Source organism: Ovis aries, chromosome 7, assembly GCF_016772045.2.
Source record: "Ovis aries strain OAR_USU_Benz2616 breed Rambouillet chromosome 7, ARS-UI_Ramb_v3.0, whole genome shotgun sequence".
NCBI classification, from domain to species: domain Eukaryota; kingdom Metazoa; phylum Chordata; class Mammalia; order Artiodactyla; family Bovidae; genus Ovis; species Ovis aries.
In genome coordinates this window covers 95,827,540-95,899,628 of record NC_056060.1, presented here as the reverse complement: position 1 = coordinate 95,899,628, position 72,089 = coordinate 95,827,540, and positions in this window count along the sequence as shown.

The window sequence follows — 72,089 nt, the reverse complement described above, 5'->3', positions numbered from 1 at the left end:
AAAGACCACAATTCCTTCAGGCATCTCAAATGAGTCTCAGTCTTCTCCCAGATCCAAGTGCATTGATGTAGCTAAGCTTAGTGAGGTGTGGGAAGAAAACAAAGTAATTTTATTTTAATTAGAAGGAATATTTTTAGAGCCTAGAGCTCCATAAAAAGCAAATGCACACAGTCACTCATTTATTATTGATGTGAGAAGAATAGCAACCTTTAATTTCTTCTCAGACACCTTTATTTGGGGGGCTTTCCAAGCGGTGCTATTGGTAAAGAACCTGACTAAAAATGCAGGAGATATAAGGGACTTGGGTTCGATCCCTGGGTTTGGAAGACCCTTGGAGAAGGAAATGGCAACCTGCTCCAGTATTCTTGCCTGGAGAATCCCATGGGCAGAGGAGCCTGGGGGGCTACAGCCCATGAGGTCACAAAGTCAGACACAGCTGGGAGACTAACACTTTCACCTTTATTTTAAAAGATTATATTTCATTTGTAATTAATAGAATTGGATATAATTGAAATGGATACAATCAGATGCCAAAACTCATGGCAGAGAAATAATTTCAGGTATTTGGGGGAAGAAATCTTGAAAAACATCAGCTTTGCCTGAGTATCCACTCACATCCATCCTAAGTCCCTAACTCCCTCATATTATTTCTGCTTTATTCAACTATCCCTTCTTTAAAAAGAAAAAAAGAGGAAATTATTGAGAATGTATTATGTGACTAAACTTGGGGATAAGATAGTGAAAGAAATACAGTTTCTAAACTCAACTGGAGAAGGGCATGGCAACCCGCTCCAGTATTCTTGCCTGGAGAATCCTATGGACAGAGGAGCCTGGTGGGCTGCAGTCCATGGGGTCACAAAGAGTTGGACAGGACTGAGCGACCAACACACAAGGAAAAGGAACTCAGCATAAAAGCCCTGGAAATAAATAAAATGTGAAGGTGAACAGTTGGAGGGAACAAGGCCGCAGAACAACTTTTCTAGGTCGAGTTCCCTTTGCACAACGTTATAAATATCAGAGACATATTAGTGATTTTGCTGAACTTTAAGGCAAATACAAGTTATCGAATCATTTAGCAAGTATTCCCCAAGCCTCTGATGCGTATATTGCCATTGTTCAGTCACTAAGTTGTATCTGTATCTTTGCGACCCCAGACACTGAAGCATACCAGGATCTCCTGTCCTTCACTGTCTCCTGAAGTTTGATCAAATTCATGCTCATTGAGTCATTGATGCTATCAATATAAATAACTATTCACCTATACCTATTTATATTCAGGTGGGGTTTGGAAGATCCCCTGGAGAAGGAAGTGGCAACCCACTCCAGTATGCTTGCCTGGCAAATTCTGTGGACAGAGGAGTCCATGGGTTACAAAATAAACAGATATGACTTAGCGACTAAACAACAGCAACAAGATTCATTGAAGATTAACCATTGATCAGTATCTTTAATGTAAATATTCACAATTAATGTCATCATATAAGAATGCCATGACATCTAATGGAATAACATTATATAATGAAGAAGCAGTAACATCGTTTAATGAGATGAAGAGACTGAAGGCAAAGGATATGAAATATTAAATGGAGGGATAAGAATTCAAATTTAATCCTACTGTTCAATGCTATTACCTCCATATCACAAACAATTTTATACTCAATAGCAGATAAAATAAAGAAGTCCGGGCAAGGAGGCCACATTTTAATCTTTTGGCAGAAGAGAAGGCATAACAAAGGAAGTCAAGGAAGACGGCCCATTTTCAAGAATGCTGGAGCTATCCAGCTAATTTTTCGGTGCCTTTACATGTCCTCCCTCTTTTACCTGACCAAAAAAAAAATCTCTTTGTATCCCCTGGATCACATTTGCCCCATCACAAATGATGCACACTCTGTGGTGTAAATTTAACTCACTCAGTTGCTAAGTGAGGGTGCATATAGGGAGAAGATTAGAAGAGGGTCAGTGGGTATATTTTTACCTGGAGCTTGAGTAAGGAGCATATTATTCTTAATACAAATAGGAAAGGAAAGTATGTAAGTGAAAAATGAGGTTGGGGGAAAAATAATAGCAGGGGTTTATAAAATCCTGAGAGGCATTTTGTAACATGAGGATGAAGCTAAAGTCATATATGTAGAGTAGGGAAATATTTCTTAGTCTTCTCTCTAGTATTTTTGAGTCATATCTGAAATATTCAAGTTTTAATTGCATTCCAGTATCATCACTACTTAAAACAAGAAAGAAATAATTCTGGGTTGTTTGTTTTGAAGCGCATTTATTAGCATACTGACAGCTTTGATTTCTTTGCATCCAAATTTTTTTAATGTTCTGCAAGAATTATTTAATATATTTTCCGAATTATAATAGCAATTAATTCACTAAGAAAATAATTACCTTAAACCATCTATTTGATATTTAAATTAACTTCATTTGAATTAAAATTATAATAATAAATTAGAAATGACATGAAGAAGATTAGGTATACATATATATATATTTTAATTATGGAGTGATCATTTTCTGGACTTGTGTAGTATATTTTTTCTACACATTTGCAGATGAGCAGGGTCATTCACTGAAAGACTGATTACTCCATGTGTACCCTACCATTTTGGGAGTAATGTAAATGCACAGAAGTTGAGATATCTTAGTAAGTATAACATTTGAGAATTTACAATGTTTTGATATAAAAAGTTCTCATAATACCAAATTACATACCTACTAAAAGGGTTATTCAAAATCCCTTTGTGGATTTTATTCTATGCCTATACGTTGACTAAGAGTTCTTTGAAATAAATCTTCTGGTGCAGGTACTATTCACTAGTAGTAGTACAGATACAAGTTTAGTTTGGGCAACTTTTGATCAGTTAGCCTGAGATCGCTGCCTGATAGACAGCTCAATTTCCTCAGAGCTCAGGAACTCATACAATAGAAAGCACCAGCTCTTTGCTTTCTAGGAAGCAAAGTTGAAGTACCGTGGGGGTAAACCCAACCAAGACTCAGTGAAATTATCCTGAAAAAATATATGATAAGAAAAGATGAAAAACTGAGCTAGTAACCCAGGTTCAATACAATGGGCTTAAGGGTCAGGGTGAAAAAGAGTAGTACTGTTGTCTCATCGCTGAGGCTGGGGAGTCCAGAATGTAGCCATCAAGTCAAGATGTTGCACTTTGAGGAAAATGGGAATTGGAGATGAGGCAGAAAGAGCGAGAAAGAAATTCAGAGCCTGAGAATGTGCCCACTGGGGGCGAGTATCACTGTAGACCTGGCATCACCCAGGCATAGACAAGGTCCACAAGAGGAAGCGCGATTAGTCTTTGAAATTGATTCTCTGAGAAATGATGGCTATGCGTCCAAACTCCTGCTTTCCTCTCGGCCTGACCTCAAAGTAACTGACAAAGTAAGCGCCTGGACTTGGACAGTTCAAGGGACTGTGCTTACATTCGTGCTCAGCGGCCGAGTCCCGTCTGACTCTGCAGCCCCATGGACCGTTGCCCACCAGGCTCCTCTGTCCATGGAATTTCCCAGCAAGAGTACTGGACTGGGCTGCCATCGCCTCCTCCAGGGTATCCTCTCCACCCAAGGATCGAACCTGCACCTCCGGCATTGCAGGTGGATTCTTCACCACGGAGTCGCCTGGGAAGCCCTCAGGAAACCGTAGCGCAGCTCAAGAAGGCGGCATTAGATTTCCTGTTTATAAAACTTAGGGGAGGGGCTTATCAGTTACTTAAAAAAATTGCTACCATTTGTAGTTTTAATTTATGAACCAATTCATGTAAGTAAGCAAAAGTATAATGGGTGGGAGAAGTTTGATCATATAGATTTTGAACCATTTCAATCACTTTCCAGGGGCCTCAAAAAAGTCACAAAAAAAAAATTGTTCAGTGCGTGTTCTTCTTTCCTAGGCTATCTCAAAAATTAAAATAAAAAGTATGCTAAATATTTTCCAGAGGGAAGATATACACGGGTAACTTGATAAATAAAGAACTCTCCCCCAAGACTTATTTAGTGTGATTAAAGCATTATCTTTCAAAAGGTACATTAAATAATTTTCTTAAAATTCAGCATTCCTTCCCATGCATAAATATGTGTATATCATTAAAACAAATCTGATCTAGCCTGAATATTTAGATTTCTATAATAGATATATTTACTTATTGAATAAATATTAATTGAACACCTGCACATATTAGATGTTCAGTTATTTATTTGATTGTTAGCTTTACAGAAGATTTTTTGTAAGTATTAAAAAATCCTACTATTCAGTAGGATCTTAGAAAATTACTCAGTCAATGTTTTTTAAATTGCATTTGTTATATAATGACCTATTTGTTCTCAAAATTTCATGATCATACCTGGCCTATTGAGCAAGCTAATAACACTCACTTGAGTGTTAATTTAAATCTATCCAACCAGACGAGGGTCACTTCAAGTACCAACTGTTGTTGCATAAGCTGTATATCTTGAAACATTCTGGAATTGTTTCAGACTATTTCTAGGCATTGCCCATCACAATTATTAATGTATTTCTGGAACACATTTTGGATGAGTGTTAATAAATTCAGATCAAGGTGATTCAAGTTATTGACCATCTAATCATTTACCAAAGGCAAGTTACTCTAAATCAATAAATACAGTAATTGGACAATTCATTGGAAGGATGCTTAGAATGTCACAATGGTTAAAATAGTCCCTTACCAATATTCAGCATTTCCGAGTACATACATTGATTAGATTTTTTTCATTTTTACTTAGCTGTTACAAAATGAGTCTTTAAAAAGAAACCACATAATTTGATGTGTATTAAGTATTCCATTTTACTGTAAAATAGTTTGTATTTATAGAGTTACAATTAAATGCAAGTCAACAATTTTTATTCTTCTCCCAAACAGGGGTCAGGTTAAAATATCTATAAGGATACATATATATGTGTTTCATTTATTCAAACTTGTGTTTCTAACAATATTGGTGGCTCAGAAAACATAATGTTAAAAGAGTGGAAATTGCTGTTAGTTTTTTTTTTTTTAATTATACAACTTTGACCTATCTTGATGGACTGAAGGGATGGTGATGAAAACTGTAATCTTAATAAATCTCCCACAGCTAGAGGTTTAAAACTCATACTGTTTCAAATTAGTGAGGACAGCAATATTTATTTGCTGCTGAATTCCAGTCAGCATGGCATTTCAGCAGGAAACACTTTATAAGACTTAAACTTATGAGTAGCAAAGTTGAAAACTCTAGTAAAAGAAAAGGAACAGAAACTAAACACACTCAGTGATTCATTTTAAATCAAAAAGGAAACAAGCCACCCTTTATCATTTCCTTCTCGTTGTCTTGCCTCACTCCCATTGGCTTCTATTACAAGTAACAACAAAGAACCCTGGCTTTCACAGAGTACTCTGCAATGTTCAAAGGGCCCTGAAATGCATTATCTCATTGGCCCAACAAAGGATTAGTTACAGAATAAATAAATGCTATCCTCTACTAATAAAAGAGGTAACTGAGGCAACATCCCCAGTTGAAGTTGTCAGATGACTGGACCTCTGTCAACAGCTGGTTTGACAGAGGCAGTGAGTGTGAAATCTGCCATAAGGTCAGGTAGAGTCACAGCAATTGTGGAACGAGAAGAGATGCAGGCAGCATGGTTAGGGAGAACCCAGTGAGGAAAAAAAAAAAAAAATCATACATTCACTTCTCTCATTTATTTCTTTACCAGGATAAAAAACACTCTTGGTTTTCCTCTGGTCTCAGTGGTGCCTTTTCTCTTTGTCTTAGTCTCTCTTACTCAGAATCATTTTTCTCCCCAGTTTGGGAGTGCCACCAAATAAATATTTTGGCCCTTCCCCCGATGATACTTAGAGCCTCTGTGACTTTATTCAATCTACAGATTCATCATCTCTACACAGGTGACTCTTGCATTTATATTATAACTGCTTCCCTATCTTTCTCCTGGAAACTACATTTATATAGAACTGCAAATCTCTGATACTTCTCAAGGTTAACATGGCAATACTGAACTCAGTTTTCAACCCAAACCCATGCTTCCGCTTCTAAATAAATAGCACTGCTATTGACCATGTTGCTCAGAAAACAAACTGCAGAGCCGCGTTTGATTTTTCTTTCTCTCACACCCCATGGCTAAACCACAAGCAAACTCCGTCAACCTCACCTTGAAAATATAGTCCATGCTTACTATCTTTACAATTAAGCTACAACCCAAACCATCACCATCTCTCATCTGGGTGACGACAGGGGCCTCCTGCCTGGTTTCCCTGTTTCCACTTTCAACCCCCAGCAGTCTGTGGCTCACACAGCAACTAGAGTAGTCTTCTCAAAATGTAAATCAGATTAAGCCATTAATCTTGTCAAAACTAATCTTTTTTTTTTTTTTTAATATTTAGAGTAAAATGTAGGGGCTCTATGTAGTCTGTTTGCTGGATAATCTTCAAGTGCCATTTCCAATAACCTCCCCACTTACTAAGCTGACGCGCTTGGTCATCAAGCACATACCAAGTATACTATTGTCTCAGGGCATTTGGCCTCCAGGTCCATTTGCCTGGAAGACTCTTCACTCACAGGGTGTAAAGAGCCCATTGCTTATTTGTTTATTTACTGCCAGTCTTCCATATTTAAATGCAAGTTCCTTTAGAGTGATTTTCTGTATTGTTTTCTACCTGTATAACTTAGAACAGTGCCTGGTTGGGAATTGTCTGAGGGCAAGAGGGCAGGGAATAACAAGGGGAAGACTAGAGAAAGGAATGAAGGCAGAGAGGGAGGAAGGGAAGAAGAAAGGAAAAGAGAGAGGGAAGGAAAAACAGAGTAACTTCGTGGAAATTTGTCTTACAGACCAATTTCTGTGCCAGGAATATGCCAAACACATCCCAAATATCTAAGGTACCGTAACTGCAGAAGAGTTTGAAACTGGAATACCTTTCCATCAAACTGCAGTGGGCTAGACTAATAATTGTTTGTGTTACAAGAAAGGGCTTCCCTTGGGATCAGCTGATAAAGAATCCGCCTGCAATGCAGGAGACCTTGATTCGATTCCTGGGTTGGGAAGATCTCCTGAAGGGAAACGCTACCCACTCCAGTATTCTGGCCTGGAGAATTCCATGAACTGTATGTTACAAGAAAATATTCCAATAGGGCCATTTTTTTTTAATATGTAGCAATAAATAAGAAAAGCATTTTTGAGAATATTTTTTTCATGGTGCTCTATTTAAAGCAGATGATTACTGGAGAATTCAGAAATCCTATCTTGAAATGAGACCATACTACAAATGATAACAATAGTAACAGGTATATTTACAGTTCCAGTACTGAATTGATGATGGTGGGGCTGACTTCACTTGCAATAAAACTACTGAGAGTCTATCCTGTACCAGACTTTGTTCTAAGCTTGATATTTTTATTTAAAAAATAGTAACATTAGGTGGATTAAATAACTGAAGCTAATGATTAAATGCTATAAAAAAAAAAAACAAAAACAAACCTGTGACCGTTTGGGCGACAGGTAATAACTCTCTGAGTAGGTGACATTTAAGCTGCCACGTTAAAGACCAAGAAGAATCAGGCAGAAAAAACTTCTGTGGCAGAATGCAGTTTAAAAGGAAGAGAAGTGGATAGAATTGGAGTGAGCAATGTGGACGCAAGTCTGGTATAAAGTCCTCTATAACTATGATCAGAAATTTGAATTTTGTACTAAATTAAATGGGACAGCTTTGGATATCATAAACACTATCAAATAAAAACAAAACTAGTCTAAACCAATTAAATCTTCTCAAAATATCAATTGAATAAAAAGTGTTCAATTTTACTATACACAGAGGAAAGCTGTGGTAGAGGTTTCACAATTCATCTAAGATCACAGAGCTGGGTAACAGCGGAGCTTGGACGCAAGCCTTGACTTGCTCCGTTGCAAAAGTGATGCTTTTCCTACTCTAGCACTTTTGAGATGATCTTCATTCCCCTCAGACGGTAAAAGCATCGGCCTACAAGGAGCCTGGTGGGCTATAGTTCATGGGGTCGCAGAGTCGGACACTTTCTTTCTTTCTTTCTTCTTTTCCTTATTTTCATTCCCTAAAGATAACCCCCACAATATTGGTGGGGTTTTGAGGTACATGAATAAGGCCATAAAAAGGAGTGAAACACATTTTACAATGATCAGAAATTTTAGTTTTAATTCTAAAGGCTGCTGGTGTTGCTAAGTCGCTTCAGTCATGTCTGACTCTGTGCAACCCCATAGACGGCAGCCTACCAGGCTCCCCCGTCCCTGGGGTTCTCCAGGCAAGAACACTGGAGTGGGTTGCCATTTCCTTCTCCAGGGAATCATCCCCACCCAGGGATCAAAACTGAGTCTCTTAAGTCTCCTGCATTGCTGTATATTGTCACCCTGCTTATTTAATTTATATGCAGAGTACATCATGTGAAATGCCATGCTGGATGAAGCACAAGCCGAAATCAAGATTGCCAGGAAAAACATCAGTAAACTCAGACATGCAAATGACACCACCCTTATGGCAGAAACCAAAATAGAACTAAGGAACCTCTTGATGAAAAAGTGAAAGAGGAGAGTGAAAAAGTTGATTTAAGGCTCAACGTTCAGAAAACTAAGATCATGGCATCTGGTCCCATCACTTCATGACAAATCGATGGGGAAACATGGAAACAGTGAGAGACTTTATTTTATTGGGTTCCGTAATCACTGCAGATAGTGACTGCAGCCATGAAATTTAAAGACTCCTGCTCCTTGGAAGAAAAGCTTTGATCAACGTAGGCAGCATATTAAAAAACAAAGATGTTACTTTGATGACAATGGTCCATCTAGTCAAGGCTATGGTTTTTCCAGTGGTCATGTATGGAAATGAGAGTTAGACTATACTCTTGAGAGTCCCTTGGACAGCAAGGAGATTCTAACTAGTCCATCCTAAAGGAAATCAGTCCTGAATATTCATTGGAAACACTGATACCAAAGCTGAAACTCCAATACTTTGGCCACCTGATGTGAAGAGCTGACTCATTCGAAACGACCCTGATGCTGGGAAAGATTGAAGGCAGGAGGAGAAGGGGATGACAGAGGATGGGAAGCTTGAATGGCATCGCTGACTCAATGGACATGAGTCTGAGTGGACTCTGGTAGTTGGTGATGGGCAGGGAGGCCTGGCATGCTGCAGTCCATGGGGTCGCAAACAGTCAGATGTGACTTAGCCACTGAACTGAAGAGAACTTTACCACCTTGGAAGCCCTATCCTCACTCTGTCCTGTGCTGTGCTTAATCACTCAGTCATGTCGGACTCTTTGCCACCCCATGGACTGGCGCCCTCCAGGCTCTTCTTTCCATGGGGATTCTCCAGGCAAGAATTCTGGAGTGCATAGCCGTGCCCTCCTCCAGGGTGTTGAACCCAGGTCTCCCACATTGCAGGCAGATTCTTTACTGTCTGAAGCACCAGAGAATCCCATTGCCCAAATCTAAGTCACCATCTTTTTTAACCACTGGAATAGCCTTCCAGGTTATCATGGCCTTTTTTCTTGTCACATTATAATCTAGACTTTGTTGAGCAGCCAGAGTGATTTCAACTTTTATAAAGGAAAATTATTCTTTAAAAGTCAAAAGGAGAGCTAGTTCCATTGCATAGGAGTTGATAAGGCCAACAATCAGATTAGAAGGGCATACTGAATATACAAAGTGAGATATAGATACCTATACTGCAAGAATTTGTAGCCAACTTCAAAATTTGTTATAAATTAAGATATGTTTAAACTACTGCTGCCAGTTTCTCATCATTTCATAAAATTTCAGCCAATCTAGAAGGGTGCAATCATACCATTCTTTGAGTTCATCAAATATGTCCAGTTTGTTTACACTTTCAGATCATTGGTTCGACTCAGGGTCGGCAAACTGTAGTCGGAGAGCCAAATCCAGCTGACCACTTCATTTTGTAAACAAAGATTTATAAGAACAAAGCAACAGCCATTGGTTTCTATAGTTCTGATGAAGCTGATTTTGTGCCATTACAGCAGAGTTGAGTTGTCGTGAAAGAGACATCGGGCCCTCAAAGCTTAGAATATTTAATCCTTTGTAGAGAAGTTTGTTAAACCTTGGGCTCACTGGTTTCTCTGTATGCTCCTTTGTTTCATATTTACATAGTTCTTCTTTTTCTTTATTTCATTCAGATTCCTTTCAAAATATATTGCCTTATAGAGCTTTTTCTCTGAATAACCAGCACAAGGCACTTTCTATCCTGGCACCTAAGTTTAAATGTCTTCACAGAATGTATAGCTATCTGGTATGTTACTGAAAATATTTTAAATTCCTCATTCATTAATTCATTGCCACATCTTATTGGAATATAAACAATATATGCTTTCCAACAGAAACAAGCTTATTGGTTTTTATAACTGCTTATGACCATTCTCAAAAAATATCTATTGAATAAGTAAATAAATATATAGAAAAAAATAAACTGCCATCTCAGGAAATGCCATGCTTTAATCCAGTTGACTTCACAGAGTATGTGTTAAAGAAGCAAAATAGAAGGAAGAACAAATAATTAGTTAAATGAGAAACTGAGAAATAATAGATCCCCAAATTCCAGAAATTTGGTGACATGAGGAAAGTCAGATATGTTCTCAAATGAAGCCTAAAATGCTTGGTTAAAGCCCATTTCACCCAGTCAAAACATGGTAAGGTACCAAGAACTGAGTTCAGGTTCAGTGATTCTTCAACTTAATTGAATGTGAAATCCCCTTGAGGTACAGAATGAATCCGCAACTCAACTGCTGACCCAGGTGCCTTGAATTCACAGGCATTGACAAAATGTCAAAGTCAAAGTACAATCATCTCAGCTTTTCCACAGGCCCTGAGCTGTTATGCATTGGAGTCAGTTAATAGTTATGCTGGGAAACACCAGAATAAAGTAATTGACTCAAAAGATATAGACTGGTTCCTATAAAGACATTCTAGAAAAACGAACCACTGTTTCTCTCCAAGAATACTTGTGGGTTAAGTTTCACGATGAACAATTTGACCTCAGCAATCCTTCTTTCATTCACTCATTCCTCTGTATATTTGCTAAAGGTTAAGACCATAGATTTAAAAGGATGCCTATTCCCCTGAAGAGTTTACAGGTGAACCACAGATTGTCCATCTGTGACATCATGCCCTCTCTCTTCTGTATTTTTCTCTGCATCTTAAGATAAATAAATTAGGTGGTTACTGTAAACCATGTGGGACAGAGCTGGAACTGTTAGGGATCTTGCATTTTGTAAAGTTTCTCAGTTCAGTTCAGTTCAGTTCAGTCGCTCAGTCATATCCGACTCTTTGCGACCCCATGAATCGCAGCACGCCAGGCCTCCCTGTCCATCGCCAACTCCCGGAGTTCACTCAGACTCACGTCCATCGAGTCAGTGAAGCCATCCAGCCATCTCATCCTCTGTTGTCCCCTTCTCCTCCTGCTCCCAATCCCTCCCAGCATCAGAATCTTTTCCAATGAGTCAATTCTTCGCATGAGGAGGCCAAAGTACTGGAGTTTCAGCTTTAGCATCATTCCCTCCAAAGAAATCCCAGGGCTGATCTCCTTCAGAATGGACTGGTTGGATCTCCTTGCAGTCCAAGGGACTCTCAAGAGTCTTCTCCACCACCACAGTTCAAAAGCATCAATTCTTCGGCACTCGACTTTCTTCACAGTCCAACTCTCACATCCATACATGACCACTGGAGAAGCCATAGCCTTGACTAGACAGACCTTTGTTGGCAAAATAATGTCTCAAAGTTTCTAGGTATGTAGTGAAATGGGTTTGTTAACACGTGTTAAAGACGGAGGGCAAGATGTTAAGCTTTCCAAACTCTACAACTAAGAAAAATATTCAGTGCTCCATGTTCTTGAGATATGTTTGGTGACCAGGTATACTATATTTTGGTGTGCCAAATAACCTATTGGACTATGAGATGTAAAAGACTGAAGCAGGTTCAGGATCAGTGTGCCGAGAGCCAGCACAGGAGATCCCACCCATGGCAAAGGTCATGAGGAAGAGCCCTGATGGGCAAAGGCGGGTCAGGACTCAAGGGACCTTGACCCCACCCATAACAAGGTCATGCAGGCAAGGCGGATCAAGAACTCAAGAAGCCCCTTAGATCTACTCGAGCATCTACCCCCAAAACCAAAATCTGTCTGTTATACTACACTCTTCTGACATTAACAGGGGCTATCCCCAACCACCAGCATGGGAGATCCCACTCATCAGTGCAAATGAGTTTTATTTAGACCTCGCACCCAGCTGATTAATTCATGGCCAAACTATCTCCAGCAGATATGGACCATTTTGTCAAGCCACAATAGGGAAACAGGGCACACTCCTTCTGAGGCTAAGTATAGTGCAATAGGTTTTGATAAATAGCAACTGACTTACTACTGGCTTATATTAAGACTGAATGTTTGCCCATGAGATGCTAAAATCTTATGGGAACTGAGTTGCCCAGCATGAATGAAGAGTTATCTGATCCATCAAACTATAAATTAGGCCATGGCAATAGAACTCCAATACCAAAGTGGAAATGGTATATATAATATTGGGTTCCATCAGAGACTGAAGTGCAAGTAAGTTGCATTAGCAATTGCCTTAGCTTTTTATGTTTCTTAAATGGGTAAAATTGTCATATCTCCTTCAACCCATGCTTAATGCAACACTGAGTTCCTTATGATAGACCAACTGATAAAAGAAAATTGCAGGAATGAGGAAAAATTAGACACATATATTCATTTTCTTGTTATGTTGTGTATATGTTAAACATTAATCAACGTTTTCCTCTTTCTTGCTTATTTTTTATGCAGGTTTTGTCCATTTTGTTTAAGTTTGTACTTAGAATTTATAACTTAATTATAAATATATTTGTAACTATAATAAATTATTGCAAGTTATTTAAAAAATTGTGATTGAGTTAGGAAAAGAATGGCCATCTCCAAAAACAAGCACTCTTTTTGGGAAAAGAACAATCACTTCTGCAGAGGAAGAAGGCTAGTCATATAACATTAGGGAAAGAATGATACTGTTGTCCTTATCATTTTGCAAGTTTAATATAGTAGGAGGAAGTGTTTGAGTTAACAAATGAGTGGACTATACAATATCATCTATTATCAACTCCAAGTCATATCTGTCTTCCCTTGCATTCACCTATTCATCCTAAGGGAGAAGCCAGCAATTTATTTTCCAGTCCTCCTTTTCATTATATTACTGTGATTATGTTAATGAGAGGTATTTGAACAACAGTTGAAAAGTAGGAGAAGAGAGGCCATTATTCTCTGTGTACAGCTGAGGGAAGATGTGGACTTGGAAGGGTTCTCAGGGAAGCTCTTGTGAACCCCCTGACCCAGAGCTGTATGAAGCTGAGACCTATAGGGCAAATGCCTTGGGCTTCCTGAGCTTTACAGAGGCTTCCTTGCAAATTCCCATCGGATTGCTGGTTCTGTGCTTCCAGCAGCTGAGGTCACACTCAGTCTTCCCTGAAACAGGCGCTTCCTCTCTTTATGACTGTGTGACTCTCCTAGCAACTTCCTTGGTCTTTGCTGTCCCAGCATTTTCTAGACTTCTAAGCTTCTCATGCACTGTATTTTTATTTTCTCTGTTTTACAATGAGTGACTTCTGTTTTCCTGAAAGAACTGTGACTGATGCTACAGTACAGTTGGAGGCAAATATTTGAGCAATTACAGTAATTTGTTATAAAATCTCTGAAAGATATCAGTCATAATCTAAATGAAAACTGAGAGAAAACTATATTATGAAAAGTTCCTCAGGGTAGCCAGAAATAAATATATGTGTGTGCCCGATAAATGGTTAAATGAAAGAATGGATATGAATGAATGAATTTATAAAGAAGGAATCTGGGTAGATACTAAGTACTTATCTGAAGAAGCAAGGATTGAAAGTACAGTGTTATAATAAGGTAAGCTGGAATTCCCTGGTGACTCAGCAATAGAGAATCCATCTTCTTGCTAATGCAAGAGACATGGGTTCGATCTCTGGGTTGGAAGATTCCCTGGAGAAGGGAATGGCAACCCAGTCTAGTATTCTTGCTGGAACACTCTTTGGACAGAGGAGCCTGGCAGGCTGTAGTCCATGGGGTCACAAAAGAGTTGGACACAACTTAGAGATTAAACTACGGCAATAAAGTATGAAAAATTGCCTCACTAACACTTGCTTCAAAGGTCCCACCTCTAGCAAGAAAGAACTAGAATCTCAGATTCCCCTGCAGCTTGAGTTCTGGAGGGGATTTAGGTTCTACCTACCAGATGACCTTGTGCCGCTTTGTCACTGAATTGCTTGGGGGAGAGAAGCGGAACTTGAGCCTCCATGTTTCTGGCCCAGATCAGATCAGAGGCAGTATTCCTCTAAGGTCAGCAGCTCTGCCCCCGCTCCTGTTGTACAGTTTTCTTCATGGAGCAAATGCAATGGCTCCCTTGGTGGCCAGATATATGATGGAGTTTAAAAACTGTTTCTGAAAGATCAGTCTTGAACCTGCTTCTTTAGCCCTTCCAATAATTCTGTGCAATCTCTGATCTCTGCACGTTTATTCTTGTTGAGCTGGAATAGATGCTGTTCTCTCCAATAGTAATCTTTACCATTTCACCAAACAGAAAAAAGAACAAGGAGGAAACACAGCAGAATGAAGATGATAGTACATGGAAGAATGTAAGTAGGTCCCTATAACTGAAATATAAGTGGCCTATGATGAAAAGCAACACAGAGGTTGGAGCTTGGATTTCCAGAAGATGAATCATAAGAAAAATATAGCAGTGAAGTCACAGTATCACTGGACATTTAAATCACATCTTATAATTCTAATAAATATTTTCAAGTCTCTCCCATTCCTCTCTCTAGTCAAGTTTATAGTGTTAAATATGCATGGACTATTTCTGTTGCACTTATTATGGAGAAAGAAATACATAATATGAGTTCCTATTGAATGCCGTGTGTGTGTGCTGTGGCTTCAGTCATGTCCAACTCTTTGCAATCCATAGGGTTGCCAGGCTCCTCTGTCCATGGGATTCTCCAGGCAAGAGCACTGGAGTGGGTCACCATGCCCTCTCCAGTAGATCCTCCTGATTCAGGGATCGAACCCATGTCTCTTATGTCACCTACATTGGCAGATGGGTTCTTTACCCATGAGCGCCACCTAGAAAGCCCAATTAAATGTCAAGCACTGGCTAATGCCTTTACAGATGTCTTGTTATTTTATTTTATTTTTTTAAGATTCAAGTATGGGACTTTATTTTTAGTTCAGCTAAAAATCTTGGCTTTGGCATCAGTTTCAAAATGACTGACTATGAGGCCTCCATTCATTTATTCGGTTACTATTGAAGACAAAGGGCCAGGACAAAAGCTTCTAGTCTAATGGTTGGTAAGATCTTTGTAATTAGAAGCAACTGAAAATTCTTCCCAATTGCTATACCCTACCCTGTTTTACTACACTAAGATTTGCCATTGTATTTGAGTTATAGTAGGCCTTCAGTTTTGGTTGCTAAGTGACTTAATGCAAAGACTTCCCCAACTATTTTTATTCAGTGAAATACATTCTTTGTTTGAAATTCTGGAAAAATTATTGTCAGTAAGACATTTTTTAACTTGTGAAGCATTGCTGTCCAATGTTGCCCAGTCCCTAGGACATAAGGCAGTACTTTGCATAAAGAAAATATTATACATATATATATATATATATATATATATATATATATATATAAACAAATTTAAAAGCTGATTCAGATATCAGGTCTAATACATCCAGAGAATAGCGTATGGCATAGTAGAGTGGCTCTACCTCAAAGGGACAGTGGCCCTATGGCTTGCCAGAACTGTTAAGACATAGCCACTCACTTGTGAAAAAAACTGAGTACTTTCAGAAAATCAAGATGTTAGCCACATAAGATACAGTATGTTTGCCAATGTCTGCCTCCTTATGACGGTAACTAGGAAACTCTGTGTGTTTTATAAAACACTGTTCAGTGTTTCATTAAAAAGCATCTTACTAGGATGATTGCCAACTTAATTATCCAGAACCTATTACCCTTCACTGAACTGATACAGTTAAGTTGCAGGACCTGAAAAGACGAGGACAATCCTAATGGTATCTTAAAAAGATGAGTCACAGTTAGATTAAAACCTCCAGGGTAAAGTCTTTTGAAATATGAAAATCTCATATGAGTTCAGTTTTTCTTGTAAAACTCTGACATTTTGAATGGTGATAGTATCGGAGAGCCTGTTTTCAGTGCCTAGTTATTGGAATGTTTTTCCTTACTGTACTTAATTTTCTTTTATCTTCAGTAGTCAGAAACACTAAGGTAATACAATTCCTACAGAAAATAAATTGAACCAAACTCTAAAAATTGAAGCACCTGTTCACAATTTGTATTTATTAAAAGCTTAAAGGGGAACATTATGAGCAACCTATTTCATTTTCCCTGGCCCTACTTCTGAGTCAAGCTCTTTATATCACAAAGGGGCACTGACATTACTAAAAATAATTGAAGAGCACGTGCATACAGAGTGTACATTTGAGGCCTAAGGAGCGATTCAATTCAAGGGAAACAGAAACCACTGTCTCAGTCAATGAGCCACTTACCATTATGTAGCGTTATTAACTGAAGGGCAGCCAAGATATTCATTACATTTTTCTCATTATCAAAGATCACATAAAGAGGTTATATACTACTTTCCTAATCTCTGAATATGAAGCTTTTCCACATTTTAATATCTGGGCAATACGGTTAGTTCCACCCAAGGAAATATTCTTCTGGTTATTTAGTATTCTGTCAAAATATAACTTTTTTTTTGTTTCATGCAATCTATATGTAATGCAAATGAAGAAGTAAACCAAAGTAAACAAAAGGCATCTTTTTTTCACCCTGTTCTCCTAGGAAGTGATTGTCCCATCAATGCTGTTTGGAAACTGAAGTTACCAGGAAATATATGTGCTATGAAGTATAATACAGAAAACTTTTTGAGCAATAATCTGTCAGAAATTCAAATGTTTCTCTAAATTGATTCACATCCTCATGGAAATTTTCTTTTCTTTTTTTTTATTTTCAACTACAGAGAATCTCTTAAGAAGATAATCCCATTGGAAAGTCATAAAACAAGGAATTAAGAGTAATTCTTATTGGGTCTTCTCAGTCCTCTCATTCCTCTTCATTCATTTGTAAGAATTTCTTCTGTATATATGCTTAAGAGTGGAATTGCAGTAATAATTACATACATATTCACATTCATCAAATTAACAGGATAGAAGATATCAAATTAGAAGACCTTTGTTTTTCAACCATCAAATTTACAAACCTGATTGTATCTGAACCCTTAATATCCATTTCGACTATTACCTTTAAGAAATTATATCTATACTTTCATCAGAGAACCTCTTCATTCATTCTTGGATTCCAGGTTCATTCTATCAATCAATATATCTATCCATCACCATCATCTATCATCTGTTTGTATATTCATTCTTAAAGAGAATAAATACTCTTCTATTGTTGAAAGTGCAAGTGAAAGTCACTCAGTTGTGTCTGACTCTGTGACCCCATGGCTGTACGTTCCATTCAGTTCTCCAGCCCAGAATACCAGAGTGAGTAGCTGTTCCCTTTTCCAGGGGATCTTCCCAACCCAGGGGTCAAACCCAGGTATCCCACATTTCAGGCAGATTCTTTTACTAGCTGAGCCACCAGGGACGCCCAAGAATACTGGAGTGGATAGCCTATCCCTTTTCCAGGGGATCTTGCCAACCCAGTAATTGAACTGGAGTCTCCTATATTGTGGCAGATTCTTTATCAGCTGAGCTACCAGGGAAGCCCTTCTCTATTGTTAAACCCTTATTTTACATTTTCTGCATTTAAACACATTTCGAAACTTTATTGCACAGTTTATTTGTTCCTCTTTGTATCCAGGCATCTTCTCTTAGTTATAATTAAATTCAAGTTTCCAAGATATAAAGCCCCAAATAAGACTGATTTAACAGGTAGAAATTTACTTCTGTCTTTTGAAAGATAATCTGAAATTTGGTGGTTCAGAAATGATACTACAGCTTAATGGATTTGTAAAGGTACCAAGTCATTCTAGCTCACCACAGTGACATCAATAAGTTGTAGCCCTCATCAGCTTGGACAAGAATAGCAGCTGAAGCTTTTGCGATTGTGTCCTTTCCAGGTGATAGGAAGGAAGACAGGACTGAGGAGGAGGACACCGTGAGTGTTTGGCAGCGCTCCTTTAAGAAAAGACTTCTTTGTTACACGTTCAGAGACTAGATATTAGCCTAAGCTAAAAAAGGAGGTGGCGAATGCAATCTGTATGCCAAGTAACCACAGGATTTGCCAAATTTAGGGAGTTCAGTTTCTAAGGAAGAAGCAGCGCTATAATCGCATTGACTCGCATTCTCATCTGTATTTCTCTAAAACCTTTTTTTGGTTTTACTTCTCCCTCCCAAGTCTCCTCTTTCATTCTCTCTTATCTTTTAAGCATTTCAAGTAAAACTTCTTGTAAAGGACGTTAGCAAACTTTCAATTATCATACCTGCCATTTCTCTCCTCACTCAATTTTTCTCAGTAAATACAAGATAGTTAATGATGAACCCCTTCCTGAGAGAGCTTAATGACTTGTAGAGCCAAATAATTCTCAGATATGCTTACATGTATATCCCGTTTGTCTTCTATACAGGCTCTTCTTCATCCACCTTAATATTTAATGTTGGAATCCCTCAAGGCTAAGCTCCATGCCCTCTTCTCACCTGATTTCTTTTAAAGTCATCTCATTCAGTTATATGGTAGCAAGTATAATCTTCAAAATCATCTAAATCACATCCAATTGCCTACCTGAGATCCCAAGTTGACCTTCTCAGAGACACCCAAACCAAAGACATTCTGATCGCACTTGACTCTATGTAATTAGACTTCTCCATTATAGATTCCTATGGTCCTGGGGTTTTTTATCAAGTGCATATCTACTTATGTATTTGTTCATTTGATGTTTGTCTTCTTCCTCTTAGTCCTAAAATCAAAAGATAGGGACTGGATTTTGCTCACCCTATATCCACAACTCCAAGCACAAGTCCTGACACATGGTGTCATTCTAAGTATTTGTTAAAAGATGAGATGATTTAACCAGCGACATAGAGCAAATGCCATGATGGGGATCTTCAGAAAGTATACAGGGCGCATGTGTCAGAGAAACTATTTAAAAGTTCCAGCACAGGAAATTATACCATAGGGGAAGGAGTGAGATATTCAGGCAGCAGGGTGGGAAAACACCATCATAAAAGAAAAATAAATAACCTTCTTCAGAGAATGGATGGAAATACATCCAGTAAAATAACACAGGAAGCAGAAAGTGTTAAAGGGTTGCGGGGGGGGGGCGGTGCTTTTAGAGAGATCTGAAGGCTGGGCGGTAAAGTTCTCATAAGCAGACATTGTGTTAAAGCAGGGAAAGTGAACCCCCCACACAACTTGTGTGAGAAGCAAAGAGCTGGTAAATAAAGACATCTGGAAGGGCACGGAGAGAGTCACCTGCCCCCAGAGCACGTTCCCCACCACCTGGGTGGGCGCGGCTCTACAACATGTTTGTGAGTTGCTTCAGGATTCTTTCCTAAACTTAATATATAAAGTTTGCATTGTAAGACTTTCAGGCTCCTGAACCGCATGGAAAAGTTTCTAGTTTCAAATCCCAATCTAGTAATTACAGCAAACATTTGTGAACCATTCGTCTTTTTGCAAGAGATTTTCTAAGTACTTTGTTTGTACCAACTGATTTAATCTTTTTAATAACTTCATAGGAAGGATAGTATTATTCTCCTTATTTCCAGATAAGGAATTGAGGCCCCCAAAAGTTGAGCAATCTGCCTTTGGTCACAGATAGCAAAAGAAGAAACTGTATTTAAACACCATTGGCCCAATTTCAGCAATTGGACTCTTCATCGTTGTATTACGCTGCCTTTCATTTAAAGAAAATGTTGCAGAATTAATAATATTTAAAAATATAAATACTAAAGGACCCCGATAAACTTTTCAGTTAAGTAACAAATTGTCTAAGCACATCATCACCTGAGCAGTTGTATAAGATGCAGAGTGAACTGTCGATTCTTGTACTTGTCCAGCTCCTCAACCCCTCTCTGTATAATAGTGTTAGTCTATCAGTCGTGTCTGACTCTTTGTGACCCCATGAACTGTAGCCCGCCAGACTGCTCCATTCATGAAATTTCCCAGGAAAGAATACTGGAGTGGGTTGCCATTCCTTTCTCCAGGGGATCTTCCTGACCCAGGGATTGAACCCAGGTCACCTGCATTGCAAGCAGATTCTTTACCATCTGAGCCACCAGCTAAGCCCTCCTGTGTAAAATAGGAATTCTAGCAAATAATATTTTCAATAAAACTAAATATTTGAACAGCATCCCAGCCAAGCAACAATCAGCTTCACCTAAATTAGCATGCCAGAACTTTAAAATCTACTTAGGGAAATAAAATACATCCTCGTGAAATAAGAAGTAAGCAAGAGAACATATACATTTTTAGACAGCAGGCTAGTTCAGTTCAGTTCAGTTCAGTCGCTCAGTCGTGTCCGACTCTTTGCGACCCCATGAATCGCAGCACGCCAGGCCTCCCTATCCATCACCAACTCCCGGAGTTCACTCAGAGTCACGTCCATCGAGTCAGTGATGCCATCCAGCCATCTCATCCTCTGTCGTCCCCTTCTCCTCCTGCCCCTGATCCCTCCCAGCATGGTTTTTCCAGTAGTCATGTATGGATGTGAGAGTTGGACTGTGAAGAAGGCTAAGTGCAGAAAAATTGATGCTTTTGAACTGTGGTGTTGGAGAAGACTCTTGAGAGTCCCTTGGACTGCAAGGAGATCCAACCAGTCCATTCTGAAGGAGATCAGCCTGGGATTTCTTTGGAAGAGATGATGCTAAAGCTGAAGCTCCAGTACTTTGGCCACCTCGTGCAAAGAGTTGACTCATTGGAAAAGCAGGCTAAGGATAGTTATCATTAAAGAGATTACCTAGAGAAAACTCCAACTCAAAATATATACTCAGAGGAAGTCTTGACAGGTGAGTGACAATTTGAGTTGGTTTTAAGTAAGAGATATGTTTGGGCTTTCCAGGTAGCATTAGTGGTAAAGAGCACTTCTGCCAATGCTATCGACCTAAGAAATTCAGGCTCAACCCTGGGTCGGGAAGATCCCCTGGAGGAGAGCATGGCAACCCACTCCAGCATTCTTGCCTGGAAAAAGCCATGCACAGAGGAGCCTGGCGGGCTACAGTCCACAGGGTCTCAAAGAGTCGGACACGAGTGAAGAGTCGGGCATGACTGAAGCGACAACACTCACGCCCTCAAGAGATAGGATTAGATACGTGGAGTGAAAGCGCAGAGTGGGAGAAGACTAGAGAATGACAGCTGTGACATTTTCCACGAATTTCAATCATCCAGATTTCAAAAAGAAAAATATCTGGTTTTGAAGTTGGATGTTATTTCTGCTATCTTGGCTGCAATGCAGTCATGCCCAGTAAGAATTGTAGTGTCACTATCAGTTATTATATTTTGCACTTATCTGATATCAAGTAACAGGTCTCTTTCATCTTCTTTTTTTGCAGCTTTATCAAAGCTCTAATGAGTTTTACTTTTCCTAGCGATAATTAGGCAGACCATATGCTGGGCTTATTAGTTCTTTTAGTTAAGCTGACATAAGTGGAAGGAAATATTGGCATGATACAAAGACAAGGTCATGGCTGGGCAGAGGACATTGCCCATTGTTCTATTAAGCTGTGAAAACCGGCTTCTCTCTCCAACCCCCACCCCCACTATTTTATAGTTTCTGTTAAGATAAGTTGAACTAACATAGAGTTTATGTCCATTTGGGGTTCAAATTCTCAAAAGTTAACATGACTTTCTGTAACAGTTTTGAGATTTTCTTAATTCTTTTAAATGCTCTCATGAAAAGGTTGCAAAAATTATGCTACTTGAAATGTGAATTGCAGCTGTCTCCCTGACAGGACAGTGGTTCATGAAGATATGGACATGGTCACCATTGAGCCCCAGCATGCACTCAAAATGTCCAAGATTGTCAGTGAATATTTATGGAACATGAAGTGAATTAGACAATGAAAGAATGATCCTAAAGCCCTCAACATTTTATCCTTTTCAAAACTGAGGGCAAAATATATCCTTTTAAAATAAGGATTAAATTTAGGGGCAAGGATGTCAAGACTGCATAAAATATAAGGAGATCTTAGAAACTGTGATTTAAATTTCTCAGGTCCCAGAGGAATCAGAAATCCAGAAAGGAAAATGATTTGCCCAGAAAATACATAAATGTGTGTGCCAGAGCAGGGACTGCAAATCTACATCCTGTCTGTGGGTATTCAGCATGTCATCACATGTATGGAGTCCTTGAGCCGCACATAAAGTTGGCTTTATTCACAGCTTTCGACGTGGGAGTCATATAATCCACCTGCTTTACCTACGGATGCTGGGTGAGAGGTTTATATTTTTCTTCCTTGCCTCTGACTTTGAGTTCTGCATATGCTGAAGTGTTTCCTTGAGTTCTGCATTTGTTGAATATGTTCATTTCTACACATCTATACCTCATCACCCTGCACAACTGCCCTATTCAAGTTTTCCCAGCTACAAAAATTCAGTTCATTTCAGTTCAGTCACTCAGTCGTGTCCGACTCTTTGCGACCCTATGATTCGCAGCACGCCAGTCCTCCTTGTCCATCACCATCTCCCGAAGTTCACTCAAACTCATGTCCATCAAGTTGGTGACGCCATCCAGCCATCTCATTTTCTGTTGTCCCCTTCTCCCCCTGCCCCCAATCCCTCCCAGCATCAGAGTCTTTATTACTTTATTTGATTTTCACAATCCCTACTCTTCTCTGTCCTATTTATTTATTATGTAGAAGAGTTTATTTATCTCTTTTTCTTTACAGATGAAGCCTGATAGCCCATGTCCACCATCTCCAAATATTCAGCTAGGTATTTTCCAAAATACAGATATCTTTACTCTTTCTCTAAAAAGCAACTGTTATTAAGAGTAGTAAAAAAATACATTTCACCTTTAGTACCCACTTCCTTTACATGATCACCAAAAATAGAGTTATCATATACAGGTCATAAAATTTTTTAAAAAAAGAATTTTTCTTCCTTCGTCAGGATAATATTCAATCTGAAAAATAAAGCTCCAAAAATGAAAACTTCTACTGTGGCTATTGAAAAGATCTCTTCTCATCAGAATTCTGATGGATTTAGCAGTCAGACCTGGATCTTAAATTTTTCCCCTAAAGATGCACTCCTTATCACATTCTACATTGCTTCTGAATATACACAGTAGAATTTATATTTTTTAATAATTTAAAAAATAAAATACATATGTCACAAAATTCAGCTGATAGACAATGACATTAGTTGAATGTGAGAGTTCATGACATTTCTTCACTGAGGGTCACCATAGGCACAATATGACATTATCGCATGAAAGGTGACATAACGGGCCACTGAGAAGACCAGTTCAGCCTCAGGTTAGATATGTCTTCACCCCTGACTTCACTTTTGAGTTAACTCCTATTTCAAATCAACTTTAAAAGATTATTTATTCACAATAGACTGAGACTATTGAAAATGTACAATTTGATAATTTACATTGATAACTGTTGAAATTTTATAATTTCAACAAATGCATACAGGCATGAAAACAGCACTCCAAACCATCAAGATGCTCAGCATTTTCTCTGCTCCGAAAGTTTCCTTATGTTAGTTTCCAGAGTGTAAAAGCTTTAGTTGCTCAGTTGTGTCCTACTTTTTGTGGCCCCAAGGACTGTAGCCCACAAGGCACCTCTGTTCATGGAATTCTCGAGGCAATAATACTGGAGTGAGTAGCCACTCTCTTCTCCAGGGGATCTTCTAGGCTCAGGCATCAAATACACATCTGTCCTATTGCAGGGAGATTCTTTACCATCTGAGCCACCAGGGAAGCCCCAGAGTGCTCACATGATCATAAACCCCTAGGCAACCACTAATTTGCTATCTGTCACTAAGGTTTTGCCCTTTCTAGAATTTCACATAAATGGAGTCATAAGGTATACATGCTTTTGAGTTTAGTTTAGGTCCCTCAGCATATTTTTTTAGATTCTTTCATGCTATGCATTCATGCATTGATATCACCAATAGCCATTCCTTTAGAGAATTAAAAGAGTATTTCATCATATGCGTATTTCACGGTTTGCTTATCCATTCACCTGTTTAGGGACACTACATTGTTTCTCTCCAAGAGGTTATTGTGAATAAAACTTCTATGAATATTCTAATGCAAGCCTTTGTATGTTTCCACTTTAAGTATGTTTTCACTTCTTTTTGATAAATGAAAGTGAAAGTTGCTCAATCGTGTCCAACTCTTTGGGATCCCCATGGACAGTCCATGGAATTCTGCAGGCCAGAATACTGGAGTGAGTAGACTTTCCCTTCTTCAGGGGATCTTCCCAACCCAGGGATCGAACCCAGGTCTCCCGCATTGTGGGTGGATTCTTTACCAGCTGAGCCACAAGGGAAGCCCCAGAATACTGCAGTGGGTAGCCTATCCCTTCTCCAGCAGATCTTCCCAACCCAGGAATCGAACTGGGGTCTTCCGCATTGCAGGTGGATTATTTACCAACTGAGCTATCAGGAAGAAGTGAAATTGAAGAAAGATTTAATTTAATCTTTCCACCAGTAATATATGAACACTCCTTTTACTGCTTATCTGCCCTAACCCTAATGTTGCCTTTCTTTGAAATTTAAGCATATTTAGTGGGTTTCTATTGGTAATTACTTTGATTTTAATTTATGTGTCCCAAATGACTAAAGATGTAAACATTTTAAATATTTCTTGGGTCCATTGCTATATCTTCTTTTATGAAGTGTCTGTTCACACCACTTATCCCTTTTATTGAATATTTGTACTCTTATTGTTCAGTTATATATATATATATTGTTGATTGATATATTCTGGGGAAAGTCCTTTATCAGATTTATGTATTATGAGTATTTTCTCTCATTCTTTAGAAAACAAATGAGTTTCTTTCTACCTTTACATTCTACAGGGAATTCTTCAATATATTGGGTGAGATTAAAGTGAAAATCAAGAAAATTTTTATTTTAATTGAAGTTGCATGGGTCAATTAAAAAGGGATGGACTCAGGGTTAATCATCAAAGCTTGTCTTTTTGCTTTTTTAACATTATTTCAAGGGGTAAACAATTTTTTAATTTTAAGTGTGATTTGTTGATACTTTATGGTTCATTCTTCTTTGCGTCTTTTTGAATCCATTTAAGATCTCAGAGATGTTCTCCTAAGTTTCCTTCTAAAAGTTTTAAGCTTTTGTCTCTTACATTTAGGAGTATGAATCAGTTAATTTTTGTGTACAAAGTACAGTAATTGCTGAGGTTCATTTTTCACTATTTAAATATATAATAATTCTAACATATTTTTTGAAATAGATATTTATTTTTTCATTTCTTGTCAAGAATCAAGCGATTATAAGTGTGTGAGTATATTATTCCACTCACTCTGTTGTTCTAATGATCTGTATGTCAATCCTTCCCCAAGATCATGTTATTTTGATTACTACAATTTTATAGGAAATCTTGATATTGGGTAATATTCATATTTCAAATTTGCTGTTTAAAAAAATGCTTTTACTATTCTATGCCCTTTGAATTGCTATCTAAATTTTAAAAGCAGATTGACAGAGTTTTCAAAAAGAAAAACAAAAGCAAACAAAAAGAACCCCTAAAACCTACCACCGTTTCAACTGGGGTTGCAGTGAATCTACGCTTGCATTCAGGGAGAACTGACATCTTAACAATACTGAGCTGTCTAATCCAAGAATACATGAATCTCCAAATTTATTTATCATTTTTATCTCTGTCAGCAGAGTTTATAATTTTCAGTGTAGAGTTTTTGCACACATGTCTTTTAACTTATCTCTAAGTATCTTATGTTTTGACACTGTTTTATTTGGAATTGTATCTTTAAAGTTTCTTTGCTAATTGTTTGGTATGAGTACACGCAGATGTTGTTTATTTTGAATATTAACGGTATGTTTCTCAATATTGCTGCATTCAGTTTCAGGTAGAATTTGTTGGTAGATTTGTGATCACTCATTTCGATTATGAATGAAAATGTTTCACTGGTTCCTTTCAATCCTTTTCCTTTTCTCACTGTGATGCCAGTACATTGAGTGAAAGATAAGAGCAGAAATCCTTGTCTTGTTTACTTTTTTTTGTTGCTGTTTTGTTTTTTACTGTTAATAAGTATGTTACCTGTGGGATTTTAGATACCTTTTAGCAGATTGAGGAAGTTCCCTTCAATTTTATTTGGCTGAAAACTTTTGTCATGAATGACTATTGTCAAATGTTTTTCCTGTTTTTATTAGAACACTCCTTTTTCTTTCTGTTTTAGTTTAATTTTGTTATGTGAATTGATTGATTTTCAAATATTAAACAAATCTGGACTCCTGGTATAAATACTATTTGGTTATAATGTGTAATTCTATGTATATAGTGTTGGATATAATTTGCTAAGATTTTAATAAGGATTTACATGTCTGTGTTTATGAGAGATTGCGGTGTTTAGTATTCTTTTCTTCTAGCCTCTCAATCTAGTCTTGGTAGCAAAAGAACGCTGATCTCATGAAGTGAATTGGAATGTATTACCTTATTTCGAGTGATTCTTTGTAGGCTTGGTATTATCGCTTTCACAAATATTCAACAGATTCCACTCTTGGATATACTTAGGTTTAGAATTCTTTGCTCTCAAGTTTTGAATGTTTAATTTATATAAGAGATAGCTATAACAGACAGAATAATGGCTTCTCAAAGATGACCATATACTAATTTCTGGGACCCGCAACTATGTTACTTTACGTGGCAAAAGGGGAATTAAGATAGTAGTTACTAATCAGCTGACTTTAACACAGGAAGATTATCCTGAATTAGCCACTTAAACTGAATATAATCATATGGGTCCTCAAATATGGAAGAGAAAGGCCAGTATCACAGTGGTACTATTTGGGAAAGACTCAACCGGCCATTTCTGGCTTTCAGAATAGAGGAAGGGGCACAAGCCAAGGAAATCAGATGCGATTTAAAAGACAGAGAATGAAAGAAGACAGTTTTAGAGCCTTGGGAAGAAAGGCAGCCCTGCTGACACTTTGATTTCAGTCCAGTGAGGCATTTTGGGCTTCCGACTTCCAGAACTGTAAGATGTTGCTCAGTTGTGTTGTAAATGAATCTCAAGTCACTGTTTGTGATAATCTGTTATATTTATCAGTTATAAGAAACTAATACGAGAGTTCCTGATATTTTCTATTTCTTCTTGTGTAAATTTTGGTGTGTCTTTCCAACAATTGTTCTGTTACTTAAGGTGTCAAATTTGTAATCATAAATCCATTTAGATAACTTATAATATCTGTTTATTCATTTTGGTGACTAGTGTATGTAGTAGTATCCCTTTCTTCATTTTTAATTGATGCTGTTGTTAAGTCGCTAAATCACGTTTGACTCTTGTGAATCCCTGGATTGTAGCATGCCAGGCTCCTCTGTCCTCCACAGTCTCCCAAAGTTTGCTCAAATTCACATTCATTGAGTAAGTAATGCTATCTAACTATCTCATTCTCTGCTACCCCCTTCTCATTTTGCCTTCTGTCTTTCCTAGCATCATACATATTCTCCATTTATCTTGAAGTCTAGATAAAATTTTCTATACATGTTTTTACATTTTTAATGAACTGCTAAGTCACCTCAGTTGTGTCCGACTCTGTGCGACCCCAGAGATGGCAGCCCACCAGGCTCCCCCAACCCTGGGATTCTCCAGGCAAGAACACAGGAGTGGGTTGCCATTTCCTTCTCCAGTGCATGAAAGTGAAAAGTGAAAGTGAAAAGTAAAATTGAACTCGCTCAGTCATCTCCGACTCCTAGTGACCCCATGGACTGCAGCCCACCAGGCTCCTCCATCCATGGGATTTTCCAGACAAGAGTAGTGGAGTGGGGTGCCATTGTCTTCTCCTTTAATGAACTATATTGACTTTCATTCATTTTTTCTATTGTATTTTTCTACTTCTTTTATTTCACGCTCTTTATTCATTACTTTTTTTCTCTTGAGTTTAATCTGCATTTAACTTCCAAAGATGAAAGTTCAGACCTTCAATTTTATAATTCTTTCTAAGATAAAGAATCTCACTGATTTTAATGTATTATGCTTTCATCATTGTGCAGTTCAAAAATACTTGCTAATTTCTTATACATTGTTTGAAATGAGTTAATTAATTAATATCTACATATTTGATTCTGTTCAAGAAAATTTATGGTTTTTAATATAGATTTTAATCTTATGGTTTTCTGTGATCACAGAATGTAGTCTAACATTTAAATTCTTTTGAAATCTACTGAGACTTGTTTTGTAGCCCATCACTTAGTCTCTCTAGGCAGTTTTCTCTAAGAGATTGAAAGATTTATTCTGCAGTTACTGGGTGTGGTGTTTTATAAACACAAATTACATGAGGAAATAGGGAGTGTCATGCATATCTTTTTATTCTTAGTGATTCTTTGTCTAAATAACCAATTTATTACTGAATGAGAGGAGTTAGTCTTCAATTATAATTTGAATTTGTAAACATTTCCATTCAGTTATGAACATTCGGGCTTCACCATTTTTGAGAGTTTTTATTAGGCTCATGTTGCTGCTGCTGCTGCTGCCAAGTCACTTTAGTCTTGTCCGACTCTGTACAACCCCATAGATGGCAGCCCACCAGGCTCCCCCATCGCTGGGATTCTCCAGGCAACACAATGGAGTGGGTTGCCATTTCCTTCTCCAATGCATGAAAGTGAAAAGTGAAAGTGAAAAGTGAAAGTGAAGTCGCTCAGTCATATTCAACTCTTAGTGACCCTACGGACTGCAGCCCACCAGATTCCTCCATCCATGGGATGTTCCAGGCAAAAGTACTGGAGTGGGTGGTCATTGCCTTTCAGGGTATTTGATCGTTTTTATCATTATAAAGTGCCTGTTTTTTTCATGTAGTACTTCTTATCTTGAATTTGATTTTATTTGATATTGCTTACTATAGTTTTCCTTGTATCCGTGTACTTTTTCCCATCCTTTTTTTTATTTTTCATCTTTTTAATCTATTTACCTAAAGTGCATCTCTTATAGACAATGCAAATTTTGCCCTTTTTTAAAATCTAGTTAGACAATATTTTACTGAAATAATTATTAATATGCTTTGTTTAGATCTCCCTGCTTGCTATTGGATTTCCATTCATCTCATTTACTGTTATTACTTTATATATCCAACATGTCTTGCTTTTCTTGGGTTAATTAAATTTGGGGATATGCCATCTTAATTATTCTACTATATTTATATGTACGACTTCCCTGGTGGCTCAGAAGGTAAAGCATCTGCCTACAATGTGGGAGACCTGGGTTTGATCCCTGGGTCGGGAAGATCCTCTGGAGAAGGAAATGGCAACCCACTCCAGTACTCTTGCCTGGAAAATCCCATGGATGGAAGGGCCTAGTAGGCTACAGTCCATGGGGTTGGAAAGAGTTGGACACGACTGAGCAATTTATATGTATGCCATTACAATACTTCAGTGATTATTCTAGAAATTATATCATGCATCTTTCAGTTCAGTTCAGTTGCTCAGTTGTGCCCGACTCTGAGAGTCATGCAGACCCATGAACTGCAACACGCCAGGCCTCCCTGTCCATCACCAACTTCCAGAGTTTACTCAAACTCATGTTCACTGAGTCAGTGACGCCATCCAACCATCTCATGCTCTGTCCCCCGCTTCTCCTCCTGCGTTCAATATTTCCCAACATCAGGGTCTTTTCAAATGAGTCAGCTCTTCACATCAGGTGGCCAAAGTATTGGAGTTTCTTTTTTCTTTTTTTTTTTTTAGTTTTTAATTTTTTTAAATTTTAAAATCTTTAATTCTTACATGCATTCCCATACATGAACCCCCCTCCCACCTCCCTCCCCATAACATCTCTCTAGGTCATCCCCATGCACCAGCCCCAAGCATGCTGCATCCTGCGTGAGACATAGACTGGCGATTCAATTCTTACATGATAGTATACATGTTAGACTGTCATTCTCCCAAATCATCCCACCCTCTCCCTCTCTCTCTGAGTCCAAAAGTCCGTTATACACATCTGTGTCTCTTTCCCTATCTTGCATACAGGGTCGTCATAGCCATCTTTCTAAATTCCATATATATGTGTTAGTATACTGTATTGGTGTTTTTTTTTTTTTTCTGGCTTACTTCACTCTGTATAATCGGCTCCAGTTTCATCCATCTCATCAGAACTGATTCAAATGAATTCTTTTTAACAGCTGAGTAATACTCCATTGTGTATATGTACCACAGCTTGCTTATCCATTCATCTGCTGATGGACATCTAGGCTGTTTCCACGTCCTGGCTATTATAAACAGTGCTGTGATGAACATTGGAGTACATGTGTCTCTTTCAATTCTGGTTTCCTTGGTGTGTATGCACAGCAGTGGGATTGCTGGGTCATAAGGCAGTTTTATTTCCAGTTTTTAAGGAATCTCCACACTGTTCTCCATAGTGGCTGTACTAGTTTGCATTCCCACCAACAGTGTAGGAGGGTTCCCTTTTCTCCACACCCTCTCCAGCATTTATTGCTTGCAGATTTTTGGATCGCAGCCATTCTGTCTGGTGTGAAGTGGTACCTCATTGTGGTTTTGATTTGCATTTCTCTAATAATGAGTGATGTTGAGCATCTTTTCATGTGTTTGTTAGCCATCCGTATGTCTTCTTTGGAGAAATGTCTATTTAGTTCTTTGGCCCATTTTTTGATTGGGTCGTTTATTTTTCTGGAATTGAGCTGCAGAAGTTGCTTGTATATTTTTGAGATTAGTTGTTTGTCAGTTGCTTCATTTGCTATTATTTTCTCCCATTCAGAAGGCTGTCTTTTCACCTTGCTTATATTTTCCTTTGTTGTGCAGAAGCTTTTAATTTTAATTAGATCCCACTTGTTTATTTTTGCTTTTATTTCCAGAATTCTGGGAGGTGGATCACAACTTCAGCATCAGTCCTTGAACATTCAGGAACATTCAGGACTGATTTCCTTTAGGATGGACTGGTTGGATCTCCTTGCAATCCAAGGGACTCTCAAGAGTCTTCTTCAACACCACAGTTTAAAAGCATAAATTCTTCAGCACTCAGCTTACTTTATAGTCCAAATCTCACATCCATACATAACTACTGGAAAAAATTATGCATCTTTAACTTATCTTAATTAATTGTCTTAAATTAGGTAAGGACTTTAATGAATTTGCGTTTATATTGCATCAAACTTACCTTTGTGAAATTTTTGAAATCTAAAATGAAATTGATTTTAAAGAAAAATAATAAAAAATAATAAAAAATTTAGTTTTAATGCAAAACTAAATCCAATCCAAATTCATTTATATGCAATATAAATATACTGTTTACCTAGAAAATTTGTATATATAATAATAAATTTCAGAATTTACAGTAATAAACTGCAAAATTCAGCAAATCACAATAGAACTGTGTATAACAGTTCTATTTCAGCAACTGAGAAATATGTTCAAAATGCAAATATTAGAATTGATAAAAGTTATTGAATGCACACCCCATCAGCCATGACCAGAAACCCTCTGTTTTACAGAGAAACACTGTCCATTGCCAACGTAATGATCTACAAAGATAAAATTAATATCTAAAATAGTAAGACGTATATAGTCTACAACGAAGTAGAAATTCTGAAATAATGCATGGCTAATGGTTCCGAATAATTATTTTATAATTCTTGAATTAGAAGCCCGCTGATAATTGAGATAAATTTTTTCTTTACATTAAAAATAAGAAGGCAAATGTATGTGTTTTAATCAAAGTCTTTACTATCTTAGTCTGACTGTTGTGATACCATGGACTGTAGCCTGTGGATTTTTGGGGGCCACAGTACTGCAGTGGTTTACCATTTCTTTCTCCAGGGCATCTTCCCAACTCAGGGATCAAACCCAGGTCTTTTGCAATGCAGGCAGATACTTCACCTACTGAGCAATCAGGGGAGTCTTAAAGAAGCAAGAAAATTTAAATACTGCTACATTTTCTTTCCAAGTAAAATAAAGGGGATATTCCCTTTTCTGTATATATGGCTTTTAGTGTAGTTTTTAGAAGTATTTTGTGAGGTAGGCAGGAATTTTTTCTATTCTCTAGATGAGGAAACTGTGAAATATACTGTCAGACAATTAATAATCTTTAGAGTCCAGTTCAATTCCACATGATTAACCCTGAGTCCATCCCTTTTTAATTGACCCATGTAACTTCAATTAAAATAAAAATTCTCTTGATTTTCACTTTAATCTCACCCAATATATTGAGGAATTCCCTGTAGAATGTAAAGGTAGAAACAAACTCATTAACTAACTCTGCGTGATAGCAAAACTGCTGAGTTGCTCTCATGCTGATTAGAAATATTTCAACCCTTCCCAAAGAAAACCTCAAAAACCAGAGGAGGAAAGACATACATGGCTATGAACAGAGGAAAACTGGAAGAAAAAGCACTGCCTGGGGAGGGTTTTGAAGATCAAACTGTAGCCTGGTGGGCAGTTCGTGCTCCCCAGGAATGACAGCACTGGGGCTGTCCAGACACCATCTCTGACTCTAAGTTTAAAATAAAAATTATGCCTGGTTGTGAGAGGAGTTCTGATTTTAATTGACACATTTGATGCATGTTGACATTTTATGCCATATACATATTTACCTACTGGTTTGGGGTAGAATGGACAAATGTGAAATAGAATTAAGTGGATATAGCTTCCCTGGTGGCTCAGAGGTTAAAGCATCTGCCTCCAATGCGGGAGACCCGGGTTCGATCCCTGGGTTGGGAAGATCCCCTGGAGGAGGAAATGGCAATCTACTCCAGTATTCTTGCCTGGAGAATCCCATGGACGGAGAAGCCTAGTAGGTTACAGTCCACAGGGTCTCAAAGAGCAGAGTCAGACACGACTGAGTGACTTCACCATATACATATACACACACACACACACACACACACACACACACACACACACACACACACACATATATATATATATATATATATATATATATTTTTTTTTTCTCTACACAGGGCAGAGACATACAGGAAGCCATACCAATCAAGGCCTTTGGGTGCTTTGTGATTCAATTAAGACCAAACTGCAAATTCTAATTACCTGTCACCAATGAAGATAGCATGAGAATGTTTGTATTCTAGTATTCAATTCACAATCAGAGTATTTCTGTTCTCAAATTTAGGTAGTCTCCCATCAGAAAAAAGACATGAAAATTTCATGTTAATTAATTTTTCCTATTCTTGTTTGATGACATTATAATAGAAATGTTGCAAGTCTATAAATTGCATAATTGAAAGCAGTTAAACTATCACTTTTATAGAAGATATTGCATTTTACAATTACCTGTAAACTGGCTGTATCAATATTTGGGAAAGAAAAATGAAGACTTAGCATAGACTGTTACATTTCCAAACACTTGACTGGAAACTTCAGAGATATGTTCTTTCATTTAAATGACATGGCAAATGTAAACAGTAGAGATGATAAAACAGTAACAGGGTAGATAAGTAAAATAAGCATCTTTGAGCCAAGATTTAACCCAAAAGACATGTGTTCTCAAAGTCCATGCTCTTTTTAACCATCACCAACCATTTTGTTTTCCTTCCTTTTGTTCCACCATCCTCAAAAGGTTAATTACAGTAATTTTGATGCTCTATGTCTTTCCTTAATAAAATAAAATTCCATTAATGGTACATTAATAACTAAACCAGATCATATTGGGTTGAGATATGAAAGGAAAGTACAGAAATCTGAAAAAATAAAGCATCACCTCCACAATAGCAATTCCACAATCAAAAGGACCCACTTATTTGGTGTTTAATCAAGCCTCCTTTGATAGGATTGTTTTCTTTGGATCAAATGATTATTTAAGATAAAAGAATCAGGAAAATATGGGTCACTAAATCTTTGATTCTTAGGAAAGGCTTTGACCATAAACTTAGAGGCTCTACTATAGTGATTCCAAGTTTTATTCTCCATTTTCAACACTAACATAAAGGTTATTGTTCTACTCTGAGTGTACATTTTTTGTTATACTTTTGAAAGATAAATGGTCAGGTGGCCCCACAAATCAGTGGGTCTTAACAGCTGAGATTGTCAAAACTGGCCCAGCCTGAAGAAAAAGAAAACAGATCAATGGCATGTTTTGGTGAAATCTTGCTAGGTCTTAAAAGATCCACAAGTGTCAAATGCTAAATTTAATTGAAAAAAAAATAGAGTAACACATTTATGGTATCAGAGTAGGAAAAGACTTTTGAAGCAAAATTCGCAAAATACTAAACTATAGGGAATTCAACTTAAGTTCTAAAAAGGATTTATCTTAAACAAAGATCATCATAAATAAAGGTGGGAAATACAATAAGAACCACTATCTACAGGAGACTCACTCTGTGTCAGGAAACATTTATATTACTATGCCCATTTTGAATCAACAGCAAGAATAACAAGAGGTTTAAGTAACTCGTCCAAGATTATCTGGATAGTTAAACAGAGTCCATCCATGTTCTTTACCCAAAAAGCATACAGTCTCTCCTTGGCCAACTGGGGATAATATTTGCAATACTAGGAAACATTAAGGGTTGACTAAATGGAATATGGGCTTCCCCAGAATTTACCTGCAATGCAGGAGACACAGGAGACATAGGTTTGATCCCTGGGCCAAGAAGATCCCCTGGAGCAGGGCATGGCAATGCACTCCAGTATTCTTGCCTGGAGAGCCCCATGGATAGAGGAGCCTGGCAGGCTGCACTATGTAGGGTCACAAAGAGTCAGATATGACTGAAGCAAGTGAGCACACACACACACACACACACACACACACACACACAGAATATACAAAGAATAACTGCAAATCATCAACAACAAGACTAATACATTAAAGGAAAAAAAGAGAAACAGCTCATATTAAAGCAATTCACAAAAATAAAGGCATCAAAACAATGGATTGTAAGTCATATTGTTAAACAGAGAAGTGCAAATTAAAACAAGAAAATGCTTCTTTAGACTTCTCAAGCTGGCGAATTTTAGAAAGCTGGATAGGTCAAGGTGATGAAGATGTTGAACTTCAGAAACACTCTGACATCACAGGTAGGTGCAGTCATCCTAGGCAGCCAATTTAAATATTTGCTTACACTTGAGCATGTATCCCAAAGAAATGCTTGCATAGGTCCCTCAGGGTGTGTGTGTGTGTGTGTGTGTGTGTGTGTGTGTGTGTGTGTGTGTGTGCATATTAACCATCACTCCATTTGTGAGCCACAGAGTGTCAGAAGAAATGTGCTGTGCTGTGTTGCGCTTAATCGCTCAGTCCTGTCCAACTCTCTGTGAGCCCATGGACAATAGCCTGCCAGGCTCCTCCCTCCATGGGATTCCCCAGGCAAGAAGGCAGGAGTGGGTTGCCGTTAACTACTCCAGGGATTTTCCCTACTAGGGATCAAGCCCAGGTCTTCCTGCATTTCAGATGGATTCTTTACCACCTGAGCCACCAGGAAATTTTCTATTACTAGGAGAGTATATTAGTAAATTGTGTAGATATGTATTATAGACGATAAGGCAACAAAGGGCTAGATGGTTTGTGTGCAGCAAACCAGATAGATTCAAAGAAGGAAACACGCAGAGAAAAGTTAAGGAAGACATGAAATTTATGATGCAGAAGAAATTTATGTGTGTAAATTAAAATCATATGTACTCCCAAAACAGACTTTTTGTGAAAGCATACTCAACCAAAATAATACATAAGAAATAGTTTTGTAAAGCAATTGTTGAATGAAAGTAGAAGATAATGCATTTAAAAAAGGGAATGAAATCTTCAACCAATGAGGATAATTTTCCATGAGATGAGAAGTGCAATTATTTCAAATAATTGCATCCTAGGTCTAAAGAGAAAGAAAAAACAGCAACATTTTCTTTTTTGGTTTCTGTGCTCCTTGGAAGTCTTACTATGTATTAATATTTATGATTGAACTATAGTTGACTTACAATATTATATTAGTTACAAGTGTACAACATAGCATTTGCTACACTTGTAACAAATACATACTTGATGGTGTTTCTACAGCTTAAATTGCATAGAAAGTTATTATTAAAAACTATTCCCCATGATTTAAATTATATTCTTGTACCTCTAATCCCCTTTACCTATTTTACCCCTTCAGCCCTCCTCCACTGGTTTCTGGTTACAACTAACTTGTTTTCTGTACCTGAGTCATATTTTTCATTTTTTAATTTTCATATTTTAATATGAAACAAATAATTTTATTAATTATATACTTAATTTTCAGTAACTGAACTGGACAGTTTACAAATATTATAATCTTTTATTCTTGCCCTCAAAAGTACTTATAACCAAAATGTTAAACACTGTTACAGAATGACAAGTGTGGACCTAAGATACGAAGTAATCTTCTAGGGATCATCAAAGCTGGAAGGCAATCCAATCTCCCTCAGCCTTTCCAAATCATTACTTGTTTCACCTTATCCAATGTGTTCAAGAGCATTTCCTCAGGGATTTACATTCAGATTTTGAGAAACACAGGGAAAAACAAAGTTATTTACTACAGGATGTCCTCCAACCTGTTACTCTCTAGTATAGACAGTTTGCAGAAGTTCTTAAAGAAAAAAATAGCGTCAAAAACATACTTAAAACCCCATTTACCTAGCCTTTTAAAAGAAAACAACCACTTTTTTTTTCCTTCTTATTCAAACCTTCTAGAAACTAGTTTTCCCTCTGCTCCTTGGTGAGCTCCTTGATTAGTCCTTGAATCTCATGCTGTATGTCCTCTTGGGAAAGAAAAAAAAGCACCTGATCAGTTATACTCACAAAAACAGTCTCAGTTTAGTTATTAATCCAATGCAATAATCAAAATTACCCACCATTTCTTAACCTGAAGCTCTGTTCTGCCCCCATTGTGGTCCTGCCTTGGGCTGGCTGCCCAAACTGGGACTCAGTAACTGACTTCATCATGCTGTCTCCTGCTTTGCATTTTTAGCCGACTTCAGCAGCTTGGGGGGGGGGAGGGGAACAGGAAGGATAGTTAAAAGGAGGAGGCAATATTTGCAATAACCCAGGTGAAAGATAAGAGCAGTTACCACCTTGGACGAGATACTGTGATTCTCTCCTGAACTCTATTAGAGTGATCTTCTGCCTCCACCACTTTTGCTTGTTTTCTATCCTCAACACAGAAGCAAGAGTGTTCCATTTCAGACATCAGTTGGGTCACAAGGCTCATCTGCTCCAAATCCTCCAATGCTCGGTGTAAAGTCAAATCTTTGAAAATGCCTACATAATCTGGATAGAGTGACCTCTCTCACCTCATTTTATATGGATCTAGCCTCTATCCCTTCACTCTAGTGAGCTTTAGAACCCTGAATGATCTTTCTCAAACACACCATTTCAGGTAAAATCCAAGATCTTGCACATGTTACCAATAAGTTATCTTTCAAACCACAGTCCTCTTTCCACTAACCCTGTGACCTTTCAACCAGCCTCTCACCCTTTACACTTCTTGGTCCATTGTCCTCAGGCTCTACAGAACACTTATTAAACTTTGTGGACTGGACATGTTTGCAAGTCTTCTCATTAAGCTTAAAACAAATCGATACAACCTTACTCATCTCCTATGTTGGAGTAGGGAATAATTCAGGCAGTGCAATATTTTTTCTCTAATAGTAAATGGGTAATTAAGGATGTTTTAATGGTGCCTTATGGATTTAAAAGATTATGACACAGGAAATATAGGCTTACAAATGGTAGCTTATGCACTGATTATCTGACTATTATTCATTCATTCATTCAGCAAATATTTGTAGTTCTGATGATTTGCCGTGGAAAAAAGATTCTAAGGAACCTCATCTTTTAGTTGGAGGAAGACAGAGAACAAGTGAGTCAACCAGTGAATGAAGAGACCTTCAGGATAGTAATCAATCCCTTGGAAAAAAATTAGATGTGATAAATCGATAAAGAATGATACAACATGCTTGCCACAGCATGTTTATGGAAACTGTCTCCAAGAATGTGCCATTTCAGCTGAAAATGGAAATCAAGATATTTTATAAGCCATTAAGATTAGAGCATGCTCGGATTGTATTTAACAATCTATTGTGTTTAAATTATTAGGGCATTGCCTATGCAATACACATGTGTGTGTGCACGCTCAGTCACTTCAGTCGTGTCTGACTCTGCGACCCCATGGACTATAAAGCCCTCAGGCTCCTCTGTCCATGGGGTTCTCCAGGCAAGAATACTGGAGTAGGTTGCCACGCCCTCCTCCAAGGGATGTTCCTGACCCAGGGACTGAACCCTCATCTCTTGTGTCTTCTGCACTGCAGGTGGATTCTCTACACTGAGCCACCAGGGAAGCCCTCGTACACGTATATATATAAAGACACTTATACATGTACACATATCCATTCATATAGAAACTTGTTTATATATAAAAGTATACAGTGTGAACAATAAATATTGCTGTTGTTCAGTTGCTAAGTCATGTCCAGCTCTTTGTGACTCCAATGTATCAATATATTTATATAATATAGAGACTATCAAATTTTATAAATCATATATACCAAAATTATGTTTACTTTTATGTGTATTTTCTAGGATCTGTCCCATAAATTGAGTTTTTTTCCCTACTAGTATGAACTGATGTGCTTTTTAATGACCCCACACTTTTACAGGTTAATGACAATGAGAGACTACTTAAAATGCATATGTGTATATTTAATAACTCATTTGTATTTATCCAGTTATATTTTTAAGTAATTAAATTACTGACTTCAAATCTTCTGTGTCCTTATTTACATCTTTATTAGTTGTAAATATTTCTTACTGCATAGGTACATATTGAAGGATCTCAAATAAAGTCTAGCTGATAGTGAAAATTATTTAAATTAGAATATAGTTTCCCTCTTTTAACAGTGGGTACATTAATATTCTGATTCTAAGGTGGCTTTTGGTTTTCTTTTGCTTTTTTTAATTCAGTTTCCATTCCCATCTCATTGTTGGTAATAAGTTTTTTTTTTTTTCCTCAGCTTATATCTTCTTTCATTTATCCTTACCCCAAACTCTCCATTTCCACCGAGACCAAAAAACTTCTAGGTTGGAAATTATTTTATCACTCTCTTCCTTAGTTTAAACTTTCCATGAATATATTTCTTCTCCAGCTTTTTTTTCCATTTATAATAAGCACCATTTAGTGATACCATACTTTTACTTTCTAGTACTCACAAATGATTTAAGAGTTGGAATTTATGTTTTTTGCCCTTCAGTAAATTTTAGAAAGGAAAAGAGTATAACATACAAATATCACTCATCCACATAATAAATTACAAATTCACACATCCTTGAAAAATGTTCAGTTTCCCAGCAAAAACAAATGTGTACATTCACACCCATCACAGAGGGTAACACAACTACAGCCCTTATGAAAGGATCTTTATGCTGTACAGAATTTATGAAAAGAGTTCCTTTTACACACTGCTGAATGATGCCATCTGTGGTTGAAAGTACAGCAAGTATTCAGAACAGCATCACAGAGAAAAGGGCAATATGAGTTAGAACCCAGAAGTGTCATGCATCCCTTTTGCTAGTTAGAATAACTCTACATAAACTTTTTAAACTAAGCAATACAGATTCATTCTAAAATACAAATAAGAACGCACAAAAATTCATGATATCATTCAGTTCAGTTTAGCTCAGTCATGTCCGAACTCTTTGTGACCCCATAGACTGCAGCATGCCAGGCCTCCCTATTTACCATCAACTCCCGGAGTTTACTCAAACTCATGTCCGGTTGAGTTGGTGAGGCATATTTTCTACATAAAACGCACAGCATTGTGCTTGACATATTAAAATAATTCATTAAAAGACAGTTATGATTATTAATAGTGTTAATTATATTTTCAATTGACTATTATAGATCACTATAACCTCTTCTTACCTAAGAAAACTCTTTTTTTTTTCCTGCCTTATGATAAATAATATAAATCAATCATCTTACATTTTTGTGGACATCTAGTATTTCCTTTATGTATTTGTTTCCATATGCTTTAATGATCAAAATAAAAATGACTAATAGCCTTTGGGGTTCCCAAGGCAAAAATACTGGAACGGTTTGCCGTTTCCTCCTCCAGTGGACCGTGTTCTGTCAGAACTCTCCACCATAACTTGTCCGTTTTGGGTGGCCCTGCATGGCATGGCTCATAGCTTCATTGAGTTACACCAGCCCCTTCACCACATCACCGACTCAATGGACATGACTTTGAGCAAACTTCAGGAGATAGTGAAGGACAGGGAATGCTGGTATGCTGCAGTCCTTGGGGTCTCAAAGAGTTGGACACGACTAGGCAACTGAACAAGAACAACAATAGTCATTGAGCGTTCAGTATGTGCTAGGAGCTATAATAAACACCAATCACTTCTGGTAGTGTGAACTATGCAATACTAACCCTTTTGTTGTTCTTGTTTAGTCTCCAAGTCGTGTCTCACTCTTTGTGACCCCATGGACTGCAGAATCCCAGTCTTCCCTGTCCTTCACTATCTCCTGGAGTTTGCTTAAATTCATGTCCACTGAGTCAGTAATGTTATCTAAACATCTCATCCTCTGTCGCCCCCTTCTTCTGTTGCCTTTAGTCTTTACCATCTTCAACATCTTTTTCAGTGAGTCAGCTCTTTGTATCAGGAGGCCAAAGTATTGGAGTTTCAGCTTCAGCAAGTCTTTGCAATGAATATTCAGAGTTGCTTTCCTTTAGGTTTGACTGGTTTGATATCCTTGCAGTCCAAGGGATTCTCAAGAGTCTTCTCCAGCACAATTACAAAGCATCAGTTTTTCAGTGCTTGGCCATCGTTATGGTTCAGCTCTCAATAAGTATTTTATGTAACTACTGATGTAGAAATTGAGACATAGAGAGGCTAAGGAACTAACTCCAGAAGACACAGTAAGTACAGAACAAGTTAGAATCCAAACTGAGACAACTGTTTCAGATCCTGTTGTTCCGTATACTATAAGGGACTATATGTTCCTATTGATGACACTAGATATTACCACCTGTTCATCTGAGGACCTGCATCACCACAATACATCTGACGGACTGAAGATGATCCTTGTCCAGTCTTTTCAGGGCTCATGCTTCTGGGTAAGCCCACATATGACAGATGTGGAAGTGTGAAAAAGGATCTTCACTGCTCAAAAATTTTAAGGAATTATAAACATGGGAAATAGAAGAAATGAAATGACTGGTGATAAATGCTAATATAATCTGACGGGTGAGACTGGTTCCTTACCACTCAATTATCAAGAGGTTGATGCAAAAGTATCAAGCTTTCTTACTACTACAACTATAATTTTTGCATAACTTCAAAGTCCCGTTAAATTTTGCTTACCCTGATACTGAATGAAATTAATCATTTTAGTACTTAAGCACACTGCATCTCCGGGATAAAGCAAGCACCTTGTAAGTTGACTCCATTTCTTACAATCACTTGGGATGCTAAAGAAAGCAGCTCGGTATAATGAACAGTGTACCATAGTAGGAACTGGTCCACAAGCAATCGTTAACCTCAGACCCTCCGTTCCCACTGTGCCACTCCCGGAGTGTACTGGGATTCAGTGATGATGGTAATGTTCATGATGATACTAATGACGATAGAGATGTTTTCAGATAAGATATGAAGACATGGCTCTAACAGATGATTATATTGTCTGTCACCTTATCCAGAACCACATTGCATCAGTATTATGGCATAAAGACTTGAACCAACTGGTTTAACTTTCAAAAATGATAGGAAAAAAGGCTCTGTTTGCAAAACAATATTAAAAGGCTGTATCATTATCAAAAGACTGCTCTTGATCCACTTAGGGTGAATTCATTCTGCTTCCTAATGTCTTTCTTTCTCCTAACTCTGTGCATGCTCTTTTTCTTCTTCGATTTCTTATTGATCTAGTTTTAGTTCTGTTATTTAAAATCATAAATAAATACCACAAAAGGACATGGGACATTTCTTGGGGATGGAAATATTCTAAACGGTGCTTATGGTACTGGCTTGTTGTTGTTCAGTTGCTCAGTCACATCTAACTCTTTGCGACCCCATAGACAGCAGCATGCGAGGCCTCCCTGTCCATTACCAACTCCCAGAGCTTGCTCAGACTCATGTCCATTGAGTTGGTGATGCCATCCAACCATTTTGTTCTCTGTCGTCCCCTTCTCCTCCTGCCAGTGACTATAAATATTTGTGAAAATGTATTAAACTGTACCCCTTAAAAAGTGAATTTTACTGTATTTCAAGCCTTAAAAAACATGACTGGAAAAAATGCAATAGCAAAAATATATATTTCAAAAGCTTTTTAATATGTGCCCTTATATGTTCTCAAGGGCTGCCCTGGTGGCTCAGACAGTACAGAATTTGCCTGCAATGAGGGAGACCCAGATTCAATGCCTGGGTCGGGAAGACCTCTAGAGAAAGGCATGGCTACCCACTCCAGTATTCTTTCCTGGTGAATTCTGTGGACAGAGGAGCCTGGTGGGCCATGGTCCAAGAGTTGGACACAGCTGAACAGTTAACATTTTCACTTTCATATGTTCTAAAATTTCTTTTTTTAATATAAATTTATTTATTCTAATTGGAGGCTAATTACTTTACAATATTGTATTGGTTTTGCCATATATCAACATGAATCCTCCACAGGTATACACATGTTCCCCATCCTGCACCAACCCTCCCCCCTCCCTCCCCGTACCAGCTTTCTGGGTTGTCTCAGTGCACCAGCCCAAGCATCTGGTATCAAGCATCGAACCTGGACTGCCGATTCATTTCATATATGATATTATACATGTTTCAATGCCATTCTCCCAAATCACCCCACCCTCTCCCTCTCCCACAGAGTCCAAAAGACTGTTCTATACATATGTGTCTCTTTTGCTGTCTCGCATACAGGGTTATCATTACCATCTTTCTAAATTCCATATATATGTGTTAGTATACTATATTGGTGTTTTTCTTTCTGGCTTACTTCACTCTGTATAATAGACTCTAGTTTCATCCACCTCATTAGAATTGATTCAAATGTATTCTTTTGAATGGCTGAGTAATACTCCATTGTGTATATGTACCACAGCTTTCTTATCCATTCATCTGCTGATGGACATCTAGGTTGCTTCCATGTCCTGGCTATTATAAACAGTGCTGCGATGAACACTGGGGTACACGTGTCTCTTACAATTCTGGTTTCCTTGGTGTATATGCCCAGCAATGGGTGTCATGAAAAATTCTGTGTGCTTTTCAAGATTTTCAATGTCACATTTCAATATACATTTTTATTATATTTGTTTTTCTTGAAAACGTACTTAACTCTGGTATCTTAAGTACACAACACAACAAAACTTTGCAAGCATCCATTTTAACAACCGAGTGTATTCTGATAAAACTTGTTTGCTTTGTAATCATGTAATTCTGAGATGCTTTATTAATGAATATAACAATCAAATTAATTTCAGATATTTGGATTTTTTTTTTGTTAAAAAAACTGTCAAGAATACAAGGAGTGACTCAAGTCTTCTCTCTTCTGTTTTATATTTTATTCAAATTCAAAGATTTTGAAGTCTTCTCTGCAATATATTCTGAAGCAACAAATTTTCATTACTTCAAAAAAGTTGACAGTTCATTTATTAATGTAAAATGACTCATAATTATCCCTTTCAATAGTTTTTGCTTTAATTTTCATTTTATCTGACATTGATATTGAATGGTAACTATAGTGATATGATGGTTTCGTTTTTCTGATACAGCTTTTCTTTTCCTTTCAACACTTTTTTCAGCAACTTTGTTTTACTTTCATAATAGGCATGACATTGTTTTTATGCATCCTTAGATGAGTTTTATTATGAGAAGTTTTCATCCATTTATTATTTTGCTTAACATATTTGAACTTTTGTCATCTCTGCTTTTCTCCTCAAGCATTTGTGTAAGAGCTGCACATTCAATAGCAAACACTTGATGAGTCAATGCCCAACCTTGCCTTACCTTTCCCATCATCCCTCGCAGGCACCTGGTATTACACGTGAACTCTCATTATAGGCTCTCATAGCAGTGCCTTCAGCTTCTCTTAGCCTTCTGCCAACCTCAGGTATAAGCTGAGAGTGAGTGTAACAGCTGGGCTTTACTTGGTGGTGCCTGTGTACTTCCCAGGAAATGCGGCTACACTGGATATCTACTTTCTAGATCAATGGCTCATAACCATCTCTATACAGCTCAAATCACCTGAAAAGGATGTACAATGTATAGATTCCCTCCAGTTAGAAAAGCTATGACCTAATTGCTCTGAGACGAGATGTGAGCATGATCAGATTTGAAAATGTCCTCGGACAACCTAATCGCAGCCCAGGCCGAGACTCTCTGTCTCTCTAGTTCCAGTCTCGTCTTCCCCACTCACTCCAAGATCTGGAATCAATTTCTTCTCATGTTGTAACACATGTGTTTGTTGATTTTTCTGCAATGATACCCCTGAACAGTATCTTCCCAAATTCCTTCAGGCACAGAGATGCAGTCCTCTCTGGTTTCCGGCTCTGCTATCAATTTTTCTTGATATAGAGTCATTTTGGTATTTTGGTAGGAATTCTGAAAAAGGAAGCGAGCAGATTTAAATACCTGGGTTGGTTTTCATTCATAACCAAGTCTTAACACAGAATTGTCATCAGACTTACTGTTTGCTGGTACTTTTAGAGTTCTGATAGTAGAGTATATCCCCATGTATTCTTATATCAAGCATCCAAAGATTACATTAATATATTAGAAGATTAAAGTGCTTATTATTTGTAAGACAATGTACATCTTATGGGAAAGAAAAATCATAAAATCGATACCTATATAGCTTCAAGAAAATTTTATAGAGAAAATGTCTATATTTTCTCTAGTGGGATTTAGTTGGGTTGTTGGTAACAACACAGATAATAGTAGTATGTGTGTTAGTCACTCAGTCATGTTCGACTCTTTGGGATCTCATGGACTGTAACCCACCAGGCTCCTCTGTCCATGGGATTTTCTGGGCAAGAGTACCAGAGTGGGTTGTCATTTCCCTCTCCAGGGGATCTTCCAGTTCCAGGAATTGAACCTGGATTTCTTGCATTGCAGCCAGTTTCTTTACCATCTGAGCCACAAGGGAAGTCCAATAGTAGTATATGATATTTATTTATTTAAATTCAAGAAAAATAGTTGTCTTTGTATTCTCAAAATAATAATATTTAAAACCTACTGTGTCATTATTATAAACCAGGGCCTGTTCTAAATCTATTAACATTTTAATTCTTAAGATAGTACAATTAGGTGGGCAGTTTTGTTAAATAATGACGAAATGAAAACAGAGTTTAAATCACTTGTTGGAGATCACAGTGTTGGACCCAGGCAGAAGAGCTCATGAACCCAGCTTCTAAGCTACTGTGATTCCTTCTGGTGCATGAATGAACTTTATTTTCTTTATCATATTTTTGGTTTTCTTGTCAACATCTTACTGTAATAAATGTTTATTACTATTAATCTAAATAAAGTGTTAATAATAGTTAAGAACTTTTTTAGCTCAAAACAAACAATTACTTCAAACACTCATGTGGGCGTGAAGCCACGTTAAAGCATGTGTCAAAATCATTTGAAATTCTTCATGTGAAAATGTAGCGCATTTCAAGTTCACTCTGGGTCTAGATTCTATAGGCTAATAGAGCTGTATCCAACTGTTTATGATAGGTTAGGAATGATAGATTTCTGTTGACTCCTGGTATTTTTAGATAGAAAAGTTCCCCAGGTATTTCTAAAAATTTGAATAAACATGTATGTGTCATATAACAACACACATGGTAACATGGTGGCTTCGCCAAGGGCAGCTCAGTCAGTACCATCCAGTTTCACAGGCTATTGCACTATTTAGTTAATTAATAACTTTCTCCAGGTTTTCTTTCATAAAACAAACCATTCACAGCAGAACTAGAAGGCTCAATTTTAGTTTTATGGAAGATCAACTAAATGTGCCAAATATTAGCAGTCTATTTTCAAGGACTAGAAAGTATTTTCGTGACTATTTCCCAGAAGACTGAATTTGGGAGTGACAATGACCTATGGTTTGGACCACTTGATTCTTAATGTGTCAGCAACCAATTGAAGGGTCAGTCCTTTATTAAGAGAATTGCACCATTAATGTGTGTTTTTGAAGCTTTGGGGAGAACAAAATCAGTGGCAGATGGAAAGTCAAAGTAGAACTAAGATTTTGATGTCAGCCCTCCTGGCTGTTCATTTACTTAGATATATGTCTATGGCACACCTGCTGGGTGTTAAGCCCCACGCTTGGTATTGTTGTGCAAAAATATTGAGATAAGGTCTGCTCTCAAAGAGTTCAGGTCTAGTGGGGACAAAAGACCCATTATCTGACAAATTATAATTCAGTGTGCTTGATATGATACCAGGATGTTGAGACAGTATGGTGAAGAAACACAGAAGACAGAGTGGCTAACACTGCCTGCAAACATTGAGAAATACTGTGAATATTGGAAGAGGAAGTTGAACATGACCACTATTAATATCTGTCCTCTCCCCAGAGCTAGAAAACAGAGGCAGGTCTAGATGGATCATCTGTACAACTATTTGAAAGGTATCATTCAGAGTAACAAGCCATTAAGTAACATCTCTCTTACCATGTATTTATAATGTCATAATAGCAAATGTGTGTACAGCTATGGCTATGTATGCCAAAGCTAGTCAAACATCAGCGATGATTAATTATTATTGTATTTGCCTTGATGGTCAGTGTGTACACTAGCAGTATCCTGGTGACCAATAAAATACATACGTGCTACATGAAGGGATATATATATATATATATATATGTGTGTGTGTGTGTGTGTGTGTGTGTGTGTGTGTGTGTATTTTCTATACTGCCTTTCTGTTACGGAAAATTAATCAGCACAAATTTTTCAAAGAACAGGCCAATTTTATGACTCCACATTTTCTGTGGGTCAGGAGTTGGGTTCCTGGTTAGCTTACTAGTCTGCACAGTCTCAGCAAGCTGAAACTGCTTGGTCAGTCAGGATAGTGATTTAATTAGGGCACGCAGGTCCTCAGTTCAATTCAGTTGCTCACTCATGTCTGACTCTTTGTGACCCCATGAATCGCAGCACGCCAGGCCTCCCTGTCCATCACCATCTCCCGGAGTTCACTCAGACTCACGTCCATCAAGTCAGTGATGCCATCCAGCCATCTCATCCTCGGTCGTCCCCTTCTCCTCCTGCCCCCAATCGCTCCCAGCATCAGTCTTTTCCAATGAGTCAACTCTTCCCATGAGGTGGCCAAAGTACTGGAGCTTCAGCTTTAGCGTCATTCCTTCCAAAGAAATCCCAGGGTTGATCTCCTTCAGAATGGACTGGTTGGATCTCCTTGCAGTCCAGGGGACTCTCAAGAGTCTTCTCCAACACCACAGTTCAAAAGCATCAATTCTTCGGTGCTCAGCCTTCTTCACAGTCCAACTCTCACATCCATACATGACTACTGGAAAAACCATAGCCTTGACTAGACAGACCTTAGTCGGCAAAGTAATGTCTCTGCTTTTGAATATACTATCTAGGTTGGTCATAAATTTTCTTCCAAGGAACAAGTGTCTTTTAATTTCATGGCTGCAGTCACCATCTGCAGTGATTTTGGAGCCCAAAAAAATGAAGTCTGACACTGTTTCCATTGTTTCCCCATCTATTTCCCATGAAGTGATGGGCCCAGATGCCATGATCTTCATTTTCTGAATGTTGAGCTTTAAGCCAACTTTTTCACTCTCCTCTTTCACTTTCATCAAGAGGATTTTTAGTTCCTCTTCACTTTCTGCCATAAGGGTGGTGTCATCTGCATATCTGAGGTTATTGATAATTCCCCCAGCAATCTTGATTCCAGCTTGTGTTTCTTCCAGTCAAGTTAAATAAGCAGGGTGACAATATGTAACCTTGACGTACTCCTTTTCCTATTTGGACCCAGTCTGTTATTCCATGTCCAGTTCTAACTGTTGCTTCCTGACCTGCATATAGGTTTCTCAAGAGGCAGGTTAGGTGGTCTGGTATTCCCATCTCTTTCAGAATTTTCCACAGTTTATTGTGATCCACACAGTCAAAGACTTTGGCATAGTCAATAAAGCAGAAATAAACACAGGCCCTTACTAAGCACTTATTATTGGCAGAACCTTGTTCCTTGTGCTTGAAGGACTGGGGCTCTTGTTTTTCTTGCTTGTTCTTACCCTGAACCCATTCTAACCTTCTGAAGTCCTCCTGCCATTCCTACCCATTTATACAAAGTGTATATATCAGGAGAGCAGGAATACAGAACAATGCTTAAAGTAAGTGACTCTAAATGGTAACCCACTCCAGTACTCTTGCCTGGAAAATTCCATGGACTGAAGAGCCTGATAGCCTACAGTAGATGGGGTCGCAAAGAGTCGGACATGACTGAACGACTTCACTTTCACTTTTGCTTTTAGAAAACACAGACTTCTTTGAATCTTATATATAAAATAAGGATGTTGATAAAATGGAAAACTGAGGAAAAGAAGTCTTTAATTAAAGCTCTCCAAGATGCCTCCATATGAAAATCTGATTGAAACTAAAGTATGAAAATATAAACTCAAGAAAAGAAAATGGATCTATGTACTTCACTCTGATCTTAAGAATTGAAAATGCCCAATGAACTCACTGGAAAAGACCCTGATGCTGGGAAAGATTGAAGGTGGGAGGAGCAGGAGACAACAGAGGATGAAATGGTTGGATGGCATCACGGACTCAATGGACATGAGTTTGAGAAAACTCCAGGAGTTGGTGATGGACAGGGAGGCCTGGCATGCTGCAGTCCATGGAGTCACAAAGAGTTGGACACGACTGAGCGACTGAACTGAACTGAATGAACAAATCTCTATTCTCTCTCCTTCACTTCTTTCTTACGCTAAGCCTCCTAAGGAGCTTCCCCAGTGGCACAATGGTAAAGAATTCACATGCTAATACAGGAGATTCAAGGTACACAAGATGGTCATATAAACTTTAGTAGGACTATTTAAAATTCAGGTAGCAGGGCAATTTCAAGAAAGCTGCCACAGTGGGATTAGTGACAGTTTGCAAAATCCAACGAAGGTGACAGCGGCAATGCAACTAGGCTTTCCCGCAGCATGGACTGGCTCTTACTGCAGCCATCCTCCTAGGGTACCACCCATCACAGTTTGCCAAGGGCTAAGGGATTTCCCATGCATGAGACTTTCAGCGTGAAAATTCGGAATGTCTCAGGCAAACCAGCATGAATTGGTCACTCTACAGCCAGCTCTTCTGGTTTCTTTTCCAGTATCTGAGGTTTGTTCTTCCAAGGGATCCTGTGACCTACCTCAGTTATTTCCTTAAGAGCCCTTTCCTGTTGAAATTAGCACAGGTCTGTTTCTGATTTCAGCATTACAGAACCCTGACTGGTATATCAATTGGCACAGGGTGTGGGTTGCAGGCAAGAAGCCTTCTGGGAAATCAAATAACCTGATATCGGTTATCTGGCTAAGTGAAAATTCATTTAATATTCAGGGAGGGGATATTATGTGGGACAGAAAGTCAAGTTCTCACCGATTTTAGCCTGAAATTAAGTGCTGATGGAGCACTGGCTTTGAAGAAAGTGAGAGGCCCTGGCTACAGGAAGAAAAGAAGGACATGAGACTCTGGGGACTAACGTGGAGTGGCCTCTGTGAATAGGTCTGCAGAGCTGTAAAGGGAGAATCTTTGAATACTTGGTAGAATAACAACTAAAGCTTGAGACTTTTCCAGGACTATGATAAAGAAACTCTAATGTGTAGCAGCTGCAAAACTAAAATAGGAAACTCTAAATCCAAAGTCTAAGCCTAAGCATCATTGTAGTATAAATTAGTGCAATTCACAGCCCCGCCTAATACTTTCTGTGAAAGCCAAGACGCTGACCAGAAAAGAGTGGGATCCTGGAACTGAGACCGAGCTTTGGGGTTCGGTGCCCTGGATTTGGAATACGGCAGCGTCAAATCGCCGCCAAACTGCCCTGGCCATCCAAAGAGCCTCTGCGTATCTTGAAGAAGCTTACGGCTTCCTCGGTGGAGGGAGTGACCCTATGTCAAGGACAGAATTTTCTTCATGAGTCCTTCACTTCACTCCAACTTCTTCTGGTCTCCATATCTATAACTAGAATCAGCTCCAAGTTTATCTTGGAAGAAAGCTTTCTGTAACAAAAAGAGAAATTTGCTAATTTTGTTTACAAAATTCTACTGAGAACACAGCAAAAGGAATAAGGATCTAATTCTTGGATTAAGCTGGTTCTAGGAATACCATCTAACTTACCCCAATTCTGGATTCCATGTGTTGGATTAACAGCTAAACTAGGACTGCATGCTGCCTCCAGACATCCCTGAGTTGAGAAAAACCATTTGGGAGAAACATCAATGACCTCAGACATGCAGATGACACCACCCTGATGGAAGAAAGCAGAGAGGAACCATAGAGTCTCTTGATGAAGATGAAAGAGGAGAGTGAAAAGGCTGGCTTAAAACTCAACATTCACAAAACTAAGATCATGGCATCCGGTCCCATCACTTCATGGCAAATAGATAGGGAAACAATGGAAACAATGACAGAGTTTCTTTTCTTGGGCTCCGAAATCACTACAAATGGTGAGTGCAGCCATGAAGCTAAAAGATGCTTGCCCCTTGGAAGAAAAGCTATGACCAACCTAGATAGCACATTAAAAGGCAGAGACATTGATTTGCCAACAAAGGTCTCTCTAGGCAAAGCTATGTTTTTCCAATAGTCATGTATGGATGTGAGAGCTGGACCATGAAGAAGGCTGAATGCTGAAGAATCAATGCTTTTGAACTGTGGTGTTAGAGAAGACTTGAGAGTCCCATGTACGGCAAGGATATCAAACCAGTCCATCCCAAAGCAAATCAATCCTGAATATACACTGGAAGGACTGATGTTGAAGCTGAAGCTCTAATACTTTGGCCACCTGATGCAAAGAACTGACTCATTGGAAAAGACCTTGATACTGCAAAAGATTAAAGTAGGAGGAGAAGGGGATGACAGAGGATGAGATGGTCAGATGGCATTTACTGACTCAACGAGCATGAGTTTGAGCAAGCTTGGGGAGATGATGAAGGACAGGGAAGCCTGGAGTACTGTAGTCCACGGGATCGCAAAGAAGCAGACGTGACTGAGTGACTGAACACCAACAAAGATTAGAGTGGAAGCAATCAATAAGAGGCTTTGGAATTTTTTCCACATCCTGGCTGTTGCAAATAGTGCTGCAGTGGACACTGGGCTGCATTTGTCCTTTTGAATTATGGTTTCTCGGGGTAAATGTGTAAAAAAAAAAGATGTGCTACATATAGACAAAGGAAAATTACAGAGCCATTAAAAGGAGTAAAGTTGGGTCATTTGTAGAGATGTTGATGGACCTAGGGACTATCACACAGAGTGAAGTAAGTCAGAAAGAGAAAAACAACTATTTTATATGAATGTGTATATGTGGAATCTAGCCAAAGAAAAATGGTACAGATGAAACTATTTGCAAATCAGAAATAGACACACAGGCATAGAGAACACACGGATGGACACCAAGTGGGAGAAGGAGAGGGATGAATTGGGAGAGTGGGCATGACACTTTTACACTGCTATTCATAGAACAGATCAATAATGAGAGCCTACTGTACAGTGCAGGAAACTTGATGATCTGCGGTGACCTAGATGGGAGGCAAGACCTGAGGGAGAGGACATATGTATGCACATGGCTGATCAATTTCCCCGTACAGATGAAACTAGCACAAGACTGCAAAGCAATTATACCCCCATAAATAAAATGAAAATAATTTAAAAGGCTATAGATATTCAAATAATTATACGAAAGCTTCTTGTTCCTTCATTCACTCAATCAAACTACAGTCCCACAAAGGACCGAGAAGTTACCCTCCACATCGAGGCCCATTGAAACACACTGGTGAGTGGAGGGAAGGTATTTCAGAAAATTATTTTAGTAATTGGTGGAAAGGCAGCAGTTAAAGTGGTCTCCCCGACAGAATGGGAAGCAAAAGATAGTAAAGGTGCAGAGGCCATAGAGCAGCATAAATGTCGGAGGGAAGTTGAAAATGGGGCCCATGGAAGAGAGCAGGCCACCATAGTAATCTGAATGGTGGGGCACGTGGAGGCTGGTCACATGCAGGAGTTTGTCTCCCTGACTGATTAAGGAGGCTGTATGGCACAGGTGGGCATCCTTTTTGTAGGGACTCGGAACACCTCATCCAGTTTCTAGTCTTAAATTATTTCATGGGCCTACAGCCTCTTAAATGAAGAAAAAGGCTGATAATTTTGAGGAGACAATTGTTATATTTGCAAATAGTGCTGGTTCTGTAAATTTTCTTCTGTAAGAAAGTTCAGTTCAGTTCAGTTGGTCAGTTGTGTCTAAATCTTTGTGACCCAATGGACTGCAGCATGCCAGGCCTCCCTGTCCATCACCAACTCCCAGAGTTTACCCAGACTCATGTCCGTTGAGTCAGTGATGCCATCCAACCATCTCATCCTCTGTCGTCCCTTCCCCCCTCCCACCCCAGCATCAATCTTTCACAGCATCAAGGTCTTTTCAAATGAGTCAGATCTTCACATCAGTTGGCCAAAGTATTGGAGTTTCACTTCAGCATCAGTCCTTCCAATGAACACCCAGGACTGATCTCCTTTAGGATGGACTGGTTGGATCTCCTTGCAGTCCAAGGGATTCTCAAGTCTTCTCCAACACCACAGTTCAAAAGCATCGATTCTTTGGCACTCCACTTTCTTTATAGTCCAACTCTCACATCCATCCATAACTACTGGAAAAACCATAGCCTTGGAAGGAGATAGGGAAATACTCAGAAAACAGTGGAATTTTATCTGCCTGTGGCTACTAGCTTCTCTTAAATCCTGGGTATGTAGAAAGCCACTGTGATCCAGAGATACAGCTTATAGAGTGGAGTAATAGGCAGCATCAGAGAAGGCAATGGCACCCCACTCTAGTACTCTTGCCTGGAACATCCCATGGATGGAGGAGCCTAGTAGACTGCAGTCCATGGGATTGCGAACAGTAGGACAGGACTGAGCGACTTCACTTTCACTTTTCACTTTCATGCATTGGAGAGGGAAATGGCATCCCACTCCAGTGTTCTTGCCTGGAGAATCCCAGGGATGGGGTAGCCTAGTGGGCAGCCATCTATAGGGGTTGCACAGAGTCGGACATGACTGAAGCGACTTAGCAGCATCAGCAGCCGCAGCAGCCGCAGCAGCAATAGACGGCATTGCATTATTTGTTTATATCACGATAGATCCTGCTGCAGGCAAGAATTCTGGAGTGGGTTTCCATTTCCTTCTCCAATGCATGAAAGTGAAAAGCAAAAGTGAAGTTACTCAGTAGTGGCCAACTCTTAGCGACCCCATGGACTGCAGCCCACCAGGTTCCTCTGTCCATGGGATTTTCCAGGCAAGAGTACTGGAGTGGGGTGCCATTGCCTTCTCCGACGATAGATCCTATTGGACTCCAAAAATAACACTTGCTTTCTTTGCCGGATCTTGAGTTAATAGTTAAAATATGTCCATAGCAACTGCCATGCTCCTACTTTAGCTCCCTGGACCACAGGCTATTTTCATAGAAAAGGTCATAGAGACGTCTTCAGCACTTCCTTTACATGCTGACATAAGTAAGACTAGCTGTGTTTTTAGGGAATCACAGGCATTCCCACCACTATCAAAGATGTGAAATGAAACTGGCAAAGGGAACAATTCTAGTCACATCCGTTCTAGCTTCTCAGCTCAGCTGGTGCAGGAGATAGGTTTTGGGGACCAGCAGAGAACCATCAATGAGCGCAACCAGAGAAAGACTTCAACTGCAGCTGATGCTGCAAATGAGCAAAACCTTGATAGCTGGCATGTGCTTATTGATCTGGAGAGTGCTCTTTTTTCTACATCCACTTTGCTATCATATCAAAGGGACACACACGCTCCTTGTTTTGCCTCAGGATTATTTCAGCCCTCTTGCTCTGAGACACAGTTTAGCTGGGAGAGAAACTGACCATTTCATAGTCCATAGACCTGGAGGCAGTTCTATCATTGAAAGGATCAATGTTAATTGGATTCGGAGAGCAAGAAGAAGCAGATGTCTTAGACACATTAAAGAGGGAGAAGATAAAATCTGTGAAAATAGAGAAGCTGGCTTGTGCCTGAATTTTCTGGGAATCAAGTGCTCTGGGCTGTGTGAGGACATGACCTGAAAGGTAAAGAACCCATGGCTGCCTCTTGTACCTCTTACTGACATAAAACGGCCTCCTGATTTTGAAGCCAACAAATGCCACATGCGGGAGAGCCGCTTTGTTACATTTACCAGGTGACCAAAAAGGCTGTCAACGGTGGGAATGTCCTAGGGCCAGAAAAGTCCCTGTGGCTGATTTTGGCCAAAGTACAAGGAGTCCTTCTTGACCCTTATGAACCAGCCATTTTTGTGACAGATCAAAATGCTGAATAAAAACTACAGTTTTAAGATTATGCAACGAAGCTCTGCTCTTTTGTTCATGCTCATTACACATACGCTTTCTACATATTTTGTGCAGAAACAAAACGTTGGCTCTGAGAGAAACTTAAGTTTAATATTCAGAGCTGAGACGGTGCTCTAGTTCCAACCTGGTCAAAGTCCAAGTGAATACATCCAAGTCACAAAGCTTTAAAAGAATTGTAAAAGGTATACCTTCCACCTATTCCATCTGTTCTCCAAAGTTAGAGGAGCAAAGTAAAAGACAAAACAAAACAATAATAAAAAGAAACACAAAAATAGGTGTTTTTTTTTTTTTTTTGGAAGGAGAAGATCCAGACAGCGCTAGTTAATCACATACATCTATAACCCCCTGTGGCATTCAAAATCAACTGCTCACTTCATGGCAAATATATGGGTAAACAGTGGAAACAGTGGCTGACTTTATTTTTAGGGCTCCAAAATCATTGCAGACAGTGATTGCAGCCATGAAATTAAAACAAGCTTACTCCTTGGAAGGAAAGTTATGACCAATCTAGACAGCATATTAAAAAGCAGAGACATTACTTTGCAAACAAAGGTCCATCTAGTCAAGGCTATGGTTTTCCAGTGGTCATGTATGGATGTGAGATTGGACTATAAAGAAAGCTGGGCACCAAAGTATTGATGCTTTTGAACTGTGATGTTGGAGAAGACTCTTGAGAGTCCCTTGGACTGCAAGGAGATCCAACCAGTCCATCCTAAAAGAGATCAGTCCTGGGTGTTCATTGGAAGGACTGCTGTTGAAGCTGAAACTCCAATACTTTGGCCACCTGATGCAAAGAGCTGACTCATTGGAAAAGACCCTGATGCTGGGAAAGATTGAGGGCAGGAGAAGGAAATGACAGAGGATGAAATAGTTGGATGGCATCACCAACACAATGCACATGAGTTTGGGTAAACTCCGGGAGTCAGTAATGGACAGGGAAGCCTTGTGTGCTGTGGTTCATGGCGTTGGAAAGAGTTGGACACGACTGAGCAACTAAACTGAACAGAATGATAGAAAATATTTCCATCACTTGCACAGTAACTACAATTGTTTCCCGTACTGAAAACTATTTTATTTGTCTTTCTTCTCGTTTTGTTATTGTTTTGTTTTGTCTTTTGCTTTGCTCCTCTAAATTTGGAGAACAGATGGAATAGTTCGAAGGTATACTTTTTACAATCCTTTTAAAGCTTTGTGAGGTAAATTTCTCCAAGTTCTTCACAATGAGGTAAAACAGGTTTGCTAGAAATTATCTTTAAAATGTACAAAAGACCCTGCCTCCAAAACTAAAAGTAATGTTGGTAATAAAACACAACAGCTTTTCTTTTTCTTTGTGTGTATGTGTGTGCGTATGCTTTTCATAGAAGTCCATAACCCACTCCCCAAACTGTCATGCATAATTTGATACAAATGGGTGATCTGCCTTTTAGGTTTTAACACAGAACAGAACTGGCAGGGGGAACAAAGTCACCTGTAAGTTGTTGCAAAGGCAGTCAGCTCTCTGTGAATCAGGATAAGGGTAATTAGCTGGGAAGTCCACACTCTAATTTGCCTGGAGAGAAACAAATGAAAAAAATTATATACAATATGTACGTATGTGCACGTGCGTGTATCCATATATGTGTTTACATTTTCGGCATTACTGTTGCATTGATTTGCCAAGATCCAGTTTTCTCTCCCCCAACACTGAATAAAACCCAGGTGCCACTGCCAATATCGTAATACTTGCTCAATAGGGAGCAGTGGGTGGCAGTCTTTTTTTTTTTTTTAAACCTGCTGAATTTCTCTTATTTCTTGCCAGGCATGGCCGTCACCCTTTACATGCCTGAACTTTGCAGAACAAGTCAGCTGTAAGATGATTTTGTATGCCTCTTACTTTTTAGCTCCCAGTAATTTGCTCAACAAATAACAAAAACCCCAGTTATTTGCTGCAAACCCTAAGGCAGCTGACTTAAAAATACACTTGTAAATACAGTATGCAGCACTTTGATCTCAAATATTGAGACACTACTATCTTTTTTCAACATGTGCATCTTTTCCTTTCCCAACTCCAGCTACACTGTATTTTCACATTTCACTTTTTCCTTCTCATTTTTCACCATCATGTTAAGAATAATGAAATATTTATTTCTTCTTTCATTCAAAAAGTGTTGACAAATTTTTCTCTGTCTCCTAAAAACGAGCTCGTGGCAGAGAAAACCGTGTAAATGTATGGATCTGTGTATATTTTGCAAATTCATAGGAATGATAGATCATATTTTAATCAAACTGAGAAATCTATCTGACGGGCTTGTGTCCTTACCTGTCAAAGACTGAGAGGTAGGCAGGCAATCTAACTGAGCAGACCTTTGGCTTCTATGTAAACTTTTAGATCTGTGAATGCCAACTTTATCCTGCATTTGTCAATGAACTATTTACTAAAATATGACTTCAAATGTACACACGAAATATATGAGATACAGATGTCTTCTCCTTGATACTCTTATCAGATCTCCCTCTTGCTTGACCCGCCCTCCCTCGAGGACTGGTACTCTGCAGGTCACCTCACCAGTCAAATATAGCCAGAAATATCTGCTATTTTCACACCAAACCAGAAAACCAGCTGTTTCTTGGCTGGTGGTCCCCTCCCAACTCTACTTTGTCACCTCTCCAATATGATGGTCACAACAGAGTACTTTTCTCCCAGCTTTAGGGAAAAGAATATGCCAAATACACACATACTGTCTCGTTCGTCGTCCTCCTCCTCCTCTTCTCTCTCTTTCTCTCTTTCTCTCTCTCTCTCTCTCTCTCTCTCTCTCTCTCTCTCTCTCTCTCTCTCTCACACACACACACACACACACACACACATACTTACTTTATTTCTGCCTGCTTCACTTCAGCAAAATATAAAGTGGAAGATTTTCTCAGAGCCCTTTCTCTCTTCTTTACACCTCCTTTTTGCTAATGGACAATGTTCATATCAAACCTCTGCTCATATTCACTAGGAAAAGGATCCTTCCCACCTTTGCCTGCAGCTCAGGATTAAAATTCATGTTTGAGGAAAATCGCAAATTGCAAGACACTACAGACTTTAGTGGGTTTCCCTGGTAGCTCAGACAGTAAAGAATGTGCCTGCAATGTAGGAGACTATGGTTCAACCCCTGGGTCAGGAAGATTCCCTGGAGAAAGAAATATCTACCCACTCCAATATTGCCAGGAGAATTCCATGGACAGAGGAGCCTAAGGGGGCTACAGTCCATAGTGTCACAGGTCAGACAATACTCAGCAACTAACACTTTACAGACCTGGATGGTGTCACATTAAACAAAAGAGGGATGTTAACTCTTCTCTAATTATGCGAAGAGAACGCACTGTTCATAGCAAACACCCACTTCCAACAACACAAGAGAAGACTCTACACATGGACATCACCAGACAGTCAACACCGAAATCAGACTGATTATATCCTTTGGAGCCAAAGATGGAGAAGCTCTATACAGTTAGCAAAAACAAAACTGAGAGCTGACTGTGGCTCAGATCATGAGCTGCTTATTGCCAAATTCATACTTAAATTGAAGAAAGTAGGGAAAACCACTAGACCATTCAGATATGAAATAAATCAAATCCCTAATGATTATACAGTGGAAGTGAGAAATAGATTTAAGGGACTAGATCTGATAGACAGAGTGCCTGATGAACTACAGATGGAGGTTTGTGACATTGTACAGGAGACAGGGAGTAAGACCATTCCCAAGAAAAAGAAATGCAAAAAAGCAAAACGGCTGTCTGGTGAGGCCTTACAAATACATGTGAAAAGAAGATAAGTGAAAAGCAAAGAAGAAAAGGAAAGATATACCCATTTGAAATCAGAGTTCCAAAGAATAGCAAGGAGAGATAAGAAAGCCTTCCTTGGTGATCAATGCAAAGAAACAGAGGAAAACAACAGAATGGGAAAGACTAGAGATCTCTTCAAGAAAATTAGAGATACCAAAGGAACATTTCATGCAAAGATGGACTCAATAAATGACAGAAATGGTAGGGGCCTAACAGAAGCAGAAGATAATAAGAAGAGGTGGCAAGAATACACAGAAGAACTATACATAAAAGATCTTCATAATCCAGATCATCACTAAGGTATGATCACTCCCACTCACCTAGAGCCAGACATCCTGGAATGTGAAGTCAGGTGGGCCTTAGGAAGCATCACTACGAACAAAGCTAGAGGAGGCAATGAAATTCCAGTTGAGCTATTTCAAATCCTGGAAAATGATGCTGTGAAAGTGCTGCACTCAATATGTCAGAAAATTTGGAAAGCTCAGCAGTGGCCACAGGACTAGAAAAGGTCAGTTTTCATTCCAATCCCAAAGAAGGTAATGCCAAAGGATGCTCAAACTACCACACAATTGCACTCATCTCACAGGCTAATAAAGTAATGCTCAAAATTCTTCAAGCCAGGCTTCAACAATATGTGAACTGTGAACTTCCTGATGTTCAAGCTGGTTTTAGAAAAAGCAAAGGAACCAGAGATTAAATTGCCAACATCTGCTGGATCATCAAAAAAGCGGGAGAGTTCCAGAAAATCATCTATTTCTGCTTTATTGACTATGCAAAAGCATTTGACTGTGTGGATCACAATAAACTGTGGAAAATTCTGAAAGAGATGGGAACACCAGACCACCTGACCTGCCTCTTGAGAAATCTGTATACAGGTCAGGAAACAAACAGATAGAACTGGACATGGAACAACAGATTGTTTCCAAATAGGAAAAGGAGTATGTCAAGGCTGTATATTGTCACCCTCCTTATTTAACTTATATGAGAGTACATCATGAGCAATGCTGGGCTGGAAGAAGCAAGAGGTGAAATCAAGATTGCTGGGAGAAATATCAACAACCTCAGATATGCAGATGACACCACCCTTATGGCAGAAAGTGAAGAAGAACTAAAGAGCTTCTTCATGAAAGTGAAAGGGGAGAGTGAAAAAAATTGGCTTAAAGCTCAACATTCAGAAAACGAAGATCATGGCATCTGGTCCCATCACTTCATGGCAAACAGATGGGGAAACAGTGGAAACAGTGTCAGACTTTATTTTTCTGGGCTCCAAAGTCACTGCGGATGGTGATTGTAACCATGCAATTAAAAGACGACTGCTCCTTGGAAGGAAAGTTATGACCAACCTAGATAGCATATTGAAATGCAGAGAAATTACTTTGCCAACTAAGGTCCGTCTAGTCAAGGCTATGGTTTTTCCAGTGGTCATGTATGGATGGATGTGAGAGTTGGACTGTGAAGAAAGCTGAATGCCAAAGAATTGATGCTTTTGAACTGTGGTGTTGGAGAAGACTCTTGAGAGTCCCTTGGACTGCAAGGAGATCCAATCAGTCCATCCTAAAGGAGATCAGTCCTGGGTGTTCATTGGAAGGACTGATGCTGAAGCTGAAATTCCAGTACTTTGGCCACCTGATGTGAAGACCCTGATGCTGGGAATGATTGAAGGCAGGAGGAGAAGGGGACGACAGAGGATGAGATGGTTGGATGGCATCACCGATTCAATGGACATGAGTTTGGGTAAACTCTGGGAGTTGGTGGTGGACAGGGAGGCCTAACGTGCAGCAGCCCATGGGGTTGCAAAAAGTCGCACACGACTGAGCGACGGAACTGAACTGATGCTTGCTGCTTAGTCGTGTCTGACTCTTTGTGACCCCAGTGGCTGTAGCCCCCCAGTCTCCTCTGCCCATGGGATTTCCCAGGCAAGAATACTGGGGTGAATTGCCATTTCCTTCTCCAGGGGATCTTACCTACCCAAGGATGGAACCCAGGTCTCCGGCATTGGCAGGTGGATTCTTACCACTGAAACACCAGGGAAGCCCTCAGCCATATATAATAATGAAAATAGAGACAGTTAACAAGAGAATGTAAAATGGATAGTTCTACAAAGGCTGATCAAAACAGCATCTATTAATTTCAACTGTCACAGTTGAAGGGAATGAGAGTACACTGATTTTTTTTTTTAAGTGTGTTTAGATTACTTGTTTGTAGAGGAACAAAGATTTGACTTTGGTTGTGCATTGTGCAAACAAATTATTAAGTGACTTTAGTGAGTGGATTTTGGTGGTATATCTGATATTCTGTAATTTATATCTGACCTAAAAATTCTCAACTTAACCCTGGAGCTGTCCACCTGTGAGGATGTCATTCCAGTTCTAGAACTTAGACATGTATGCTAAGTTCTATACCTTAATATGTTCTTAAGAAAGTAGAAATCTATTTTCCTAAACAAATGGAGGTATGATCAATATTTTTAAGCAGAGGGAGAGCAAATCATTCATAAAAATTAATCAATTCAATTCCATGGTTTATGTGTAGCAAAATACAGCTGGTTGACCAGATGTTTTACTTATTTTTCCGGTTATATGATTACACTGTGGCTGAGTATCTTTTGCAATGCTGCTATAGTCCAGTCACTCTTTAAAATAAGCTCATTTGATGCCAGTGATAAATGTGTATATCAGTTTTTTAGTGGTGATAATAATTTAGGATTTTTTAGGACACAATTTTTGGAGGAAAAATATTAAATTTACTGACAGCTCTCTAGAAATGCCACTAGAAAGTGTAAAATACTAAGTAGTTATTAGTAAAATATTTGACAATTACAGAGTTCTGAAACTAAATGAACCCAACAATGAATACATACAATCATCTCAAATTTTAACAGCACAGAAGCCAGATATCTGGGGTATCACTAGCTTTTCAAGCCCAGGGACCCTTCCATTTTGGTCTTATCACCTCTTATTTCAACCAGGTAGGAAGGAACCTCCAAATGTGATTAATTCCAGGCCTTACACCTACCTCAGATTTGGCCCTGAATGGTGCCTTTGAAGGTGAATGGGGGTCCAGATGAAAGAAGGGCTGACTGCAAAAGCTCACAGAGAAATGTGTTGCGAAGATTAACATGCCACAACCTCTTAATCAAAAACACTGAACAAAAGTCCACAGGCCGCAGAGACCATATTCTGAGGTTGCTGAAGTGAAAGTGTGGGGGGAAAGGGCATCTGGACAGGAGGGAGGGGTTGAAATAATCCTGACCGCTCCATGCTGACTAAAGTAAATCAGGAACTGCAAAATTCTGGGAAAGGTGAAAGAATTACGAGCATACTGAGTGGGGAATTTTTTACAGATATATAAGCATGGTACTTCATTGGAAAAGACTCTGATGCTGGGAGGGATTGGGGGCAGAAGGAGAAGGGGACGACAGAGGATGAGATGGCTGGATGGCATCACTGACTCGGTGGACGTGAGTTTGAGTGAACTCTGGGAGTTGGTGATGGACAGGGAGGCCTGGCGTGCTGCGATTCATGGGGTCACAAAGAGTCGGACACGACTGAGCGACTGAACTGGACTGAACTGAACTACATTTCAGAAAGAATTACTTTTTTTATACCTACCACATTCTAAGCACTATGATTTGTTATATAAATAGCTCATTTTACCATTTTATGAGTCTATTGATATAGATGATATTGCTCTATACTAAAGATGGGAAACCTATTTTTAGAGGAAAAAGGATTTGGTCAACTTGCAAGAATGGATATATCTGAGAAGGATTTTGGCTAAAAAGTGTGAAACCTGAAAATTCAATTCTGGTTCGAAAGCCCAGGTTTTCTTCATTAAACTACACTGGCTCCTAAACCTCCCTATTTTAAACAGGGAGTATGAATTATACTCACATCCTTGAAAAGGAAGAGGCCATAAAATCTATTCTTATATAAACATAACATTAAAATCATGGATTCAGGTATTTACTGGGCAGTAAAATGAGCTGGCAATAAATGCAGATTCACTGGTTCACTTTATTTCATTTTTTTAAAAAAAATCTTGTCTTTTGTCCTACAGTTTCATTTGTTTTAAGATTAACTTTTATTGGAGTATAGTTGCTTTACAGTGCTTTGTTAGTTTCTATTGGACCACAAAGTGTATCAGCGGTACATATATAAATATCCACTTTTTTTTTGATTTCCTTCCCGTTTAGGTCACCATAGAGCATTGAGTACAGTTTTCCTATACAGTAGATTTTCATTAGTCATCTATTTTATATATAGTGTATATATATAAAATTATATATATATATATATATATATGTATATATGTATATATATGTGTGTGTCAAGCCAATCCACTCTCAAACAGTCCTACTGAGTAGGTCTAAGGTGGTCTCTGGGTACACTGAGCACACATTTAGAAACCCTGGGGTTTCAGTTATTATTTATTTATTTATTTATTTTTTTGCAATTAACTGAAGCTAGCAATGGCAACCCACTCCAGTACTCTTGCCTGGAAAATCCCATGGACAGAGGAGCCTGGTAGGCTGCAGTCCATGGGGTTGCTAAGAGTCGGGCACGACTGAGCGACTTTACTTTCACTTTTCACTTTCCACTTTCATGCATTGGAGAAGGAAATGGCAACCCACTCCAGTATTCTTGGCTGGAGAATCCCAGGGTCAGAGGAGCCTGGTGGGCTGCCGTCCATGGGGTCGCACAGAGTCGGACACGACTGAAGCGGCTCAGCAGCAGCAGCAGCTTTGGCTGGTATAAACAGAAGGTAGACTGGTCTGGCTGGCAGGGTAATCGCTCCCCAGAGGTGCCCAAATCTTAATTCTTGGGACCAGAAACTATGATCGTTTACACGGGTAAAGGGACTTTGTGGATGCAAACTAAGTCTCTTGAGATAGGGATGAGATTATTCTGGCATGTACCAGATGTAATCACCAGATTCGCTAGAGGTGAAAGAAGAAAGCAGAAGAGTCGAAATCAGAGGAGCTGTGATGAAGGAAGCAGAAGGCCAGGAGGAGTGTGAGGCATATAGTCCGGAGACATGCACTTGTTGACTTTGGCGATGGAGGAAAGGGCCATGAGTCAAAGAAGCTTAGCAGCTGGAAAAGGAAAACAAAGGGATTCTTCACTGGGCCTACCGGAAAGAATGCGACTCTGTCAACATCAAGAGCCTAGTCCATTGAGACTCATTCTGCACTCTGACACCTGAAATTGTAAGATAATACATATGTGTTGCTTAAGCCACTATGTTCGACGTGACTTTTTCACAGCAACAGTTGAAGTGCTCAAAGTGTACTTCAAAAATACATACAGTTCTATTTCTGGGTTTAACACACGCTCTGCTCTCTGATCAGATTATTAGTTTAGAGTACCCATACTCTCATTATCTTTTTTTTTCTTTAATGGCTTTAGTACCTAGGGGGTTTCCCAGGTGACACAGTGGTAAGGAATCACCTGCCAAAGCAGGAGACGCAAGGAGAGAGGGATTTGATCCTTTAGTCAGGAAGATCTCCTGGAGAAGGAAACGAAACTCTGCTCTAGGATTCTTACCTGGAAAATTCCATGGACAGAGGAGCCTGGAAGGTGGGCTAAAGTCCATGGGGTCGCAAAGAGTCCTACACACCTGAGCATGGACACACATACACAAATGCCTGGGCATTTTTCCAGATTTCTCTTGGGCTTTTGAGTAGTTTATATTGAAATTTTAACTATACCAAGCCCCTCCCAAATGCCAAGAAATATATTAATACTGCAACATTCAATTCTGATCTTGGTGTTTAATTTCTAAGTTGTGTCTGACTCTTTAAGACCCCATGGACTATAGCCCGCAAGGCTCCTCTGTCTGTGGGATTTTCCAGGTGAGAATACTGGATATGGGTTTCCATTTCCTTCTCTGGGATTTTCCCCAAGTCAGGGATTGAACCCATTCATTCAATAGGGACCTCTTTAGCTTTTTCTTCTCCATGCAAATTCACTCATTTGTCTGTAAATCCTGATAACTACTTGATTGCATTATCACTCATATTTATTTCGTATATTTCAAAAGAATGCATCATTGAATGGAAAACATGAATGAAAATTCCCTAACAGGACTAATCCTGTTTAGTTTTGACTAATATAACACAATCATTTCAATAAATATATATTATTCCTAGCAGAGTACTCTAAGGTATATAAGGCAATTCATTGAACTGGTTTGTTTTTTCCTTTTTGCTATTAATGGGGTGTGATAAGTGGGATCGTATTTTGGGCCTCTCTCTGGCATACTTACACACATGAATAATATCCACTGTAGTTTCTTCTCAGGCAAAGAGAAATTTCATCTCTGATGGAATGACAATAGTTGTCTGACTCCACAGTTCTTCTGTAAATCTTACACGAAAGACCCATAAATGGAAATATGGCATTGGAAACAAAACAATGTCTGCTTCAAAAGAAAATTCCAGAAAGTCAACAGATTGACATTCAAATTACTCAGGCTGACTGGAAATATATCCATTATTTCCTTGGCTCGCTAGAAATTATCCCTTCTTAATGACAAAAGAAAGTTATACTGATTTTATTTTGTCTGTGTCTATTCTACCATTTCTAGTTTTATCTTTTTGACTGAAATAATGGCACTTCTCTCAAAATGGATGATTTGTTTGAATATCCAGGCTTATAGGACATTTTACAAGTTAATTGTTTTTCTTCTTTTAATTTAAGAAAACACCAAGGGAATGGATAATTATTTGCTATCTTATTCAAGTCAATTATAAACTAAGTATGTCTAAAAAATTATGATGTTTATCATTTTGGAGTACAGCAATACAAAAATCAACAAATTAAACAAAATGAAGTAGAGCAGTCAACTTGTTTAAAGAAATTTGCTTTAATACCAGAGAGAATTTCAACTTTTAGGAATCACTGTTTAAGTGTAGAGATTCCTTAAAAAACTGGAAATAGAACTGCCATATGAACCAGCAATCCCACTGGCTGGGTGTACACACCGGGGAAAGCAGAATTGAAAGAGACACGTGTACACCAATGTTCATCGCAGCACTGTTCACAATGGCCAGGACATGGAAGCAACCCATCAGCAGATGAATGGATAAAAAAGCTGTGGTACATATACACAATGGAGTATTACTCAACTGTTAAAAAGAATGCATTTGAATCAGTTCTAATGAGGTAGATGAAACTGCCTATTATACAGAGTGAAGTAAGTCAGAAATAAAAACATCAATATAGTATAATAGTGCATATGTATGGTATTTAGAAAGATGGTAACTACGACCCTATATGCGAGACAGTGAAAGAGACAGAGATGTAAAGAACAGACTTTTGGATTCTGCGGGAGAAGGCAAGGGTGGGATGATTTGAGAGAATCGCATTGAAACATGTATATTACCATATATGAAACAGATCACCAGTCCAGGTTTGATGCATGAGACAGGGTGCTCAGGCCTGGTGCACTGGGATGACCCTGAGGGACAGGATGGGGAGGGAGGTAGGATGGGCGTTCCGGATGGGAACACATGTACACCCATGGCTGATTCAAGTCAAAGCATGGCAAAAACCACTACAATATTGTAGAGTAATTAGCCTCCAATTGAAACAAATAAATTTACCAAAAAAAAATCACTTTTTAATGAATAGTTAATAGAAAATTCGCTATAATGAAAGAAAATTGAGCTAGAACTACACTCCATGACATACACAGCAGTAAATATCTAATAGTTTAAATAACTAAAATCAAACTATTAACAAACATTTAATAGATGTTTAGGTGATATTGAATTATAGAAATTCTTCCTAAAAAGAAACAAAACCAAATGCCATGAAGGAATAAACCAATAGATTTGACCATTAAAGTGAAATCGCTCAGTCGTGTCTGACTCTGTGCCACCCCATGAAGTGGGGCCTACCAGAATCCTCCATCCATGGGATTTTCCAGGCAAGAGTACTGGAGTAGGGTGCCATTTCCTTCTCCAGGGGATATTTCCGACTCAGGGATCAAACTCAGGTCTCCCACATGGTAGGCAGATGCTTTATCATCTGAGCCACCAGGAAACCCACGTTTAAAATTTCATTATGATGTATCTAAAAACATTAAAATACAAATTGCAGTTTGAAAAAATAATTTGCATCATATTTAATAAAAATTAATATGGGCTTCTCTGATAGCTCAGTTGGCAAGGAATCTGCCTGCAATTCAGGAGACCCCAGTTTGATTCCTGAGTCGGGAAGATCTGCTGGAGAAAGGATAGGCTACCCGCTCCAGTATTCTGGGGCTTTCCTTGTGGCTCAGCTGGTAAAGAATCCACCTACAATGTGGGAGACCTGGATTCAATCCCTGGATTGGGAAGATCCCCTGGAGAAGGGAAAGGCTACCCACTCCAGTATTCTGGCCTGGAGCATTCCATGGACTGTATAGTCCATGGGGTCACAAAGAGTTGGAGATTATGAATGACTTTCACTTCACACTGTGCATAATATATGCATTCTAACACGTAACTGGGAAAATTGCAGGCACTCCAATAAAATATTATTATAATATTTAATCAATCAATACACAATTAATAAAACACAATGACAATAAAATCACTAAACTTATATTCTTATTGAGAGTCAGGAAAATAATAAAACCATAATGATATTAGGCAAAAATTTTAAAGAGTTGAAAAATGATATTGGGAAAGAAGAATACTCCTCTACAATTGATGTAATGGATATCAGCAAAGATTATACGTTGGCTATATAATTGGTTCAAAGAATGAGCCAAGGTGGTGATATATACAAAATTTTAAGTGAGTCTCTTCTTGAATTATCATAGGACCTCCCTTATATGTGGAAACTAAAAAGAAATGATACAAACGAACTTACAAAACAGAGACTCACAGACTTAGGGAATGAACTTACAGTTGCCAGGTGAAAGGGATACTTAGGGAGTTCGAGATGGCCATGTACACAGTGCTATATTTAAAATGGATAATGAAAAAGATCTACTGTATAGCACATGGAACTTTGCTTAATGTTATGTGGCAACCAAGAGGGGAAGGGAGTTTGGGGGAGAGTGGACACACGTATGTGTATGCCTGAGTCTCTTCACTATTTGCCTGAAACTATCACAATATTGTTAATAGGTTATATTCCAATACAAAATACAAAGTTCAAAATAAATAAATGAGTCCCTCCTTAAATTCAGAAACTTCATCTTAAACTTGATAGATATTTTCATATCATTAATAAAAATGCTCACATGTGAACAATAGTGTAAATATGAGCTTTTATTGTGACATAGTTTCATAATTTTGAAATAGTGAAACCACCTAAGTGTCCATCAAACAGGAAGATTGTATATTATATATTTTAAATCTTTATAATATTGACTGTGACACAACCATTAAAAATAATGAAGTTTTTGTGAACTGTCATTGAAAGATCTCCAGAATATATTATTAAAGATAAAACTAGGTCTCAAAACACATGTATCATGATCCTGTTTGTTTTTTTAAAAATTTTTCTGTTAAATGCACATCTAATGAAAGTGAAAGAGGAGAGTGAAAAAGTTGGCTAAAAGTTCAGCATTCAGAAAACGAAGATCATGGCATCCGGTCCCATCACTTCATGGGAAATAGATGGGGAAACAGTGGAAACAGTGTCAGACTTTATTTTGGGGGGGCTCCAAAATCACTGCAGATGGTGATTGCAGCCATGAAATTAAAACACGCTTACTCCTTGGAAGAAAAGTTATGACCAACCTAGATAGCATATTCAAAAGCAGAGACATTATTTTGCCCACAAAGGTCCGTCTAGTCAAGGCTATGGTTTTCCCTGTGGTCATGTATGGATGTGAGAGTTGGACTGTGAAGAAGGCTGAGCACAGAAGAATTCATGCTTTTGAGCTGTGGTGTTGGAGAAGACTCATGAGAGTCCCTTGGACAGCAAGGAGATCCAACCAGTCCATTCGGAAGGAGATCAGCCCTAGGATTTCTTTGGAAGGAATGATGCTAAAGCCGAAACTCCAGTATTTTGGCCACCTCATGAGAAGAGTTGACTCATTGGCAAAGACTCTGATGCTGGGAGGGACTGGGGGCAGGAGAAGAAGGGGATGACAGAGGATGAGATGGCTGGATGGCATCATGGACTCGATGGACGTGAGTCTGAGTGAACTCCGGGAGATGGTGATGGACAGGGAGGCCTGGCGTGCTGCGATTGATGGGGGTCACAAAGAGTCGGACACCACTGAGTGACTGAACTGAACTGAACTGAAGTATGCATTGACCAGTCCTTTAAGTGAGGATGTCTCTTTAGAGAGAATTATATGAGGAAAAAAAAATGGGAGATACTCCATTTTTACATTTTCAATAGAGTTTGAGTGTCTTATGAAATGTATGCATTTTACTATTTAAAAGTCAAAAATGATCATTTTAAAAAACATTTTCACATTTGGTAAAATCAAAAATGTTCCTTGAAGTGAGAATATTCACATTTTTAACAGCCTATTACCCTTTAACTTCTGTTGTTTTTCTTGCCAGAAAAAAACCCCAGCAGGGCTCTGATCATTGCACAGATTATACAATTTAAATGTATAATACAAAATACACAACAAACACAAGCTTCTCAAGATGATGGCTACTAATATCTCACAGGCTAACTCGTGACACACAGCTTTCCACTTGGATCATTCTGAGGTTCCTAAATTATATTAATTTTATTTATAATTTATACATTTTTAAATTGAGGAGAGCAGTCCCTTCTGTATTCTCATTTCTATTCTGTATTGGATTTTAAATTTTTGGTCTGTCGTATCTGATTCTTTTAGGGGTTGTTCTCATTTTTCTTAGCAAAGCAATCCAGTAATGAGACTCTCAATTTAGTAACTTCCTCTCTTTCCTTCTTACCTTCCTTGGCTTCGTTTTATATCAGTGTACCCATGATATATCCCTATGATCCTCTAAATAATTTATTGCTTTGCTTTAAGAGGTATTTGACCCTGTTCCATGCAGCCATTCCTTCTAGGCTAAAATTCAAAGTATATTGAAGATGATATTTAACCTTATAAAGTAAAACACTTATACGAACATCTAAGATTACAGGGGAAAACACACACACACACACGCACATTGTGGAGTGGGCTTTGTGTATGATACATTCCCTAGGCAGAAGGAAGAATTTCTTCAAGACTCAGCATGACCAACAACAAAAAAAATAAATAAACTGATTGTGGTGAACCTCAGCCCAGCGGCAGCATCCCAGGAAGCCAACAGACCTGAGGCAGCTCCTAAGACGTCAAAGCAAAGGTTGACAGAGCCTGCCGAGGAGCCAGATGCTGCTGTCAGAGACAGGAAAAATGGACCACGGCTTGGTGTCTGGTTCCTATGATCAGCATCAGCAGCATCCGTCACTCCCTTTTCCAGATTCATTAGTAAAATCTGGTGTGCAGAATTTCGGTAAAATGTTTGTGCAAAAGGGGGAAAAGAAACATCTGTTTCAGAGTTGCTTCCCCCTCAGTCAGAGTCCGTCAGATGTCCCTGCCTGTTGTTGTTTTCTGTATTTTGTCACTGTGCTTACATTTATTGGACATTGAGACAACACTCAGATGTAGTTAAAGGCAATAACGTTTTGTCCTTATTTTATGATGCTTTTACCAGTACTAGTTTCATAGATTAACAGTCGTTGTCTCTTCACTTTTCCTCTTTCTTTCATTTCTTCACTTTTCCTCTTTCTTTCATTTCTGTCCCCTTTCCTTCGTCTTTTTTTTTTGTTTGTTTGTTTGTTTTCATCATAGAAGCAGGCCTTGAGGCCACCTATCAGTTTCATTTAAGAAAGAGAACAATGTATTAAAATTAGTAACACCTTCCACAATGATTTCCTTGATGACTCAGTGGTAAAGAATTTGCCTGCTAATGCAGGAGACTTGGGTTTAATCCTTGCGTTGGGAAGATCTCCTGGAATGTGGAAATGGCAACCCATATCACTGTTTTTACCAGAAGAAATCCCATGGACAGAGGAGCTGGTGGCTACAGTCCATGAGGTCACAAAAGACTCAGACAGGACTTAGCAACTAAATAGCACCATCCAATTGCACCAAGTTCAAATGGACTCACTGTACACTGTGAGATGACAAGGAGGCTATGTCTTACCTCTTAACTATAAGGGCCATGTTGAAAAAAAAATGCAATTTTCTTTTCCCTTCAACCTCTCAGATGACAGTTACCAGTTGTTTAGGGAAAGAAAAACACGTAATGACCAAAGGCAAGAACACAGTACAATCAAGCTTAGAGTTCATTAATTAAAAGCTCATTACATTGAATGCTTTCTCCCCTTCTATAAAGGACATGCCAAAAACAATTCACATTTGAATAGAGCTTATAATCTGCATATACCTGTCATGCATATTACCTTATTTTGTCTTTACAACAGTGAAAGATGAAGAAACTGGATATCAAAGAAGAGGAATCTGGATATCCAGTGAAGAAACTGGATATCATAAGCTTGCCCAAAGGCAGCCAGCTGAAAACTTCTAGACCAGGGACTCAAAATCCTGAATGTCCTTCTCCATTCCAGGGTTCTTTGAATTACATTTGCATGATTTCTGAGCGAGAGCACTGTTTATGGTTTAAAAGTCTGTCTTGTGATTACTTTGAAATCAGGTTATCAGTCTTTCAAAGGCAGCTGCAATCTGTTTCTAACATGATTCAGAAGAACAAATAAAGGAATATTGGTAGATATTTTTTCTAACTCCAAGCCATGCCTCCCCTTTTTCTTCTTTTTCTTACATACGATCCCCTGATGAAAGGAATGGCTACTCACTACAGGATTCTTGCCTGGAGAATTCCATGGACAGAGGAGTCTGGCCACAGAACTACAGGGATATAAAAGAGTGACCAAGAGACTAGCTCTATCACTTTCAAGGATTTAGAGATGCAGATTCCCCACCTGTAGATGGGTTATCCCACTGTTAAAAATCAGAAGAGGCTAGATGGTTCCTTTAATGACTAGTGAAGATAAGGCTAGGCAGCCATATACAGACCCTGGAGAAGAGCCACAGCTACCATGATAGTCATTGAGCTTAAACTTGAGAATTTTATTAGAGTGGAGGAAAAATGTGTGACCAGCTGGAACAAGGCTTTTTACCCTAATAGTTCATTTACATAATTTGCTTTGATAATCCACTTTAAATTAATAAATGAATGAAGTATCAGCTCAGTTCAGTCACTCAGTCATGTCCAACCCTTTGCGACCCCATGAATCACAGCACGCCAGGCCTCCCTGTCCATCACCAACTCCCGGAGTTCACTCAGACTCACGTCCATCAACTCAGTGATGCCATCCAGCCATCTCATCCTCTGTCCTCCCCTTCTCCTCCTGCCCCCAATCCCTCCCAGCATCAGAGTCTTTTCCAATGAGTCAACTCTTCGCATGAGGTGGCCAAAGTACTGGAGTTTCGGCTTTAGCATCATTCCTTCCAAAGAAATCCCAGGGCTAATCTCCTTCAGAATGGAATGGTTGGATCTCCTTGCTGTCCAAGGGACTCTCAAGAGTCTTCTCCAACACCACAGTTCA